Genomic DNA, 71,712 nt, shown 5'->3' on the forward strand with positions numbered 1-71,712 from the left:
TACAGAATTAGAGTTCCAATAAGAAAATTATACGAATCTACTTATGGGGCTCAACATATTCTTGAAGTAACTAAATTTAAACTTCTAGAACTCCACTTTTACATATATAAGTTCCCTAATTTTTTGTATTATAATCCTAAATCACATGATCTGGCAAAAGTTATAGGAAAATGAGGGCACCATCATGTGGGCTGAAGATTAATATGAATATATATACACACAGACACATACATATGGGTCATATATTTATTATATGTGACTAGAATATATAGTTTGGCAGTGAGGACATTGTTGTTAGTCTGATTCACTAGTTTTAAATTTAATGAAAAAATAAAAAATGAGAAATATGAACGATCCCCCCTCGTGCGCTTCAAACGCTGATCCCTTGTGTTTGTTTCGCCACCTCCCTTACATTTTCCCTCTCACTCTTTTACCCTCTTTCTATTTAATATATTTGTAATTTGTTCCATGTTTGATCCTATTTTGAGTGCTACCCGATCGTTCAAATTACTAGTTAATTCGAATAAAAAAAATGACTATGAAAAGAAATTTACAGATAGTAGTAGTAATTCTTTAGTTTAGTGTGTTAGCAAAAGTGTGGAAAGTCACCAATCGATAACAAGTGGACAAATCGGGATGTAGTATCTGAAGATTTAATTAACTTATTAATAACCCATTTGTCTATACGTAGCTTTTAAGTTTCAGAAATCTTATAGGGCGTGTTGGATAATTAGACAACTAGAATTGATACACAAAAATAATTGAAGATGAAAAAAGGGGTAGGAATATTTGGCAAGTCCAAGGAAAAATCACACGTTTGTGAGAATCAGAGTCAGAGCCATAGGATTCTTTGCACGTGAGCTTCATTACTCTCTGCTTCAATAATTACCAGAATTATTATTGTTTCAATTTTTGAAGGTCAAATAAAGAAAATCACCGAAATGCTCCAATTCAATGAAAGTTAACACTACTATTTTCCTTGCCTTGGATATGAGGAAATCGCTTTTGGAATGCTTTTCCTCCCAACCATGAAAACATTATAGTACAAATTAAAATAAATGAGTATTCTCTGTCAGAAAGATGGGAATATTTGCACTTTGCAAAGTGAAATTGTTTCATAAGAACATAACAATATACTGTTTTTCTTATAAATCGGAGAAGAACATTTATTAATGATAAAAAAGTTGTTAATCATTTTTATGAACAAATTTTTAGTGCAGTTGGCCTTCGAATAAAAAAATGCTAGACCTTTTGTATTGTCTCCTGAGTTAAACTTCGACGTCGGTTTTACGGCTCAGCGCATTTGTAAATCGAGAAAACTGTTATGCTGATCTTTTCTTCCTCTTCTTCAAATCTGATATTTGTAGTGAGGATAATATAATTAAATTTTATTATTAATGATTTACTATTATATTATCGATTTTGTAATTCGATTAAATTAAACTTAGAGATAAAATCGAGATATCGTAAATGCTAATTAAGGTCAATATATTTGCTACAAATTAAAATTTGATATTAACGAATAGATTAGATTTCAAGAGCATACATGCAACTGGAACGTGTGTATATTGCACTATAATATAACATCTGAATTATTTTTTGGAAATTTGTTTTTAAAAATTTGCTAGCTATTTCATTTAAACTTATTGTGAATATATACTACTCTCCCATTCTCCCATTCTTGATAGATAAATTTAATTGGGCATGTTTAACAAAAAAGTTATATACCAAAAGGAAAAGAATCAAGTACTAGTTGTCAGTTGATTAGTTCTCCAAAGATAGTCTTACTTTAGATGCATATTTTCTTCAATTTCAGTTTTCATCTAAGGAGGTTGTTAAACTGCTTATAGCAAATGTTATTGGTATTTTTTTCAAGATTTGTTAGACATTCGTAATTTAATATAAAGGGCTACGGCCTTCTTTAGCACAAAAAAAAAAGTTAAAGTTGTGAGAGTCCACTAAAATGATTAACTTTTTGCGTGTAAGAAGTTTCTTTTTTGCAACAATTAATATATCATATATAGTAAAACAATATATTAAATATTCCATTGTATTAGAGAATAGGGAAGAATAAGAGTTGAGAGAGTACTGAGAGAGTACTGAGAGAGTATCGATCGTATATTTTGTTTGTGTTATTACTCCATAGATTCAATTCAATATTTCAGTTTATCTTTATTCTTCTTTTAGGTTGTATTACGATCATACTTCCTCCATTTCATAGTAGTAAAGTCATTTTGCCATTTTGATACGTTTCACCGTAGTGGAGTCATTTTTCTTTTTAGTAAAAGATAATACATTGCTTATAACTTACTTTACTCTCCCTTACTTTATGCAGTAATTATTATCTCTTCATTTCTCTATCTTTTTAATTTCCTACTTTATTCTTCTTTTACTTAACTATTGAAACACCATTTTTCTTAAATCATGTGGCAAAAATAAACACATCCACTACCGCTGAACAAAGGGAATACTACGTACTCAGTTTTCACAACTATAACATGTATATATGGTTTAACTTGAAAACCAACCAAAGAAATAACTAAACAATAAGCCTGTAAAATCAAAGAATTATTTATATATAGGCCATGACTAAAGATTAGAGGCACCTCCAATAACAAGGAATCCTCAAAATTAGGATAAAATAGTTAAATTTATTAGCTCATAATGTGACCAATTAGTGCGCTTAATGAGTTGTGTTTTCTGTCTGCCAAATCCTGTTAAACATAATAATCTCCACTAATTTAGCTAAAAAATAAAAATAATTGTGGAGTGGTTTTGGATTTGTTGTCATGTTGAATATCACAGGAACCCAGTTTCCTCGTATATGTAGTGTCTTGCTTCACTATTGATTTAATCATGAATTCATTACCAAGTTTAAGCACCGCACTTTGATTTCCTACCCTTATGAATTTTCCATTGTATAATATATTCATTAAATTGATGTATATTTGGGCTTTTCTACATTCCATCTGTTCGTCATAATTAAGGTGTGTTTTTTTTGTCAAGGATGTTTAATAGTATATCAATTATTACTATGAAAATGATTCAACTTAGACGAAACCTTTAAAATAGAAAAATGATTTAATTATAATATAACAGAGGGTGTATATTATTATTTCAAATCTAAACACATTAATTCCATCTACTTCAGTAATTATATATAAGTTTTGCAAAATTATCAGTATATCGATATCTTTTTCCTTTCCTTTTTTTTTACAAAGAGCATTCGCTGAAATGACATTTTCATCATATATACCCTAAAATATCTGTCGAATTTCTATAATAAATTTAGTTGCAAACCTATTAATCCTATATTTTATTATATCAATTTATTGTAGCATTTTCTTCTCAATATGATTTCCAGTCAATTACAACTTCGAATGACCAATATTAAATATATATGAACTTAATTAGGAAAAAAAATGCGTCAAACTTGGGACGGCCAAAAACATAGATTAGTCAATATATGAGCCAAATATTACAAGGACAAGATGAGGCCTTGCTAGAACACATTGGTATATGTTTATCGAGGGATTAGAATCCATAAAGAATGATAAAAATGGAAGAACAAAAATAAAATAAAATTATAATGGCACCTATTTCTAGAATGAGTCATTTAGTTTAGGGTTATTAGAGCACTTAACACTAGGAGAGGAGAAATTAATTTATAGGGCCATTTTGTGACACGGGAACAGTGCCCACGTTCTCCTCATATATCTTACTCTTTTTCAGTTTTTTATTCTAGAATGAATTTAGCTGTAGGTAATTTATTTATAGCGTGATCAGTTATAACTATATATAGTTTATGATCCAATATTTGGAATTTTTTAAAAATCTAAAGTTTTGATTTTGGTCAACAACCGAGAATCCACAGTGCAATGCTTCTTGCTAGATTTTTAGGTGGGATATATATAGTACTCCCCCCGTATATTCATTTTTGGGGTGTTCCACTATAAGTGACCTATTTCCATTTTTAGCAAAAAGTCATCTCTCTTACTTTATTCTCCTCCTACTTTATTTTCTCTTCTCTCCTCTACTTTTTCCTCTCTCATACTTTACTCTCTCCACTTTAACTTATTTAAATACCATTCCTTAAATCTCGTGCCCAAAAGAAGTAGGTCACTTATCTTGGGATGCAGGGAGTATATAATAAATGAGTAAAGTTACATACTATTATAAAATGTATTAGTACAAATGTACAATTAAGAAGCTAATTTAATATTAATCTCGTTCATTGTAACTTTCTAAAAAAGTTGTAAATTTTCAAATAATTTCCATAAATAACCGCAGCAAGCATACCGTTAAGCCCTCTCTTCCTCGAGCTTTCATTATTCAAACAAACTATAGCTTGTTCTCTCGATCATCATGGTACTTTCTAACCCTTACTAACAATAATTGTATGTAATTTTGACAATTGATCGTATCATATTAGTATAATTGATTTGTTGTGAAATTAGGGAGGTGAGAAACCTGCATGGTTGGAGGCCCTGTATCTGCAGAAATTCTTCGAGCCTTGCTCAATTCACGACGCAGCAAAGAAGAATGAGAAGAATATATGCTGCTTGGATTGCTGCAACAGCATCTGCCCCCACTGCGTCCTCTCCCATCGCTCCCACCGCCTTCTGCAGATTCGCAGATACGTCTACCATGAGGTCGTCCGCTTGGAGGATCTTGAGAAGCTCCTGGACTGCTCCAACATCCAGGTTTTTATTTATTTATTTATTATCTTATTATCAGAATTTTGAGTTGCTAATTAATTTAATGCTGATGATTAATGGTTTTGTGTGGTGAATTGAAATTCAGGCGTATACGATCAATGCTGCGAAGGTGTTGTTTATAAAGAAGAGACCTCAAAATAGGCAGTTCAAAGGGGCTGCAAACTACTGTACATCTTGTGATAGGAGCCTCCAAGAGCCTTTCATCCATTGCTCTCTCGGTTGCAAGGTACATGCTTTTCCATCTCTCGTTTTTCATAATTTAATTAGTCAAAATCACTACTTAATTCTGTGATTTCTTACTTTAATTGGATGTTTTCATGTTAAGTCCCTACTGTGTGATTGTAATTTCAGTGTTTGAGTACTGAAATTTGAGTTCAGTTTTCATAATTAGCATAGGTCAATACATTTTGTTAAAAGTTGCAAGTATGATCTGAATTTTGAGTTCATCAGTTTCAACAATTAGCATAGTTCATTACATTATATATGATGGATGTAAACTAGAATGATTATCTGAATTTTGAATTCAGCTTCCACAATTAGCAAAGTTCAGCAGAGATTGATGGAAATTAATTGGAATTTAATTATCTGAATTTTAAAATGATATTGTACTAATAAGCACTAGGCAGTATGATTATATAATACAAAAAATCCCAATTGTCATAGTTTTAGAGGCATGAATTAAGGTGCTTTTGAGGCTAGGGTTTTGACCGCTGTAATTATGAGTTGAATCACACGATTACCGTACGTGTTCAGAATTATAAAATCATGAAAACAGGTGGCCATTAAATTTCTAATATTTTTATTATAAATTTATAACAATAATAGTTTGGCATGATAATTAGGTCGAATTTGTGCTGAAGCACTACTATGATTTATCCCAATTGTTGAGAGTGTGCAAGACTCTCCAACTTGGTCCGGACTTCTTCATCCCTCAAGACATCGGCGACGATGAGACGACAAACGAGACACCCCATTCGACCGTGGTGGACAGTAGCGACGAGCCCCTGAGCTCATCATCGGGCTCATCAGGGTCCCACAACATGAGCTTCTCGTGCACCGGGTTCGTGAGGAAGAAGAGGAGTGGGCTTTATGTGTGTAGAAGATTGGCTAATAAGATAAGGGGAGAGGACATGGCCACTAGCATGAGTAGAAGGAAAAGAGTTCCTCATAGGTCACCTTTGTGTTAGGACAATAAAACAATCAAATAATAAATAGTTAATGATTATTAAATTACTCATTTTTTGGGGGGAATTCCATCAAGATTATAAAGAATCATATGAGTTTCTTGAGACATTTTGGGTTAATTATTAATTAAAATACTTTGTCGGGTTGGTTTGTCTTAATGGCATCACGTGGTTTCCCATTTCCCAAGTTAGGGTTTTGTACATTTTTGCAAAATTCAATTCTCGAAATATCAATATTGTTGTATGGTGATTGTATTGAATCGCTTTGGGTGTTTCTATGCAAGGTTGTTGTCTCAAGACTCGAATCCCTCAAAAAACAATCAGACAAATTAATGAAAGTAATAATATAGGCTTTCGACATTATTATATTCTACCACTTGTTCTTATTTCGTGGACGTTTTTTACTGTTTATCATATTTTTAAAAAAATTATTCTAATGCAGTAATAATTTAGTTTTTCATTTTCGGTAAATATTTTATTTGTAACGTTCACAAAATGAAAAATTACAGTAGCTAGGCTCATAGTAGTAACATTGTTTGAAAATGTACAACTGAAGCATTATTCCTAGCTCCTGTCTTCTCTCAGTTGATAGCATTATAGTAGTATAAAATAATTCAAATAATAGGCATTCATTTACACAATTATTAAATGAATTTTGCAGCTGCATATTTTAGTTTCAGTATTTTTCATTTGAGCTAAAAGTATAAAATTACAGGAATCGGATGACATCCCTTTTTGTAATACACTCTTCGAACATTGTAATTTGGGACTAACGATTTGCAATCGTATGGGCTGAGAAAAAAATTAAAGGCCCATTCACAGGCCCTACTTGTAAGCCCATATTGATTCCTTATGCTTAATTCCTGTTCAGGGTTTAGGCCCTAAAGCCCAAGTCCAGTTATAAATTTCTAAAACACTGGATATTTAGTCATAAGCCCAAGTTCGTGTTCAATCGGTTATTGGTTCCATATAAGTAGTATATGAGTATTTAGCCTTTTATTACTACAGTATATGTTTGATAATTTGTGTAACCAAATATGATGAAATTATTCCCTCTATCCCTAAAAATTTATTACTACAATTTACTTAATACAGGTTTTAATAAATGTAATAGAAAATGGAAAGAAAAAGTTAGTGGAATGTGAGTCCTATTTTTATATACATCTCTCTGTAGTAAAGGTGTTTTCTTCGACATGGGATTTAAAATTATTAAAAGTGAGTTAAGTGAAAAGAGAATAAAGTAGGAAAAGAAAAAAGTAGAGGGATGGAGATGTAAAATAAAAAGAAATATATTGTTTTTGCCCAAAAATGAAATGACTCTGCTATAGTAGGACAACCGAAATAAAAATACGACTTAGCTATAGAGAGACAGATGGAGTATTAGTTTTATAATAAAATATAACTCAATTCACTCTCACTCTCACTCACATTTTATTATGAAATTAAAAGTATAACTCACATTCCACTAGCATTTTCTACCCATTTTAACCAACAAAGTCAAACAATCTTTTAAAACATAACCTAGTCAAATGGGTGAGACGTCTAATGAGGACCAGAGGTAGTACAGTTTAGAGACATTGACACTTCAAAAAAATAAAAACTGTATTTAACTAGTTTTCTTGTTAAATGATACTCCATGTAGAACCTAATTGTAATGAAGAAGGCCTCGCGTCAATGTTTTCCCGAAATCAAGATCAACACATGAATTGTGCGTACATCATCCAAATTCCAATTTCCACCACAATAAATTGCATAGATCTTTGAGCCTAAATGCATAATTAAGGAAAACAAAATAGGGTTCTGAAGTGTGCAATGAGGAATGAGGTGGAAGGAATTTCACACACGAAATTCATGGAGAGCACGTGCTTGACTAACCCTAGCTCATGCTCATCTAGTGGCTGCACGTCCCAAATTCTCTTGCCTTTTTTCCCTCTCCCTCTGCCCTACCATCAAAGATATTGCAGATTCCCAATACCATACACCTTTGCCAAAAAAGTCATTAAACTTGTTCATATTCACACCCTATGTTGGTTGACCAACTAAAGTCTCGTATCGTCCGAGAAATTAATTAAAATTCCCTCGAACAAGTGATGATTGTAATGATACGAACAACTTAGTTCGATGCTGTGGGGCATAGGGTATTCGCATTGCTCATTTCGAACGAAGCCTAGGGCTTGAATATAATCTAAAGTGAATTATACCGTGTAGATGTTGAGTCCGAGGGAAATTACTATAAATAGGGCCAAAGTTCTTCCCCAACTCTTCAAGACATTCGAGCCACATCTAACATAACTGGTGTAAAGTTCACTCTATGTCTATTGAGATGGCGACGGAGATCAGTCTCTTGAATCTTAAAAACCCTAATTTCGTATTTGGGGAATTTTGGGCTGCCGCAGTTTCTGATTTCTGCATATGTAGAGAAGGAGACGACGATGATGACGATGATGGAGATGACACCAAAAAAGTGGCGCCGGCAGCCTAATTTAAGGTGCCTAAGCTACTTGTTTAGGGTTATGTAAAATGTAATGTGAGTGTTTTTCTTAAAAAAAAAAAAAAAAAGATATGCTCCATATTTAAGAGTTTCTACTAGCATAGATGTAGTGTTATACATAGTCGCCAAGATCATATGTAAACGTTGATTTACCTCAATAAAAATGACTGGGCATATATGTTTATTACTATAATTTTCGGGGTCATTGTTATTAATTTGCAGGTTAATTTTAAAATGTGTTTTATATCATCCATTTCAGAGTTACTCCGATGAAGTACGCATGAAAACAATAAAGAAATGATATTATATGAAGTTATTGTATACTCAATTTGTGACCGCCATTGTTAAAAAGTATTGATACGTGACCTTGCCAAGTTAAGTTCATCGATCAATCAAATTATTCAGTCACTAATTTTTTTAAAATATAATGTACGTAGTCTGTTTTAATCACATAATCGCCTGATATTTAGGCACTTAATTTTCAATAGTATATATATATATATATATATATATATATATATATATATATATATATATGTATAATGTTCAGTGTCCCTGTCACGATTCACGAATTGCCTCCTATATTAATTCGACTAGGCAAGGCTGAGAAATATCTGAAAAAATTAGAGCACTTTAATTTATGGCATTTGGGCATTGGAACTCTTTTTCGATCTGAGACATCGTTTTGTTAAATAGGTGAAATCCTATTCCTATATCTTGACATTCTTGAAAGATGCCAACCGTTTTTTTACCGTGGGTTTAATTACTTTTTCTTTGTATGTTTTGTTTATCGATCATTTTTATATTTCATGGGTTCTTTTTTTTTTTTTTTTTTAATCTTTGATTCCACTCTGTATGTGCTCGCCACTGAGCACTGTGGATTTGTGCAATTGAAGAGCTATCTGAAACTGTTGAGATCCATATAAAATATCCACGAGTTCAAGCACTAGCATCGAAATTATAATTCTTTGAATATATTTCCTCAGGAACGTAATCAATTGCTAATTAATTACCAATCCCAAATTGAGACCAATTTTCAACCATTAGATTAGAAGATCTTGTGGTTAATATAATGTCAAGTGTAATATATTTTAAATTTAAATAATTATTAATTAAATTAAAAGGATATTAATGTCAAATTCTATATGCAGTAATTATAACTAACTACTTTCTCTCTCCTCAAAATCATCTCAAATCTTTAAATTTACGTAACTCTTTCAATTTAAATTATTTTTTCGCAAAAATATATCAAATTAAAGATAATTTAATAAGGATTCCAACGAGATCTCAATTGCATATGTTCCGACGATGTTCGGGTGATGAAATTTGATAAATTATATTTCAATTTCCGTACACGTTGATAAGCAGCTATTTTCAACAAATGCAACAAAAAATCTCAATATATTGTAGGCAAAATCTCAATATTATGCATGTCCAATCTCAATAAAAATGTGTTGATATTTTCTTGTCCTTGTGTTGATATTCTAATGTCATATTGTTGATATTTGTAATACACAATGTTGATATAAAAAAACACTCACGAAAATTATCATATGATAACATAATGACGATATTACCCTTTTGTTGATATTTTATCTACTATTTATTGAGATTTTGTGAGCTTTAATCTCATCCACTCATTTTAAAATTCAAGGGTGGAGATTTAGTCTTAATTTTGGATTAGGGTGCTAAAAGCATTAGAATAGGACCCTATTTCCTCGTAATATAATTATAATCTAGGATATGATTCTTGAAATTATAATTCTTGGAAATATAATTCCTCACAATATAAGTACTAAAGAATAGGATTCATCTATTTGGAAATATATCAGTATTCTAACACTATAATTTCATTTATTTAAAATAATTTTTTAATAAGAGAGTTCTCTATTGCTGGAATAGCATTAAAACTATAAAAGCAATACAAACTAATGTTATTTTAAAATAAAATTTGTATTTGAATCAGACACATGAAGACTATACATTGACTCTTAAGTCATCAAGTAGAGATATAAATTAGAAAACATCACAAGCTTGATCTAATTTCAGGACATTCTGAATCAACATGTTGATTGTAATAAATACAAAAAAAATAAACAATTATAAATGGATCCATATTTTTATTGATGAACTTACAACGGGGATTTACATGGATTTATAGGCTTTTACAATCAATACGTTGTAACTCATGTATCAATCCTAACTAGGTAGTCTATCAATCGAGAATCACTCCTCTTGATTTGTGATTTGGTATTCCTTCATATAGTATTCAGGATTCAAATTTGGCAAAGTATTTTCCTCAATTTTCTCCTTGATAAAATGATTGAAGATTCAACCCTACTATCAATTTCTTTCGCCATAATATTTCGGTAAGGCAACTTTTGATCCTCACATAATTCTCCTTCAACACTGGACAGTGCCACTATCTTTTGTTTCTTGCTCATCAAAGTCACCAAGTTTTCTCCTACGAATCGAAGGTGAACTATCATGCGATAGATATTCTATCATTCAGATTTTTGGCCCAATTAGCAATAGTGTACCCATGTATATCCAACTGGCCCAATTATTAATTATTATATATGCATAATCTACTACGAGATGCACGCAACATTTTGCATGTATGATAGCCTAATCGATCAATTGAAGACATAAACGATTTAGGTAAATAAAATTCAAAGATCACATATTGAAAAATCTGACAAAGCGAGTATTAATTCGTGATAGAAAATAACATATATGATATGTACATAACTAACGGAGAGTATATTGCTAACTCAATACCTAATTGCTAACTACAACTAAATAATAGCCATTAGATATTCAAATTAAGGGCCTAGATCATCAACTAAGAAATATCAATACGATCAACAAAAAACGTCAATAAAGCCATAGGATTAATTCCATAAAATATCAATAGGGGTATTAATGTCAATTAACTACATGTTTAGTTATAACTAACTTTTAAAAGAAATCTCAAAACTTTAAATTCATATAACATATATCAAATTAAAGATAATTTTACAAGGATTCCAACGATATCATATATGCATATGTTCCGACGTCAAAATTTGAAAAAAAATTCGAAAATTTTTCAATTTTTTCGTAAAGCAGAAATGTCAACATACTATATAAAATATGTCAATATAATACATGTAGAATGTCAATATAAGCAATGGGTTAACATTCTTAAAGTATCGTGTTGACATTCTCAAAGCATTGTGTTGATATTTCCGAAACACTATATTGACATTTTCATCTAAAACCCTAATTTGGCGTTTTTTTTTTATCTTTTTTTATTTTATTAATAAAAACGAAAATTACACGTGGCAAATTGTAGACCACACGTTTTCTAAAATCCTATGGCCTTAAATTAGTTGTAGTTAGCAATTAAATGATGAGTTAGCAATTGATCACTCCCCCATAACTATATAAGTTAAATTACAAAATGTAGACAAACCTCCCAACAACAAGATCAATAGAATATTTAATATTTAATAATCAAATGGGCTAGGTTGTTTCTTTTTGTGGAACTTGAGCTTGATCCAATTCCAGCTCTTGGAAGCCCCCTTCTTGACCTTCTTGGCCGCCACCTTCGAACTTCTCTTTGGCCACCTCCGCCGCGTATCTCAGCCGATCCGACAACTTTGGTGGCTGTCCCAGCCTCCGCGGCTGCTTTGGCGTAGGCGAGTACGACCCTTCGGCCCACGGGTTGTCGTACATAGTGATTGGTTTTTCAGATCACCTCAAGAAAAAAGACCGGCCTTCCTTGAGAAGATAGGCCTTTTTTGGGGAGGAGGCTTCTCGTTTTTTCCGTGATTTTCTATTGTTAGGTTTCAGATTTATGCCTTTTATATTGGAATGGTGTATGATTGGGAGGAGGCACTTGAATCATGCCAATGGTTTAGGGTTTACTATAAGTAGTAGTTTTCGGTTTTAATTTGCGTTTTAACACACAATATGATTTAATTCTTCATTTGTATATGAACTAAAACTTATGCGTATAAAACATGAATATTTTATAATTATTCTGATTTATTACACAATTATTAATATCTCCCAAATTAGCATTGATGTATATGTTTGTTAATGCAATATATGGCGATAAACAAAGGATGTATACTAAACAATGTTGATCGTGCAAAAATTTTGATTTGAGGTGTTGAGTCGTACAACAAATAATTACTACATATCATTTGATAAGTCAAAGGGTTTGAACCATCACATTTCAGTTTTTTTTTACATCAAGGCCGGAGATCGGGTTGTTTTTCTTGAAAAAAAATATATTAAAAATTCGTGTATTTACAGCCAAAGAACCTTTTAATGAATTATTCCTTTTAGTTGTTACTCAGATTTTGCTTTGTTACTTTGGATATTTTCAAGGATCGGGTTGATAGACGTGTTCATATAATTCGCGATATATAGTCCTCGGTGTTAATTTATCTAAACATAATACTCCGTATAACTTAATTATAAATTTATAATAGAGAAGAGGCCAAAACTAGCTTTGAATATTTGCCTATTTTATGATTTTGGTCCCTTTACTTTTTGAATTTTTGCATTCTGAACATTTCAACTCATATCACATTGGTCTTACACTAACAATTCCGTCAATTTTACACGGTTTTAACCCGATTTTGACTGATTTTTAAACGGTTTTAACCTGAATGGGTATGTTAAAACCATTAAAATCGGTCAAAATCGGGTTAAAACCGTTTAAAAATTGACGGAATTGTTAGTGTAGGACCAATTGTGATACGAGTTGAAATATTCAGGATGCAAAATTTCAAAAGATAAAGTGTAGGACTAAAATCTTAAAATGGACATATCAGGACCAGTTTTCATCCATTTCATTCCTTTGCTTGGTAGTATATTTTTTACTTAGCATCATTCCTTTGAAATCACTATTCCATTCCCCATGTAAATATCCATTCCTTCTGTTTAACAAAGAATTGGTCATTTCATTCCATTCTCATCTCTTCTTAGTTTAGATTTTAACAATATTATATTTAAATATTATCTTAATTTTATAATTTTTAAATGTTACTATAATAGGGTTATGATCAATTGCTAACTTTCTTAAGTTGCTAACTTGCTAATTTATCAACGCAGTGTATTAAACATATCAATACGATGACATTAAAATGTCAACACATAATTTTGTTAAACTTCAATATAATGTGTTGATATTATGTGTTGACATTTTAATGTAATCGTGTTGACATTTTTAATACACTGTATTGATGAGTTGGCAAAATTAGCAACTTAAATAGTTAGCAGTATAACGCACCCCTACTATAATAAAACTAATATTTCAAAAAATTTAATAATTGAAAAAAAAAATCTAAACACTGGAAACAGACAATTCCAAGGGATGTTCCAATTACAGATCCAATTCAAACTTGATAACATTATGTTCGTAATAATTAATTTAGTAATAACAATTAATTAAAACTGAGATTAAATTATAAAATAATTAATTGTTCAGATTTTATTTCTCAAGCATAAATATGAAATCAATTAAGTAATAACAATTCTAATACTCTGTATTCTTTGCACTTACCCAATACAAGAATAGAATGGAATTATCATTGCATTTCAATCTCCATTCCATAATATAAACATAGGCTAAGATATTCAATATGTAGTTTGAGGTTCCATTTCAGAAAGTTTTTCCTATAACACATTAATTTTCACACTTAAATTGTGGTAGATTGAGATGTAGAAGAAAGAAACTTAAGTGTAATAGTAGATTAATCTATTAAATTAACAACAAGCTGGAATAGCTCAGTTGGTTAGAGCGTGTGGCTGTTAACCACAAGGTCGGAGGTTCAACCCCTCCTTCTAGCGATTATTTTATTCCCTTTTTTTTCTTTTTCTTTTTTTAATTTATGGGCTCATTTTCGTGTTTTCAATTAATTCCCTAATTATTGGGCATAGGTATTGGGCTCTGGTAAGTATTAGTATTACAAATACTTATATATACATACGTTAAGATATCAAAAATCCAAATTTTGGAGATCGTTTCAGTGAGTTTTAATTATACAAACATACGTACACAAATCTGAAGTACATTAATTTCGTCCAACAATAACTTAATATCTTTAAGCATTGTTTTTTTATACATATATCCGCATTGGGAATATATAATCAAGCACATATATCTCGGTGCGGATCACCTCCCGCATCTCCTAATTCATCTTCAAATCCACAAATGTAAAACTGACATGTGGATAATTTTTTTTATATATAAAAAGCCTATTAAAACTCAAACTATTCAAATCTATCTTCTAATCCATGAATGAAAAATAGACACATGGATCTTCTTAAAAAATTAAGATTATACTAAATATCAAAACTACCTTCAAAACAATTTCTCTCCATGTCTTCACGAGAAGCTGGTTCTCTCTCCTAAAGTTTCTGCAAACTAACTCTCCTAAAATTTTTTAGAACTAACGAAACAACCTTTAAAATAATTCTCTCAATATCTTCTCTAACGAGAAGCTGGTTCTCTCTCCTACAATTTCTGAAAATTAATTTCTAAAAAGAGCTATGAAAAAAACTTTTTGCCTGCTTCAAATATTGAAAACAGCAAATAATTTTAAACCATATTTTTGTTCAAACTTCTACAAAGCTAACGGTAGAAAACTGAAATTAGCAGTAATTGCAAAATCCTAAGAGGTCGATCAGCAACATGGATACATCACAGGATATAGGAGAAAAGAAAAGCTGGGAGATGTGAGTTACCAACGCTGATAGAAAATAACAGAAGCATCCACACTAATAATGATTAATGAGTGGCATTGCATATCTCCACATTCTTCGTAGGCCTGTTTACTTATCATCTTTCCAGCATCAAATATTCATTTTTTATACATAAACACCAAGCTTTTAATGAAATGCAATGCGTAAAGCTGAAAAGAGCTATGAAATGAGCGACACTACACAATCAATTCACTGCCACATAGCTAATTCCTTACATATATATATATATACTCTAATACATATTCACTTCACATCAAAGTTGCTAAAGACAATAATTCCTCTGCTCTTATGTATAGAAGTACACTACACAATCAATTACTCCCATTAAAGAATCACTATTTCTAGATTATTTTCCCGCAAAGCAGCAACAACAAAATTTCAAATATACTCCAACCAAGCAGCTAAAATAATGAAACCACAAAATTACCATAAAAACTTCAAAATAGTTCACAGCAAACTAATTGAGTACATCAATTTTTTTCTAGTTCAAGCTCTAACACAATTGGTCTTTAATGCATAAAAATTTCAAAAATAGCAAAACAGTAATCCAGATAATTTGCTCTTCTTCATTGCAAGCAAGCTTGAATCTCTTTCTACGCCCAATTTATGATGTATTTTGAGGATCAAAAGCAGTGTACGATAAGTTCCAGTAGTCATCATTGATAAGCACAATCCCTTCAGATTCCCGCGTAGAAGAAGCTTTCCTGTAGTCATCATTGATGAGCACAATCCCTTCAGACTCCCGCGTAGAAGAAGCATGTTCCGCACAACTCTTTATTGCTTTTGATTTCCGCTTTTTACTGATAGCCTGTTCCAAAGCATTCTTCGGTCTCTTACATGTTTTGTATGTAACCCTTCCTTTAGGTTTCAAGCCTTTGATTTGATTTTCATCGCAGTCACCTTCGGTTGCAACATCTCCGACCTTCTTTGCCTCAACAACAACACTTTTTCCCTTCTCTACCATTCCATCAATGGCGTTTCCCATTTTCAAGAGACATTCCATGGCATAAGCAAAACAATCTTCACTCTCGGCTGCCTTGCCTGTCAATTGTATGAATGAGTGACATAACTCTTTATATCGTTGTTTCTTTCGGGTTTTTTCATCAACAACAACAGCTCCTTCCTTGCAAACTCTTGTCATCCCACTCTTAGCATGTTTGGTCCATCGCTTTAAGATATATTTATCGGGTATTCGCATGACATTCATTAATGTAAAGACTTTTAAACTATGTGAGCATAAAATACCCGAGAATTCAAACTTTCTACAGCTGCAAGAAATGGAACCTTCACTGGAATCGTATGTGACAATATGTTCATAAGCCCGATCAAGAGGTCTAACCTTATATATTCTTGAACTTCCAAGTTGACTCTCACTCTCAATCTTGCTTTCGAATGTCTTCCTCAACTCCTCATTAAATAAAGCAAATACCTTATGTGTATATATGGCAGCTCCATGCTTTAGGAGATGGAATGGAAAAGTCATGACAAGAGAACTTTGAGCATTTTTGAAATCTTCAGCAACTTCTTTCTCGCGTCGATCATCTATCAACCTTTGAAAATGATGGAACACCTCAACAATGTTGTTTTTATAATTTACATAATGTTTCACAACAGCATTCATGCACTCACTTCGTTGAGTTGTTATTATATCAGCGCAAAATGTATTTCATCCATATACCAATGCCCATTTTTCCCTTAGAGAAAACATTCTTGCCAACCACTGATTATCTTGCAAGTTGTATTTCTCTAACATTTCATTCCATGCCCCGAGGAATTCCGATTCTTCTTCAAAGTCGTACACACAACGACTAAAATCAGCTGCAAATGTGTTCTTAAAACTCGAAAAAACACTTGAAAGATGGATCGCTGCATTCTGAAAAATGTGCCAAACACACAAGCGATGGTAAGTAGATGGCCACTTGGAAGCTAAAGCAGCGCTCATCGCTTGATCTTGATCAGTTAAGATCGTCTTTGGTCGTTTTCCCATCATGGCATCTTCAAATGCACTAAACAACCACTCAAAAGTTTCAATTGTTTCGTCGTATAATAGTGCTGCACAAAACACAACTGTTTGTTTGTGATGATTTACGCCGACGAACAAAGCAATTGGTCTACCATCTCGATGTTTTCTATAGGTAGTATCAAAGCAAACAACATCACCAAAATGACCAAAATCTTGTATCATTCTACCATCGGTCCAAAATATATTGGTAATTAGATCTTCCGCGTCCAGCTGTATTGCATAGTAAAAGTGTGGATCCTCACTTATCATCCTTTGTAAATATTGTAACACACCTCCACAATCACCTTGTTTAATCCCCGAAGTCCTCTTAGTTCTCAAATAATTCTTCAAATCAATATGAGTGAAACCAAGATGTTGAATTCCACCAGATTCTTTTGCCATTATATCCAGAATTTTCTTTGGAGGCAACCCACAACTTTGAGCATCATCAACTTGAGTTTGTTGAACATTAGACAATTGCCGGAAACATCTAAACATGTAAGACTGTTCCGGATCACACAAATCATGATTGTGTTCTTCAACAAATTTCACAATACGAAACTCTCCACTGTATCTACAGTTGATTTTCAACATAGCCTTACATCCACACCTAATTTCAGGACGAGGTCTCTTCACTGTAACAACTCGACTGTCTGTTGCTCTAAAACCTTCTTTACAACAGCAAAAAGTTACGTCCAAAGCCTTGCCTGTAATTGGATCCTTATGAGCAGATATTTTTCGAGTTCCAAATCCTGTTGCTTTAGCATAATTCATATAAAAATCATATGCCTCAGCTTCGGTTTCAAACTCCATTCCCATCTTAGGAATAGAGTCTTGTGATATAGAATCATCCATACCTACAAATAAAAAATGAAAAGTAAACAGAAACAACATCAACTTCTTTAAAAAAAAAAAAACCATGCAACAAATCAAAATCCATTCAACCATGTTTCACTTTCAGAGCTCCAAACATTGCCACTTTCTGTTTTTTCTATTATATAACTTTAAGTACATATTAAAGAAAACTACTTAGTTAAGATTTTGATTTTATGTTTAAAAGATTGAACATACATATCTGTAACAATTTATCGAACACAAAACAATTGTCTATAATAAACAATTGTTCTAACATAACTCATTTAAAAAAATGCAACTGAGCCATAACGTGAAATCAGAATAAAAAAATGCAAAATTTTTACCTTTTTGGATGCTTCAAAGCAATTACTTGTGAATGCTTTTTATCAAATAGTATATTGTGAGCTTCAATGGAGAAGCTTCAATGGAGAACGAGATGAAAGGTTGATTCTGAAAATGAAGATGAAAGGTTGTTTTGATATTTTGGTGATATTTAGGGCGGTAATTTTAGGCGGTAATCTTGGAAATATTTTAATTTTTTAAGAAGATTCGAATAGTTTGAGTTTTAATAGGCTTTTTATATATAGAAAAAGATCATCCACATGTCAGTTTTACATTTGTGGATTTGAAGATGAATTAGGAGATGCGGGAGGTGATCCGCACCGCATATATCTTGCCAAAAAATGCAGTCTCATCCCGTTATTTAGAATTTTAAATTTTCAAATAAGCAATAAATGTGGCCTAAATCCAAGCAAACCAGAATAAATTAACATATATTCATATAACGTACTACTCCTATAACATAGAAAAATTTATATAGATGAACATGAAAACGATCATGGATTCTCTTCTCTCGGATCAATGCTGATCGACTACATATCATACATTGACTTGACTATTTGAAATAGCTAGGCTGCCACGGCGACACATGAGTCGGCGTCATCGTCATCGTCATCGTCGCCCTCTGGTGTTGTAAACTGGTTAAAACCACAAATCAGTCGAGGCGCCTCCAACCGATCTCCGAGCTTCTCGCCACAAACAATCGCCATATTCGGCAACACAAAAACTCAAAATATAGTATGAACTAATGTTATGGCTTGAGTGTTAATTTAAAACATGCTATATCATCTCCAATTTATAGGTCGGAGTCGGAATTGTGTGGTCCAGTTGAGGCAGTGAGAAAATGTGGAGTTGTGTAGCTATCGAAGAGCACGATTTGTAAGGCAGAGGAATTTGAGAAGAGATGCAGGTAGTTGGCGTCCACAAAAATACGTGCATAAGGCGTGCTCATGGCGGGAGGCGCCATGCACGTGTGTGCGCGTGTAGATTCTTCTCCACCTCATTGGATTTATTTCCCAATTTTCAATCTTTTTTTCTTCGCCTTTTTGTCACCATGCAAGGCTTGCTAGCTGTATAGAAATTAGAATGAACTAGACATTTAATGTCTAGCTTTTTTGGGTGGTAACATCACATACCTCTAGCAAAAAAAAAAATAATAATAGTACTATTAACCCTAGCATTTAACTTATTCACGAATTAAGTTTTTTGTTTCTAAAACACCGCCTACCCTTGAAGGGCATTTTTGGCATTTCAAGATTACGTTGACATGTACTTTCTGCCAACTTTTGCACGAATTCAGTTAAATTTAATCCAACATTTCTTAAAAACTTTTAAAACTAATTCGATTTTTGACCTTATTCTGTAGCAGGCTCAATCCAAAGGCGATTTGTCGACAGGACGAATATGCCACCTGGAATCTTCAAGCTTGAACATTTAAGAGAAGTCGCAGCCGCCGGGAACCGCCGGCAGCCCAATCCTTAAATTCGACTTTATAAGAGCATCTCCAATAGCGGCTAGCCGATTCGCGTCGCTAGCCGGTCGGCTAGCCGAACCATTGGAATCGGCCAGCGCGTTTTCAGCGAGAGAATAGGTGAGCGCACGCCGATTTGTGGGCGCTCGCCGATGCGCTGGCCGCCATTGTGGCGTGCCGATCGACGAGCGATCGGCCAGCGGTATTTTTTATTTAATTTTTTTTGAAATTTTTAAAAAACTATATATTCGCGATTTTAGTTTCATTTGCACCACTTGTTTTAACGAGTTTTCTCTCTCTCTAAATTTCTGTACAAGAGCAACATCGAGCGATGGACAACAACAACGAGTTCAGTCCGGCGACGAGCGGATCTCAGACTCCTACGGTACCCGTGGGTAGGGATGTCAATCTAGCCCGAAACCCACGGGTCGACCCGAGTTACCCTGTAAAATTATAGGGTTAGGGCCGGAAAATCGAAACCCATATTCAGAAGTGGGTTACACGGGCTAACCCGTTCGGGTCGGCGGGTTATACGGGCTGGCCCGGGTGGGTTGCGGGTTAGCCCACGGGTTGAGCATTTAATATAAAATATAATTAAAATTTTGGATTATATGAAGTATATTTGGTAATATCAATATTCAATATAGTACAACATTTGATATGAAGAATATATGGTAATTATGTCTTCTCTCTCAAATTAAGTTAGGGTTATATGAAATGCATGATTTCCATTTAATTGTAGTCAGATTCATGTGTGATATTAATTAAACGATATGTTTATCTATTTTGTTTCAATTTTCAATTACTATTACTTTCTTTCTCTTGATTACTTTGATAATACTTTACTGTTTGCGACAATCTACTTTTTAATAATTTAGAATATTGGATTGAATAGAAAGTAACATATAAGATTACTATTGACCCGAATAGCCCGTGGGTTAGCTCGAAACCCGAAGACTTGGGGTTAGGGCCGAAAATTTATAACCCGAAAAATTCACAGCCCGAACAACCCGCACCCAAATAGCCCGACAACCCGAAGGGATTGGCCCGAACCCGAGCGGGTTAGCCCAATTGATATCCCTACCCGTGGGATCTGGATGGGGCCAGATGGGCAGGCAGATGGGCCAAGGGTTTAACGTCCCTTGGCAACAGTTGATGGGGATGATGGCGGGAGTGCAGGGGAGGATACAGTGGGGGATGTCGGGCGGGGGGCAGGCCAGCGGTGGGCAGGCAACGCTGGGGTGGGGAGGTATGCCCCAGATGCAGCAGCAGATGCTGCAACAGATGATGGGGATGATGCCGGTATGGCAGGGAGGGATGCAGCCCGGTATGCATCACGGGATGCAGGGGTCACCGGGGGGGGGGGGGGGGGAGGACACGGTCTATCGTCCCTCTCTTGATTTTTTGACGGCTTCGTCTCACACGTCGACCCCAGTGGAGACGCAGTTCATTGGGGATGACCGTTTCTCATTGCATGAGCTGGGGATCGATATCGGGGAGGCGGACACTCCCGTTCCAGCGGGTCGGGCCGCACCAAAGAAGAAGAAGAAGACTAAGGGGAAGAGCAACGTGGTCGGCGAGTCGTCGCAGCCGGCTGTTGACGACACCCCTACGCGGAGGAAGTGGACGGAGGATGAGTACGCCGCCCTAACCAAGGTGTGGTTGTCGGTTTTGGATGATCCGCTGGTTGTTCGCAATCAGCGGATTGTCAACATGTGGGCTAAGATTAGAGCAGCCTACAGGAGGTACTGCCCGCACGGAAAGTACTACAGTGGGGAGGAGTGCCGGAAGGGGTGGGAACGCATCAGGGCCGCGGTCGGCCGATTTTTAGGGTTGTACACCAACGCCCTCCGCATGATGACTAGTGGGCAGATTGAGGAGGACGCCCGGAGGGTAGCGGAGAGTTAGTTCCCCGTGAAGGGGACTTATAAGGAGTTCACCTTCTGGGAGTGCTATCTGGAGCTGAAGGACTCCGAGAAGTTCCAGGCGGGGGTCGATGCTGGGTGGGCGAAGAAGCAGAAGCTGAACTACTCCGGCGATTACAGCGGCTGCAGCGGCGGATCCCACGACCTCCCCCCGGATGCTGAGGAGTTTCCGACCCCTCCATCCTTTGCTCGTCGCCCGGTTGGCCAAAAGCGGGCGCAACGGGCAGCGAGGGGATCCTTCCCCCTATCGCCCCAGGAGGTCATCTCGGTACCCCCCCCCCCCACGGGCGTACACCTTATTCTCGCGTCAAAAAACGCGGGAACAGATGTACAAGGTCTTCCAAGAGTGGAGGGCCGCAACTGACCCCACGGAGAAGAGGTTTCTTCGCACGATGCTCGACAACATGCAGGTGGATTTGGATGCCACGAGGGCACTGATGGGGGGCTCAGATGCGGGCTCAGATGGCACCGATGTGGAGGTCCCAGGTGGCAGCGGCAACGGCGGCGAGGATGACGACGACAGCGACGGCGATGAGGAGTAGAGAGAGGCGAGGCTCGTGTGTGGAAGCCTGGTTTTTTTTATTATGTACTTTTTTTATCTATGTATCTTTTTTTATTTAAATGAAATTAATGAATTTTTCCGTATATGTCTCGTAAATTTAATTCCGTAATTTATCATAAATTTAATTCTGTAAATGTAGTTGTTTTTGAATTATTTTTATTGAATTATTTTTTAATGTAGTTGTCTCGTATATTTGAGTAAAATGATGATGTGGATGGTGGAATTTTAGTGTTGTTGACGTGGCAAGGAGAGAGAGTGGCTAGCCTATGGCTGGCCTAAAGCCATTGGAGATGCTCTAAAGGTAAAACTCAATAATCAAGCAAAATTTATTCATACAGATGAGGTAATTTCCCCCAATTCTAAGTAACTGAAATCATTATATGCTGCTAGTAGGCCTGTCAAATTGGGTACCCGTGGATATCCGATCTCAAAATTCTCAAAATTCAATACCCGATACACGACCCGAATTTGATTTCAGGTACCCGAATCCCCGACTCGGGTATCCAGTAGGTTTGATATACTGAAAAGCATGTTTCGAGCAAGTTCCGCGCGAATAGAATCTTGCTTGTATACGTAAAACTCTACAATCCACTTTTAACCCGATTCAGTATTATTCGAGCAGTCTCGCACGAATAGAATCACTATTATTATTACATTGTGTTTGCTTGTGCATTTATAAGATGTTTTACAAACATTTAAATGCATAAGAAGTAAACAAAGTCTAAGTCTTTTGCTTAGTAGACCGGTTGTGGGCGTCGTCCACTTTAAGGTAACACGGTCAGATCTATGCAATGCTTTGCAAAAGAAAAAGAAGAATTTCACAACCTAGATAGGCTACCTATCGTGAAAGGTTGCAATGTCAGTCCGCATATTTCTAAGCCTTACTGAAATAAGATGACATTGGTGTGGTATAGCACTGAACGGATCTAACAGCAAGACGTGTCTTTATGCTATCTACTGAAAGACTAGGTCTTGATAAAATACTATTTCTTAATCTACATATGTTAGCATTGAGCATACGGTATTGATTATGCACTACTTTGACTTATCAAATGGTGCGGGTTTTTCACAACTCAATAATCCTGATATATTGGGTAGTGGTGATTAATATCTAGCGGTGCTAGGATTGCTATTATGTTGAAACGTGCACAAGGTGAGTCTCGTTTGATAATGTCCTCAAGAGGAACTCGAACAAGGTTTTATTATTCGGAAAACTGGCCAGTTGGAGTTTTATTACTCTATGAATAATAAATAAGTGTTTCTCGCTAAGTCCACTCTTGTAATTAATAAGATATTAATTAATTAAGTGCATAGAAGACATTAATTAATTAATGGACATTTATATCTTAAACGCGGGAAATAAATAATAAACAAAGTGGAAACCTGGATTACTTGTAATTTCGGATTTGGATGGGGAGAGTTCAATATTACTTCTGTAGTGGCTGCTCGTAATATTCCAATATAAGCTTGTATTAAATTGTGGGTTCAATTTAATTAGTAAAAAGCTAATTGGGGGAGCTCATATCCAAAACCTTCCATAGATCCCTGTCTGGGCCCAAAAGGAACTTAATATAAATAGGAGAATAAAGGAGACAGAAATCATTATTATTATTACTCATAATTTCCGTCCCCCTCTACCTAGAGGAGTTCAAATTTCTCTCCTAATTGGAGAAGGATTTCTTCTGTCTTCTTTATTCGAGTCCTAGTATTTTGATAATATCAGCCCACCCTGATATCGAGATACAGTTCGGGAACCAGAGAGAAGATCTGTGGTCTAGTATTGAAGATCATCACGTGGAGAAGGCGCGAGCAATCGACGATTCTTTGGAGAATCAATCGGTAACTCTAAACCGTAGAATTCATGTTTTAGGATTTATATTTTTCTAAGCATGAATTATTTGCGTTCTAGCATGCAATTATCTGTTTAACATGTGAATTGATTAATCGCATAATCGGTCAAATAGATCCTACGTCTGATTTATTTGTTTTGTACAAGTCTTCCGCTGTGCAAGGGGCAACAAACCCCAACACAGTCCCATTGTGATATTGATTTTTAATTTTGAAAATTAACTATAAACTTTTAGAATTTATTTAATACTATTATTTAATTTGAATTTAATACAAAGTTGAAGTAGTATTCAAGGAGAAAATAACTACAAACTTTTAGAAATACAAAATTCTTGTAGTAGTTCGAATTTAAGAGAAAATAACTACAAACTTTTAGGAATACAAATTCTTGTAATAGTTCGAATTTAAAAGAAAATAACTACAAATTTTTAAAAAATACAAAATTCATAAGTTATATTAACAACTTTCATCCATCCACAATAAGTCAATAACCATCAAAATTCATAAGTTCAAACATCCATCCCTTATAAACATCACAATTTTAAAATTCATAAGAATCAAGATCTAACAATAACATCATCAAAGATTCAAAATTCAAAATATAACAAGTTAATGAAATTAAAATATAATTTAAAAATTAAATTGCATATCTTATGCGCTAGCTATTAAGTATTAATTAAACTGTAGTTAAGAAATTAAATTACATTTAATTATAATAAAACATGGAGTAATTTATTAATTTTAGAAAACAAATCGGATAATTCGGGTATACCCGATCGGATATCGGGTAATCTGATACCCGATAATCTAAAATTCTCACTACCTGATCCCGATCCGATATCCGAAAAATCGAATTTCAGGTATCCAATTATCCGATTTTTTCAGGTTTGGATATCGGGTATCCAATACCCGACATCCATTTTGACATGCCTAGCTGCCAGGGTCAGGTTGAGGCATGTCAACAACAATTGTGGCGGTGAAGTGAACTAAAGTGATCTTGACTGGAATGGTTTATACTGGATTGCATTTGTAACTGGGATAAGTTGGGTTGAATTGGAAATGACAAGGAAGGTAGGGAACTTGCTACAAATTCAACCACAAATCAGATCTGGCTTCCTTCAATGTTGTGATTGGATATTTGTTTTTTTTTTGAGTTTGGAGTAAACTAATAAAGGATCATTTCTAATACCATATTTAAAAATGAAATTGAAATGCGGAAATATAAATACTAAGATTAAAGAACGAGAATAACTTAAGGAATACATTTTGATGACTTGATGGTCTTAATTAATGATATGCCACCCTTTTAATAGAGCATTACAAAGTATGTGTACATGGTGAGACTTGTTTCATGGGATAAAATCAATTCTATTCTTGAGCTCGGAGTATTTTTGCTTTTGTAACATAAATAATTACTAAAATCTAATTGGAAAACAATAAATCATTTTAGATATATGAATAAATATTAGTGTAAAAAATTTATAGAGTTGAATATCATTAGAAAAGGTGCATCATATATTGTACTACTGTACTTAAATTTTTGCTAGAAAAAGATATTGTTAAAAAATACTCAATATAAAGTTATATGGAAGGTTTTGTACCAAAGAAAAACTAATATTTTTAATCACTTAATTATGTGTATATATCTTGCTTGTTTCAGCTCATTTAAACAGAAAGACACATATTCACTTTTCTGGTGACTGGTAGCTTAAGTAAACCTCAGTAGCACCTTCCATTAGTTTTGAAATAAAGAATAAAGAATAAAGAATAAAGAATGAATTAAAAACATAAGTTAGTTAAGAAATATTTGAACGAACGATTTCAAACGGTCAACCGCCAGAGATGACGTGGTCCTCCCACAATCTTGGAGCACAGAGAAATGCGGTCCCTCATTTTCTTTTTAGTCCCTTGATAGCATTCTCCACTAAATTTTCGCAAAATTTTGTTTGTTGCATCTTCATCATTTTCATTTGCTTTTGAAAAATATAACTAGATATTTACCTATATTTGTGGGCATTTACTTCATAAATCAGCATAACATTTTATTTTACTTCTTGGGATATATACCTTTTCTTTTTCTTCACTTCGTATATCTGCAACCGCACAAACCAACAAATTTCTTGATTTTCCATGAAAATCACAAGAAACTTTTGAAGGGTTTGAATTAGAGTGCGTGCGTTTTGCAGATAATTATTCCATTTCCAAATTTGATATTATCTCTCAAGGAAAAACAAAAACTAAAACAATAAAAAAAACAACAAAATAAAAAGATTACATCTTGGCATCAAATTGCTGTCTTTTTGCCCGATAATTTGTGGGATTCTGGAGCATTAATCTCAGCTTTTTCTGGGGTAAGAATTGCATGTTTCTTTCTTTAATTTGGGTATTAGGTTTTTGCCCTCATTCAGATTGGTGTATCTCAATCAAATTATTGAATTGGGGATTACTAAAAAATTAGGGATTAGATTTTGGTTTTACAATGGAGAACCAAAATGAATCAGACAAGGGTGGTTATGGCGATAAATGGCGTGAGCTGTATTTGAGGCAAATGAGAAATTGGGATAATAGCCAGAGGCCTTGTGATATAGACACTGTTGCATTCATGTCCATGTCTCAGAAATTGAAAGAGGATGGCAATAGGCTTTTCCAAAAGAGGGATTATGCTGGTGCCATTTTGAAATTTGAGAAATCGATCAAGCTGCTCCCGAGATTCCACGCAGATGTGGCTTATCTCAGGAGCAACATGGCCGAATGCTATATGCAGCTGGGCGTGGGCGAGTATCCGAGGGCGATTAACGAGTGCAACTTGGCTCTCGAGGTCATCCCCGATTACTGCAAGGCTCTCTTGAAGAGAGCTAGGTGTTATGAGGTTTTGCATAGGCCTGATTTGGCACTTAGGGATGTTAGGCTAGTGTTGAGGTCAGAGCCTAACAATCTCATGGCATATGAGATTGAGGAGACGTTGAGGAGAGTGTTTGAGAGGCAGGGGTCGAGGCTCTGTGATATCCCCGTTGATTTGGCTCCCACTGCTTCGGCTTCTTCAAGTGGGAGCAGGGGAGTCGGGGAGATGCCTATGAGGAAGATGAGAAGCAATATAGATGGCATGTTTGTGGATTATAATGAGAGGGAGTTGAAGGGAAAATTTGAGGAACGAAGTGCTAGTTCGATATTTATAAGGGGGCCTACTAGTAGTCGAGCTGAGAAGAATACGGAAGAGAAGGTGGTTGTGGAGGTAAGGAAGCTTAGAAGTAGTGAAGAGGAGGAGGTGAGAAGAACAGTGAAGCTCGTGTATAAGGAAGACATCCGATGGACTCAGATTCCTGTCAAGTGCGATATTTTGAAGCTGAGGCAGATCATTGCTGAGCGGTTTCCTAGCTCAAAAGCCATCATGGTCAAATATAAGGATCAAGAAGGCGATATGGTGACAATCAGCACGACAGAGGAGCTGAGGCTTGTGGAATCGTCTGCAGGCGATGCTTCCATAAAGCTGCATGTTATTGAAGTCAGCCCGGATCAGGATCCGTTGTTTAAGAAGTTGAGGCAGCAAAAGATGGAGAAGAAGCAGGCAGGCACGAGTAAAAAGGAGATGCGCTGTGAATCGACTTGTCTCAGTGATTGGATCATTCAGTTTGCTCAGTTCTTCAAGAACCATGTTGGTTTTGACATTGATGCTTACATTGATCTCCATGAGGTGGGAGTGAAGATCTACTCGGAGGCAATGGAGGAGACGGTGACTAGTGACGAGGCTCAAGACCTCTTTGCTGTTGCAGCGGATAAGTTCCAAGAACTGGCTGCTTTAGCCATGTTCAATTGGGGAAATGTTCACATGTCAAGAGCGAGGAAGAAAGTATACTTCTCGGATGATTCGTCCCAACAATCTGTGCTCGAGCAAATCAAGACTGCTTTTGATTACACGCAGAAGGAATTCAGTAAAGCAGGGGAGAGATATGAAGAGGCCCTCAAAATTAAACCAAATTTCTATGAGGCTGTTCTAGCTCAAGGTCAGGGGCAGTATGAGCAAGCAAAGCTTTCTTGGTATTATGCGGTCGCGACTGAGGCAGATTTAGAGTCATGGCCTTCGGGAGAAGTACTCATGCTATACAACAATGCAGAGGAAAACATGGAGAAGGGAATGAAGATGTGGGAAGACTTGCAAGAGCAGCTTATGTCCGAGTTCCACAAGGAGAATAACATCGAAACGCTGTTGCAGAGAATGAAGCTTGATAACTTGTTCAAACAGGTATCCGCAGATGAACTCGAGGAACAGGCTAACAACATTAGATCCCAGATATTCGTATTGTGGGGCACCATGTTGTATGAAAGATCGGTCATGGAATACAAACTTGGACTCCCCGTATGGCTAGAATGTTTGGAGGTCTCTATTGAGAAATTCGAACAAGCTGGAGCTTCTTCGGCTGATATTGCTGTCATGACCAAGAACCATTGCTCTAATGAAACCGGATTGGAATGTAATGCACAACTATTATCATCGTTTTTTCACAAAAAAACATTCTTTAGTCGATTCAAAATGACTCTCTCCGTGGTTGCAGGTTGTGGATTCAACATCAACGAGATAGTACAGGCATGGAACGAGATGTATGAAGCAAAAAAATGGCAGAGAAACATCTCCTCTTTTCGGTTGGAACCACTTCTACGAAGACGTGTTTCAAAACTTTGTACTGCCCTCGAAAGTGCATCATAGTAAAGGAATGTGGTGTATAATATTACTCAATAGAGCAACTTCATTGGAGTTGGAGAGTAAAAGCTTTCATCAATCTTGGCTAACAAAGGAAAAGATGTAGCGACAGAGTGAAGCCTACTAGTTTGAAGGGATGCTGCACTACTTCTGCTGCATTTCCATCATAACCCCATTGTTTGTAGTTATAATCCATTAATTATATTTTACCGATATTTTATTAAGATGTTGGTTTTATATATGTTTCTCTTTTTTTCCCATTGACAGTGCTTCTCTCTCGGACTGTAATCTAATGGTTCTGTTTCATTGCACATAGCTCCTTTTGACAAACAATTGTTTTGTTCTAATTGAAATCATACCACATTTGCTTTTAGGTTATACTATGCAGTTAACTCTTTTTCTTCTTAAAGATGGTAATCGAGAGAGGTATAACAAGATTGAGAAGGCATATTGGAAGTAGAGAGGAAGTAAAGAGAAATAGTGTTGTGTAATTCTTGATGTCTTTGATATGCTCATCTCCCTAGTATTTATAGGGAGATTTGAGTCTCGTTAAATACACCAATAAAAGAGTATTGAAAACACACTACAACTAGGAACTCTACACAAAATAAATATGGGCGGCCATTTATTCTCTTTCTTTCTTCTTTCTTGATGTCTTTGATATGCTCATCTCCCTAGTATATATTGGGAGATTTGAGTCTCGTTAAATACACCAATAAAAGAGTATTGGAAACACACTACAACTAGGAACTCTACACAAAATAAATATGGGCAGCCATTTATTCTTCTTTCTTTTTCCAAGACTTCCCCTCAAGTAGAGCAACGGTATCGCCGATACTCAACTTGTCCAAAAATTCTTTGAAGACTTTAGGACACAACGCCCTGGTCAGTATGTCTGCGAGTTGTTCCTCGAATCGAACAAATGAAAATTCGATGATGCCGCCTTCGAGTTTTTCTTTGATGAAGTGACCATCAACTTCGACATGTTTTGTTATGTCATGCTAAACAGGATTCTCTGAAATACTGATTGCTGCTTTGTTGTCACAAAAAAGTTGACTTCTCCATTTCGGTGGAAAGCCAATTTCTGTTAACAATCTTCTAAGCCAAAGTATCTCCATAAGACCACTTCTAATCCCTCGAAATTCGGCTTCCGCACTTGATAGGGCTACGACTTTCTGTTTCTTGCTCCTCCAAGTGACTAAGTTACCCCAACAAAGGTAAAAAAAACCTCCAGTGGATTTTCTATCGTCTGGATTGCTTTCCCAATCGGCATCTGTGTATCCATCGATTTCTAGATCTTCTTTCTTTTCTAAGAATACCCTATAACCAGCTGTTCCTTTTAAATACCTCACAATTCTCATGACAGCATTCATATGATCTTCCTGAGGCTGATGCATGAATTGACTCACAATGCCAACTGCATATGAGATATAGGGTCGGGTATGAGCGAGATGGATAAGTTTTCCTACTAACCGTTGATACCTTTCACAATCTGTAGGTTTAGCTCCATCCACAATTTTCAACCCATGGTTAGGTATCATTGGGGTTTCCGCGGGCTTTGCAGTCCAGTAGGCCCGTTTCGACTAGCATGTCAAATACACACTTTTTCTGTCTTAGGAATATCCCGTGTTTAGATCTCAACACTTCAATGCTCCAAGTCCTTCATTTAGAACTCCTTAAACAGATTTTCCTTCAGATTTTGGATCTCTTCGGTATCATCTCCTTTTATGATCATGCCGTCAACATATATGATTAGACATGTCATTTTGTTGTTCCTCTTCTTTAGGAATAGTGTGTGATCTGAATGGCTTTGTTCGAAGCCATGTTTGAACATTGCCTGGCAAAATCTTCCAAACCATACTCTAGGGGACTGTTTTAACCCATAAAGAGTTTTTCTTAGTCTGCACACCTGCCATTTTCCAAATTCTTCATAAAACCCTGGGGGAACTTCCATGTAGACTTTCTTATTTTTCTCAAGTTCTCCATGAAGGAATGCATTTGTAACATCGAACTGGTATAACGGTCAATCTTTACATGCAGCTACAGATAGAATAGTTCTTACTTTATTAAGCTTGGCCACAGGGGAGAAAGTCTCTTTATAGTCTACTCTATATACCTGAGTGTATCCCTTAGCAACCAATCTTGCCTTGTATCTCTCAATTGAACCATCTGCACGTCTTTTTATTGTGAAGATCCAACGACATCCAACTGCTTTCTTTCCCGGAGGTAAAGTACACTTCTCCCATGTTTCATTTTTTATCAAGGCATCAATCTCCTTCTTCATGGGTACCCTCTTCGAAGCACTGCGGAATCTCTTCTTCTTCATAAATTGCAGCTTAGAATGCCCTAGCCATTTCAGTGAGGTGGACCTGAGTAAGATTTTCCATAGAGTATTTAGATTTCCGCCCCTTCCAGTCTGGTGAGTATCTGCAGGGAGAAATTACCCTTGTACTTATGTGAGGCAATCTGTTGTGCCCTGTTTCTTGTTCTATAGGTGGCTCATCTGTATCTGTATTACTTCTGGTTTCCCTGTCACTGTTAGTGGTTTCAGGTAAGGTACCAATATCGGGATCAAAAGTATTTACCTCAGGATTCAAGGACTGGTCAGATAGCTTGGCAGTGCCCTGAAGTGGCATATGTTGTTCTTGGGAATCTAACTGCCCGGTGTTACTACTAACTTCCTCTGTTGGACCGATTTCTGTGACAGGATTTAGCTCTGGTAGGCTAAGTTGGCTTTTTTCCCTTTGGAATATCCTCCCCCTGAATGACTTCTCCCCACAAAGGTAGCCAATTTAGTGCATCACTATTCGGGTTTCCTGTCTCACTCTCCCCATGGCCGCTAGATTGGCTATAGAAGTATTCATTTTCAATAAAGTCACGGTTCATAGTAACATACATGTGATCTGTCGACGGATCATAACATCTTTACCCTTTTTGATTTTTCCCATAACCCAAAAAAACACATTTGACTGCACATGGTAAGAATTTATCACGGTCATGTTTGGGTATGTGAGCAAAAACTGTGCACCCAAAAATTTTGGGTTCGAGGGTGACAGATGATGAGATCGAGTTTTGGGAAGAAAAGACTTCTAAGGGGGTTTTGAAGTTTAGGATTCCCGTGGAAAGACGATTGAGAAGGTAAACAGTTGTTGCAATGGCTTTCGGCCAAAATGATTTAGAGATGTTAGACTCTATAAGGAGCGCACGGGTGATCTCAAGGATGTATCAGTTTTTCCGCTCAGCTACCCCATTCTGTTCCGGCGTATAAGCACATGACGTTTGGTGGACAAGGCCCTTTTCAGTAAAGAAAGATGTCATCCTAGAGTTCACGTACTCCCCCCGTTATCAGATCTAAGGATTTGAATTTTTGAGTTATACTAGGTTTGGACAAGACGATAGAACTCGGTAAATTTCTCAAAAACCTCCGATTTTGTTTTCAAAAAATAAATCCAAGTCATACGTGAAAAATCATCAATAAATAACAAAAAATATCTAAAACCTTGTCATCCAGTAACTGAGGCAGGACCCCACACATGTAATACCCGCATCTTAATTTGTCTTTGAACTTATGGAATTTTCGATGAAATTAAGGCGCATGTCAACTTTTAGATTTTTTATGGTGATTGACTTAGTTGGATATGCCTAACTAAATTTTATGTTTCAAACTATAAATGAAAAGGGAGCAACAAATGAATTAAAAGGGAATCCATTATTATTGCATTGATAAACAAAATGCGGTACATAAGGAATAAAAATTCCATGTCACGAATGAGAATTTATGTACGCATCTTTGAGCTTACTATTTAGCTTACATAATTGAAACATGAAATTAGAAGAAAGAATGTAAAATACAAAGGAAAAGTTCTTTCGAGCTTTCTCTCCCCAAGCCCAAGTTACACCTCCCTTCAAAGCCCATTAAGTCAGCCCATTGGGCTGAGGGTAGCCCAAGCTCAAATGGCCTGCACAGCCCACATTTCCCTTCCTCACCTGCAAACTACAAACAAGGTATTTAATTCATATTTACAAGAGAATTAAAGGATCTTCCTGTAAGAGCATCTCCGGTGGCGGACTTCCCACAAAAACCTTCTGCCACGTCACTAGGACTTCCACTAGGACTTCCCGTCCCACTGCACAATGTAGGACTTCCACTAGGACTTCCAGTAGGACTTCCCACAATAAAATAAATTCACAATGACTCAATTTACGGAATTAAAATGTTGACACGGAATATGGGAAAATTCGAATACTTCATTAAAAAAATTACATAATACTTAAAAAAACATAATTAAGTTAAATATTACATAATCATAAAAAGTCGAGAAATAAAACCCTCGGCTCTCACTCCTCCTCGTCCTTGTCCTCGTCCCCATCGCCCGTGCCGCTGCCGCCTCCGACGTCCCCGCCCCTAATCTCGACGCCATAATCATCAATGGGTGGCATTCCTAAATCACGCCAACATGCGTCGATCACATCCTTTTGTACGCAGGATCGTGCGTGCTATACCACCTATGCATGTTCTGACGCAGGGTCTTCGTTAGCTGCGCGCGGGCGAGACGGTCGTACTCATCTGGGGCTTTAGGGGCCTCCGATTCGACCTCGAAGGACCCGCTGCGGCTGCCGCTTCCCCTCGCCATCCGATGCGCAGCCTTTTGCCCCATCGGGCGACGACGACGGCGAGAGACACTTCCTCGGCTTCGGGGAGCTCGTGCGAACCGGCACTGCTGCTATACTCACCGGAAGAGTTGATCTTCGTCCGCTTCCAGCCCGAGTTGACACCCGCAAAAAACTTTTGCGAACCCCTGACCACGAGAAAGGCCTCTCATTCGTCAAAATCTTTAAACTTCAATTATTTGTCGGGGTACTGGGACAAGGCCCGGTTCTTCACATCCTCCTCAGACATGCCGTTGGTTGCCATGCGCAGGTTGTTTTGGTAAAGGCTGGCAAAACGACTGAGCTTAGGCCTCAACCGATCCCACTGTTTCGGCATTGCTCGGGACTGCGAGGCTTCACCCCAGCTAGTTTGCGTGTGAGGTAGGCGTCACTAATGCGATGCCACAATCGGTCAATATACTGGTTCGCCCCAACATAGGGATCCTCGACTACACCAACCCAGGACTTCACAAGCGCGGCGTTTTCCCCCACGGTCTAGATCGAACTCTTCCTCCGCTCCTCCTCACCCTCCTCCTACTCTGCCCCCGTTTGCGAGGAAGAGCTTGGGGCTTTCCCGTTGCCCTTGCCCCTACCCCGCCCCTGGCCTTGCCCTTGCCTTTGCCCCTGCCCCTTGCAGCAGGCTCCGCCTCATCGGGAGTCTCACGGATCAGCGATAGCCCCAACTCCTCAAAAGAGAAAGTCTCGATGCCGGCGTACTGAGTCTCCGGAACAGTACTAGGGGAATAATCGGACAACAAATCTATATATGGGCGATAGACAGATTCGCTAGGTATCTGAGGGCTCCTGTGCTGCATCGTCCCACCCATCCCCGCCATATTTGGCGTCATACTCCCCATCCCCGAGGCCCCGGGCATCATCCCACCCACCCCCCTTCCATATTTGGCGTCATACCGCCCATCCCCGCTGCCCCAGGCATCATCCCACCCATCTGACTCATCCAATTGTACATATTGTAGAACATTTGGGGAGTAATCCCCGTCATCCCCGCCATCCCTGCCATTTGGGGATTCATCCCCGCTATATGGGGATTCATCCCCGCATTAAAGTTTCCCTCCGTTCCGGCAGGAAACGTGGGTGTGTTTAATCCGCTCGTGGTGGGGGAGTTCCTATTGTATTCCATTTATAGTAAAAATGAAACTTGTAGATTAGAGAGAGAAATTTGTCAACACAAGTGGTGTGAATGAAATGAAGCTCAACGAGCCGTATTTATAGAGTTTTAAAAAAAAAAAAAATTAAGTCGGACGTCCAACTGTGACGTCTTACCCACGCCACAATGGCGGACATCCGCCCGCCCGTCGCGTGGATATTCGATGTCCTCACGGGACGTCCGTATCCGAGGCGATGTGTTCCAATGGCGGACGTCCCGGTCGCCCGTCGCGGAAGTCCGATCGGACGTCCGCCGTTGGAGATGCTCTAAGAGAAATGGAACAGACTTGTTTTGCCTATAATGCAACTAGAGCCTCCCTGAAAAGGGCAAGTCAACCCCTACACTCTCTTCCCATCCCAACAGGCGCCTCTCTCTCTCTCTTGTACCTGCAATAATCAAACAAAGTGTATTAATGCAAGAGTACTTTATGCTCAGGCAAAACGCCAAGCTTTCTTAAATTAAAAGTGGTGAAGAATCAACAAAGAGGATTTTGCTGCAATAAGAAAACAAAGGAGGAGCTCAGCCCATTTATTTTTCACGAGTACACCTTATGTATAGCCTCACACAACCTGTCAATCAACCCATAAATGAGACAAGACTAGATACACAATATGAACAATAGAGGTTCAAGTAGACTATGAAAGAGAAGCCAACACATAGCTCAAAATAGCAGATACACCCCTACATACAATCTGCCTTGCAGATTTTAGAGTTACAAGACCTCTATATATGTATGCCTCCACCCAATACCACTCCTTTACCTCAACATCAAGTCAAAAACCGAGAGAGAGTGAGATTTTTTGTGAAAGGGGCAGTGAGTGGACTAAGCTAGCAAGAACACATCAGTTTTTTCTTCCAGTCTCATCACCACAGCAGGTAATTCCACAACACCCTCACTTTATGCTTATGTTGATTATAGAGCCTCAAGCATGTTTAGAGCACCACCATTTCAGATCTTAACAACATGATAGGAATAAATGGAAGAAAACAGTAAAACACTAGCACACTCTCTGGCTTTCCTTGACTTCATGCTTAGAACAAGAAAGTTTAGAGCTTTACAACATAATGAAACAAGAGAAACAACATGCTGATGTCTTTTACCCAAACTCAATAGCCATACCAACTTAAAATTTCTAATTTCCTTAATTATGTACATTTATGAACACCAAACCAAAGGAGCCACACATGCTCATACAATTTTAGCCAAGATTTCCAACATCACAAATCCCGACATGCTCAAAACTGTGAATCTAGACTAAGACGTAAACTAAGAATTTAAATCGGGACTTAGCTACGAGAAGAGAGGGCGGCCGGATGAGCCACAGCTCGACAGAGAGCCGGCGAGGTCTCAGCCGTGCTGCATCACTGTGTAGCAACCGAGAGAGAGAATAGAGGGTGTCACGGAGGTAACGTCTACTCCTCGGTCCTGACGGTGCAGGTCCACCGAGCTCCAGTAAGGCGCGACGACGGCGGCGACACCGACCGTGTGGAGTCACCGTGAGTAGTGACGAAGGTGTGAGCAGCAGCGGACGGCGAAGGCGGAGGTTCTACTGGCATGAGTTACTGGCGACCCGGTAACGACAAGGAGCCAGAACTGGCGGCGCTCCGCGACCAGGTGGAGCGGAGATGTTGCCGAGAGGAAGGAGGGAGAAGGATTTAGCAATTTCCACTTCCAATTTGGAGAAAATTTGGAAATGGGAGAGGGAGACCGATGGAGTTGGAGTATAGAATTGGGCCACTTTTTGAGATTAGTTTTGGGCCTAATTCTTTTATTGTGTTACTGGGCCTCTTTGATTAAACGAATGGGCTAAAGATTTATTTTAAAAATGGACTGCTTTATTAATTGAAAGGAGGAATGAGCTGAAATTGTTAAAATGGTTGGGCCTGCAGTTTGGTTCGATTAAATCTTGGACTCATCAAAGTTTAACAACCAAGTAATTAATTTCATGAGAGGGTTTGCTAATTAAATCCCGAGATGATAAATTAATTTTGAACGAGATACATGGAAAATAATACTTCCAAGGTTAATGGAATTATTTCTTGAACCTCTACAATAAATTAAATCTCCCGATTTAATTAATGATTCAAGGATCCTGGAATTGTTTCTAGAAAAATAAGCAAAAAGAATAAATGAGCACGCACTTAGGTTGCATTCACGTTTAAGTTTTTGACTTCTTAAAGTCTAATTAAAGTATTTACTTTATTTCTAAAAGGGACGTCCTCGCACGTCGTTTAGGACCAAGTCAAGGAATTTTCCGAAAAAGACTTAAGCTATCGAGATGGGCATTTCTTTCAAAATGTGAACTTGCCTTTTAGCATGATTATGTGAAAATTATGCTATTTATGTTTTTTCATGCCATTTTATGTTTTATGGATTACCTATCTGCTTGGCTATGCCAATTATGTTTAACCGAATTCGGGTCCCAGTAGGGAAGTAAAGCATACTCGAACTAGTGTACACATATGGGGATCGTGAGCTAGCTTTTAAGTTGGCCGGTCCAGTGACCGTCGTGGAATGTGGCCACATTCCCGGTTCACATACGTTTCAGATATGGTATATATATGTTATGTGATTGCGCAATCAATTTTATGAAATGAAAAGAATTTTAGTGACTCGGGCCTTTTAAGTTAAAAATCTCTTGTTCACTCCACTGGCTGACAAAACTTTTACGAAAATTATGTTTCGGCAATGTGCTCACTGAGTATATCAAATACTCAGCCCTGCATGTTTCTTTTCTAATGTGCACGTTGAACGTGTACGAGGTGGCGAAGGTGTTGGGAAATGATTATTAATAAGTAGTTAAATAGCCCAAAGTAGTATGTCTTCATACATACTATTTTGTCTTGGACTCTTCCGCTGCAGTAGAACTATGTTCGAGAAACTTATAAATTTAGTCTTGATACTCTGATTCTCTTTTGACTATGTACCCATTCGCCTTCGAAATTATTACCTCGAGTTGAATTATTGCTCTTATGTTTATTTCATGATTGATGAGATTTTTAGTCATGAAATAACTACGCTCACTAGTACTAGGGAGATGTGGTCGTGAGTGAATCAAAGCAAAAGGTGATTTTTCTCTAGTATTGTTTGATTTAAAGGAATGTCTGTGACTTTTTGCCAACACACAAGTTTCACAATTCAAAACATGCGTAGAAGAAACTAACTCAAGAAAGAGTAGGCGAAGATATCCTATAGATGGGTGTCATAACCGGCGATGCAAGAGCCAAATCTGTCTGTCAGTCAATCCGTGAGTCAGCATCGCAGTACTCTGTTGGGCTATCTCATCCACGTAGTACAGTCCATGTCGCTCAGTGCCACGCCCAACTATCGTCCCCGTCTTGATATCCTGTAACGTACAAAAATGGGGTTGCATTAGCAATTTGCAGTTGAGATCTCTTGTTACATGACTGACAGACAAAAGTTTGTGGGACAATGACGAAACATAAAGGCAGTTCGAGAGGTGAAGGGTTGGTGAGATAATGATCGTGCCCGCCCCTTTCACTTGTGCTAACTCCCCACTGGCAGTTTGAGCATAAGTTTTTGTAGACTGGGAGATATCAAGAAAATCAGATGCATCGAAGAACATGGTATCGGTTGCCCCACAGTCAAAAATCCAGTGGTAGTCTTTAGGTCCTATGTGGGAGGATGATGAGTACGCAAGAGGCTAGAAAGAATTTATACACGGAATGGATGGCTTAAATTCAAAAATATGGGATGTAACTTATGAATTTTCGAAAGATGGAGGCATTTTTTCGGAATTTTTGAACATTAGAGGGCTTTTTTGATATTTTAGGATAGCTAGGGTGTTGTGGGGTATATTTTGAGAGTGTTTTGGAGTTTGGGGACCATTTTGCAAAGTGAGAGGTGAGTGGGGTATTTTTTCAGAGGGGGCTTGGAATTGGGGGGCTATTTGGCAATTTTTTATGAGGGTTAAAACACCCCCATCTTTCCCACTCAACAACCATAGCTGCCTCCACCGAAGTTTCTTCCAATTTTTTATTTCTGACAGAAAAATGGAGGCTAGCTCTAACGGAGTGGGAGATTGATTTCTTCTTGGGGCCGCCGGCCTTCCTCCTCGCGGCGCCCTGGTCAGCGGTGTTTGTTCGGTCCTCGCCGCTCACCAAAATCTCACGCCTTCTCCGCCTCTTTCTTCTTCCTCGCTGCACAACCTTCGCCGTCGATGCTGCTTCAGCCTACCACGGGTGTTGCTGCCGTCTAGTGCTACTGCTTCCGCCACTGAAGTCGATGTTGTCGTCTGTAACGGGTGGTGCCGCTGATGTCGATGTTGTTGGTGTAGTCTCATGCTTTGTCTCATGAGTTTCTTCAGCTTCATGGTCAGCTGCGTCTCCAGATTCAGCATTGCCGCTACTTTCGTTGTTGGGAGCTGAATTGCTGTCATCAACAGAATTGGATTCATTATTTTTTTTCACCATTTGGGTGTGAATGATTTGCATAGAGTGGCTGTGGCGGAGGAGGATTGGTCTCTACACCGAAGTTCTTCGGTTGGTTGGAATGTTGGTTTTGATTTGTGTTGGCTTTGTACAAATCAAGTAGGTTTGAGATTGTCTCAATCAATAGCTCGAGAGTGTATTTTTGGCTGACCTCCATTTGAGGTTTTTTGTTGATTTCCTGCTCTGATACCATCTTAAAGATGATAATCGAGAGAGGTATAACAAGATTGAGAAGACATATTGAAAGTAGAGAGAAAGTAAAGAGAAATAGTGTTGGGTATTTCTTGATGTCTTTGATATGCTCATCTCCATAATATTTATAGGGAGATTTGAGTCTTGTTAAATACACCAATAAAAGGTATTGGAAACACACTACAACTAGAAACTCTACACAAAATAAATATGGGCGGCCATTTATTCTTCTTTCTTTTTCTAACATGTCTCTCAATATTGGGTTGGATTCTTTACATAGGCTCTTATTATAATCATCCATAGCATGGACAATTAGATTCTTTCTTGCTCAACTCATCACGCATTTGCATCAACGCAACACTATTTTCATAGATATAAAATCAAAAAAATTCAAGCCATATAATATGAATACAATGCTACTCCCTCCGTCCATGATTACATATTCGACCGGTTCAGGTTTTAAGAAATTTTTTAACTTTATAAAAAAAAAGTTGATGGTAAAGGTTGATGGAGTGTGAGTCCTACTTTTATACTCCATGTGTCCCACATTACTTGAGACCCTTTATTCTCACAATCGTTTTAGAAAATGATACTCCCTTCGTCCCTAAAAAATATAAACATTTGGTTCGACATGAGATTTAATGATTGAGATATATAGAAAAAGTTTTTAAAGTATTCTTAGTGGAGTCTAAGTCTCACCTCATTAGAGAGAAAGGAACTTCAAAAATTAGAATGTTCATACTTTTCATGGACGACTTAAAATGAAAAGAGTTCATACTTTCTAAGGACAAAGGGAGTAATAAATACTACCTCCGTCCACCAAAATTTGTTCCATTTTTCCATTTCCGTACGTCTCCTAAAATTTGTCCCATTTCACTTTTACCATTTTTGGTAGTAGACCTTATCTTCCACTAATTCATCCCTACTCACATGTTATTATAAAACTAATATATAAAAGTAGGACCCACAATCCACTAACTTTTTCAACTCACTTTCCATTACATTTCTTAAAACCCGCGTCAGGTCAAAGTGGGACATATTTTGATGGACGGAGTAGTAGTTAAAATGATAAAAGAGTAAGTAAGAGTGTGAATAATGTAAAAGAGAGTCTTCTCAATATTATTCTCTGTTACATTACTCTATTTCCGTTTTAACTATTTATTAGTACTATATCATTGCAAAAGAAAGTGCATTAAGCAACGTGAGACGAAGGGAGTATATTTTTAGGGAAAATTGTTTATAAAGTCATGAACTTTCAAAATAATTTGGTTTATCCCGTGAACTTTAAATGTTGCATGAAAAGTCATGAACTTTATCGGACTGTGTAAATTTCTCATCCGACCCGACTCGATAGATTTCCAATAAAAACTTATCCTATGTGGCGTGCGGGAAGCGTGACTTGACAAATGACAAATTTAGGGTTCAATTCGAATTGTGGAATTAATGTTACTTTTATGTTGAATTCGATTTGTATGTTTATGTCAATTTTTACATTGAATTCGATTTGTATGTTTTCATTTGTGCTACTTGTATGTTTGTGAAAAGTCTAGGATCAGAGATTGCAACGATGGAAGAGAAACAATCAGAATTATTGAAATTTTACCAAGTCACGCCTCCGAAGCGCCACGCGGGATAAGTTTGTGTCGAAAATCTATCAGGTCGGGTCAGGTCGGATGTGAAATTTACACAGTCCAATAAAATTCATGACTTTTCATTCAACATTTAAAGTTCATGGAAAAAGTCAAACTATTTTGAAAGTATATGACTTTACAGACAATTTTGTCCATGTTTTTATAATAAAATGTAAATAGAATAGTTAGTGAAATGTGAGATTCACTTATGGCATGTTTGGTAGGAGTGATATCTCATCTAGGTGATATGAATTATGATACGACGAAGGACCCGTTGAATATATTGATCCAAGAACCCCACGTATAAGGATTGGCAGCAGACTCCCTTGATTGATAATCTGGTTTGATCCACTCCAAGAGCTTGGAAAACCTCGACCCGTTGGCTCCAACTTGGACGAAAATGCATCATATATCGTCAATTTGGGCCTCCAAAATGTGATATTTAGTAACTCCAAACTTCATGCATTGGGCTGCCCATTGACTTGAATAATATTCACCATTTGGCCCAATGTAGAATGGTCTTGGAATTGGGCTTTTATTTCAGCAACTAAAAGCATCATTGTCTCCTTTATCTTCTTAGCTCTAGCTCTTGTAATTGGCCCACTTTGAATGATCAATGGATCCATCTTCTTGTCCTTGTAGATCAGCTTGGGTGTGTCTCCATCCCTAGATGAGTTATCACCCCTACCAAAGTCAATTTTGTTTATAAAATTCCATTTTTAGATGAGTTATTACCCTACCAAACATGGCCTAAACAAAAACGTAAAAGTTAAATAGAATATTTATCGATAGATGGACAAAAACGTAAGGGATATTGGCATCTAATATCACCAAACTTTCAAAACGTTGGGTTTTTCCCACGAACTTTAAAATTGGCAAATAATATCACGAACTTTACCCCGTGTTTGTTTTTTCCCACGAATGAAAAAATTCTCACAAATAATATTATGATACCGATTTTTTTTTCGTAATTTCTCGACAACAATTTTGAAAGTTTCAAGTTTTTCAATCTTTAAAGATAGTTTTTCTTGAAGCACACCCTCCAAAATTGTTCTTCATTCTATTAAAATAACATGAAACTTTTTCATTCGTGGAAAAAAAATAAACCCGAGGTAAAGTTCGTGATAGTGAGAAACTCCCAACTTTTTGAAAGTTTGGTGATATTAGATGTCAATATTAAGGCTGGGGAAAAATACCGAAATACCGAAATACCGATCTTATCGTATCGAAAAAATACCGAAAATACTGAATTTATACCGTGACTTTTGGTACGGTATGATACATTACCGAAAGATTCCGATAAGGTAACGATATGAATTTTCAAATACCTCGGTATACCGCTGCATACCGAAATTCGGTATATACCGTAAATTAAGGTATATACCGTAAACTAAGGTATATACCGCAAAAATATAAACACAATTATATATAAAATATATTTTATACACTTTTAAATTATAAAATCTATTGTGAAATATTTATATAATTATGAATAAATTATATTTAATTTATTTTTAAAATTATAAAATATAAATAATATTCTAAAAATTCTAATTTTCTATTTTAATTGATGTTGAAAGTCAGGTATACCGCAAAAGTAAGGTATACCGAACTTCGGTACGGTATGCCGAAAATAAGGTACGGTATCGGTATGGAAATTCGTCATACCGAAAATAAGGTATACCGAAGTTCAGTATATCGAAAACTTTGGTAAGGTAAAAGTATGGCTTTTTCGCATACCGTATTTACAGTAAGGTATACGATATGGTGGTTACGATAAGGTATACCGTACCTACCCACCCCTAGCCAATATCCCAAAACGTAAAAGTTAAAAGTTTAATGGAGGACGGAGGGGCATAAGATAGAAACAAATGATGAGATACAAAACAATGATGGGCCTAGCCTACTAGCTTGCGGGTGGTGGGCCGTCGCAGGCCCGTTTAATATATTTTGCCTAATTGGGTGTGATTGCGGCAGAAAACAGGCGGAGAGGAGGGAGTCAAGAGCATGGCAGATGAAGACTATGAAATGGATGGAGGGTTCGTAGATTTTTCGAATTTTCTCAATTCTTTCCCCACCGTCAATGAACCAAATACATTTTCCCTAACAAAATTAGGGTTTTATTTGGTTAACAAAAAAAAATTTAACAACCGAAAAAAATTGATTTTCAGGTACGAGGATGAGCCACCAGAGCCGGAGCTTGATGTGAGTTTTGTTTTGGTTAACTTCTTTTCTGCGTTAACTTATACTACTAATATAGCTGATGATTTTGGTTTCATCACGTAATTTACATGATAGGAAGGGGCAGAGGTTGAGGAAGATAATACCCTCGCTGATGATATACCGGACGCCGAAGAAGGCGATGGAGATGAGAAGCAGGAGCAGGAGGCGGTGGAACGCCCTCGGAAAACGTCCAAATATATGACTAAGTATGAGCGAGCCAGGATTTTGGGCACGAGGGCGCTGCAGATCAGGTTTGTGTTTGCACTTAATTTTGCGATAATTTTGGTTATTTATGATATTTGGATATGTGCTTTGGCAGTATGAATGCTCCGGTGATGGTGGAGTTGGAGGGCGAAACCGATCCACTGGAGGTTAGAAGATTGATTATATATATGAGCACTTCTTTTCTTCTTTTGGTTCAACCATTCGTATCCAAGAAGAGGGTAAATTCTTGAGCTGTGGATGAGTTGAAAGGAAAAATTATCATTATGATTACAACTGAATCTTGATACACAGGAAACTGAATTATGATATAGGTTAGATTCTTGTATGAAAGTAACTATTGTTCACTTGTGGCAGTTGAAATTTTCTCAAATAATTTGAATTATGGTTAGGGAAGATGTAGGAGTAGTAATTTTGATTGTGCCACGGTGAGAATTCTGTTGACATCTGGCTTGTGTGGAGACAATTGAAATCCAAGTAATAGGTTAGGGGCTTACCAGTTTTAGCAAGGGAAGGATGTCATCTTCTCTTGTTCTACTTGCAGTTTCGTAATACTAGAGTGTTATGTTGTAATATAGTCCTTTCTTAAGGCAACTTCCTGCTGTTTATTCTTTTTACTGTCATTTGTTATTCTAGTTCTTGAGTTTGTTTGGAAATCAATTATGTAAGCGATCTGTTATGCAAGATGATCCTATCATATAAAAGCTAGGATAAAGTTATACTTGGTAGGTAATAGGCATTGTATCATATGATAATGTGAACAGTACTAAGTGTTTTAAGTTGATGGAATTAAAGTTGCTCAAATAGATGCGGATTTCCGGATCCATGCTAATTCTATTGAGTACAAGACTTTGATTATGCAACCACGTGTTTCATATGTATCTAAATTTCTATTTTAATGATTTGGTTCTGTTTTTTGTACGGGCTGGACTAGGCTAGTTTTAACTATTCCTCATCCTTGTTGCACCAGATTGTCTCCCTTTGATGATATAGTCATAAGAAAATTCAAATGCTTAAATTGTACTATGACACTAAGGTCATGCTTGATATGGGGGAATGGAATGGCATTCCTACCTCCATTCCTTTGCTTGGTAAATTTTTTCCTTAGGAATATTCCATTCCACATGGGAGTACCCATTCCATCCATTTAGCTAAGAAATGGTCATTCCATTCCATTTCATTTTCCTTTCTTCTTATTTTAAAATTTAACTAAATTATATAAATATTATTTAATATTATATTTAAATTTAATATCATCTCAATTTTAGCATAAATTAAAATTTTAAAATTTTTAATAATTGAAAAAAAAAAACACACACACACACACAAAAACACACAGCAACTCACACAAACACACACACACAAAAACACACAGCAACTCACACAAACACACACACACACACACACAAAACACAGCAAAACACACACACACACAAAACACACACAAACACACACACACAGCAACTCACACACAACAACTCACACACCACACAACAACTCACACACCACACACAACTCACACACAACTCACACACCACACACAACGCACACAGCAAAACACACACACACAACAACTCACACAGCACACACACACACAGCACACACAACACACACACGCAGCAACACACACAGCACACACAACAACACACACGCAGCAACACACACAGCAACAAATACGCACACACCACCACATATAAACACACACATCAACACATACATACACCACATATGCACACACTCATTTACGTGTATCGTACAAATTTATATGATCCAAAATATTGACAAAAATATTTTTGAATAAATATTTTTTTTATAGAATCAACATATTAATTATTCATATTTCATTCCATTCCATTCATATATTATTTTGTAGTTACCAAGCATAGGAATGAAATCAATCAAGGAATAACAATTCCATTCCATTTGTAAACCTTACATTCACCAAGCACAAATGGAATTGTCATTCCATTCCCATCTCCATTCCATTCTCATCTCCATTCCATTCCCTCCTCATTCCATTCCATCACACCAAGCATGACCTAACACAGTCTAATCGGAGAGCATCTGATAAAATTGTTCAATAATTTTTTTCTAGATATGCTCTTGAATTTGTGCTATAATAATATAATAATATAGCAGTAAACATGAGGCACCATGGGATTGTATCAAATTTAATACACATGCTTGTCACAATAGTTAATACTAGAATTATATTAGTTGCTATGATAGGATGCATACCAAATTTATCAAACACAGAATTGCTAAAAGCAAAAGTTTTGCTTTGTCATAATTGAAATAATATGGCTCACTGCGATTTGTATTATTCGCTGTATGTGCATATTTCTTTCTTTTTTAGAAAATGAACATTGTCTGTTTGATTTTGATGTCTATTATCCATTCTACATTCAGAATTGTTTAAAGCAAAAGCTTTGCTTGTTGCCATAATTCGTTGTATGCGCTTATATCTCCTTCTAAAGCAAATAATCGTTGTTTATTTTGTTTTGATGTCTGTTATCCATTCTACATTCAGATTGCAATGAAAGAGTTGCGTGAGCGAAAAATACCTTTCACAATCCGTCGTTACCTCCCTGATGGAAGGCAAGATTCTGTTTATGCTAGCAGAAATTTATCCCATGCCTTTCTTATGTAGTAGTACTATTAGTTATTGACTGTGCCATCTTAGTGGGAACTGCAGCTACGAAGATTGGGGTGTGGATGAATTGATCGTCGAAGACTCCTGGAAAAGGCAAGTTGGAGGCGACTGAAACAACTTATTCCTGTGCAAAGATTTAGAATCGAAGCATCTTTCCATCTTCTGCTTGATAGTGTAATCATTTAGGTTTGAAATGGTTTCTAAATGACATCATCTTTCGTAAGAAAAATTCTGTGCTTTTATCAGCAAAATGAGATTTATTATTGTAAATTTTGAATGTTTGTATTGTGGAATGTCAAAATTTTCTTAGGGTTCTATAAAAAGAGGTGATCTTTGTTAGGGTAATTTATAGATTAAGCAGAGGTTGCAAAATCCACATGACAAGGTAATACCGTGGGAAAAAGTTTGAGGCACAGCTATGCTGTGTGTTGCATTTTATTCTATTAATAGAGTATAAATAGTCGTAACTGATCTAATAAACCAGATACTAACGAATGAAATTTAGCCATCTAAAACTAAATAATGTAGCATGATTTTTAACTAACTAATCCTAACTATATTGTTTTTTAAGCATTCCAATTTAATTGCTTGGAGTGATTGTTTGTGGAGATTTACTTAGAATTGAATGAAAATTGTTGGGACATATTTGCCGCCTGCCGCCGCTGCAAGGGAGAAATTCGCCAGCTCGAGCCACACCCACACCACCACTGTCAAAAGCGGACTTTAGAGAGAAAATCTAAGATATTGTACCCATTTTACAACTATATTTTGAACTTATTACGATCTTTTCTTTACATAACAATGAAATAGACCCTTATTATTTAAGCTAGGGAGTCTCTAAATGAACTTTAAACAATCTTTAAGTATGTAAACCTGATGAGATGAGTTTTTTTATTTGCATTATCTTCAGGAGTATTTATTAACACTTAGGCCCAGTTCCGTTGATTATTTTTGGCTATGTTTGGTAGGCAATATTATATCCATGTTTCAATACAAGATTGAAACAGTGATGCATAATCAGGAGATACTCCATCATGGCTAAACCCCAGCGACAAAAACTATCATTATTTACAAACAATCAATTTTCCATATCTACCTTTTACTTTTTCTGTAAATATCAAGGTTGCCCTCCTCAATTATACAATGATATGCGATATTCAAAATATTCTGAATATTTTAGAAGCTAATGTTGAGTTTAATTAAAAATTATATTTTCATTTACATTGAAACATAAAATTAATAACGTGCCCCTTCATATCTTTTGATGACCTGCCAAAATGCTACAAAGATAAATAAATCTTAGTTATTAAAATAAAATGCTAAGATGAAGCGAGATTAAAAGAAGCAACTAATTAAGATGTAAAGATATAGGTGCCATTGATGTTTCGGAGTAAATTTGTAAACTATACTAGACCTAATATTTGGGAGAAGTATTGTTAAAGATATCTTAGTAAATGCACATTATCTTGATATTATATAATATTTTAAACCAAACACATCTTCAATTATATTAAATTAAATTCCAACCAAACACCTTTTTAAATTCAAAATTCAATCTTGACTTATTCAAGATATAACCTTAGTATTATTTTATCTTATCAGCTGAAGACATAGTAGATATACATTACTTTTCGTTTGGCAATAATTATTTTCCAGCATATCACCAACCTCATATTTTTAATCATGATTTTGAGTACTTTAAAACCATGTAGACAAGTCTTACTAGGATTCCTTCACCACCACCTGCATTTTAATATTTCTATCGCCACCAACTACTACTGCTACATTTTCAACGCACGCATTTGACCGAAATAATAGTCCAACTTTTTCAACGTACAAATATTATTACTCCATATTTTTTATATAAATACTACCTCGGTTCTCAAAAATTTGTCTCAATTTGAGGCGGCACGAGTTTTAAGAAAGTGAGTTGAAAAAGTTAGTGAATTGTGAGTCCTACTTTTATATATTAGTTTTATAATAAAATGTGAGTAGGAAAGAGTTAGTGGAATATGAGGTCTACTACAAAAAATGATAAAAGTGTAATAGGACAAATTTTAGAGGACAGACGGAAATGGAAAAATGAGACAAATTTTCAGGGACGGAGGTAGTATATCTTTTACTCCTTATTACTCCATCCGTCTTCCATTAATTGACATAAATTTCTTTTTTCATCTGTTCCCGATTAATTGACACTCCTACTTTTTATTACTTTTGATAATAGATCTCATATTCCAATAACTCATTTCATTCATATTTTATTATAAAATTAATATATAAAAATCGAATTTACATTTCACTAACTTTTCCATTCACTTATCATTATATTTCTTAAAATCTTTACCAAGTAAAAAATTATCAGTTAGCAGAGGACGGAGTAGTACCTCGATATCTTTAAGATGGATCGGAACATAAGGCATGCATACAATGATCCAGATATAATTCTTAATAAATTCCTATGGATCGGAACATAAGGCATGCATACAATGATCCAGATATAATTCTTAATAAATTCCTATAAATATATTATTATTTTAATCATCTAAGAAATTCCATATACTACCTATAAATATTTACCTCTAGTAGTAGTTTAGTTTTACAGTCTTGTCTGCTTCCAAATAATCTCTCTGAACATTCAATACCATATTATATTGACTTCCTCACTTCCACATGCTATAAAATCATCGATCGTAGTAGTGGGAAGTATTGCTTGTTCACTCTTAGTCAATAGTGTACATACATGATACATATACTAAAATCAAAGTACGTATAGTGCATCCATTTTATGAACATTCATTTTTTTTTAAAATTACTTCATTTTGGGAAACATAATATTCTCCATATTATTTAAAATTTATTCACGTGTGGGCCGGAATGACACATCGGACTTTATATTCACATTTATATAGAAAAGCTAGGATCATCACCAAGCCGATGTGGGACAATGATTTGAAGAATTTAACACGCCCCCTCACGTGTGGGCCGGAATGACACATCGGACTTCCACTCGTGAGGTAGAGAAGAGATAAAGAGATAAACCATCATCGACTTGGGCCCTGCTCTGATACCATATTAGAAATGGGCCACTCACCCCTTAAAAGACCTCATAAGGGGAAGGGTTATCCACACTTATATAAAGAAGCTAGGATCATCACCAAGCCGATGTGGGACAATGATTTGAAGAATTTAACAGCATCCATATTATTTCGCCTAATTAGACAATCACTGATATATTCTTTTGAAGAGCGAGAAAATTAAAATTGTCGACACTCTAGAAAGTGAGAAAATGATGGAAGAAGAGTGAAAACTGTATATTTTCCATCAAAGAGAATGTGGTCTTATTTTTAGATCAAAACTAGTTCTATAATCGTTTTTTTTAAAGAGAAATGAATAGAAATTTTATTTAATTATTTATTAATTTTTATAAAAGTAGCTAAACTTCTGTCGGAATTACAATTTCTGCCCACATTATTATCAAGCAAGCATTTTATCGAAAATAATAATTGCAGATTTTCATGACCAAAATAAAAGGAAAAATAACTATTCTTAGTGCATAAATAAATATCATCATTTGAGTTTTGCTTAGTACAATCCAAAGCCCTCCATACCAAAATTAATCTTCTTTTTAGAAGTACATAGTATATTAGTTTTTCTAGAAAAAAATACTATTGCATCTATAAATTTTTAAATCGACAAAATAGTAGTAGTACCGTAACTTGTAGAAGTTTCCCTTATTTACTTTTTCACAGGCAATTATTTCTTGATCATGACATATTAAGTTGAAAATGGATCGTGTTATAATAATAACTGATTTTTAATAAAAAAAAAATGCATAACTTTTCAAATTTTTATATTAATAATATAAATACAAAGACATAACTTTATCAATGTCTTGTTTTGATATACTTGTATCTATTAATACTTAAATTTACATTTATCTGTTTTGATATACTTGTATTGATACTTAAATTTACATTATATTGATAAAGTTATGTCTTCGCTGTAATAATTTTAATTTTTGCATTTATATTAGAAATTAGTATAGTACTTATTATGTTATCGCAGCCCTATATAACAATAAACTCCACCCTCTTACACTGCAGTCATTCCAACAATCACTCTTTCCACACTTTAGCACAAAGCTAAATAATTTCCTAACACAAAAATGGCCACCGCCACTTCTGTCCAAGAACTATCCGGCACCGTGAGCAGCCCGCCCGAGAAATACCTTCTTAAAGACGGGATAGGCGGCCCCAACTTCCCATTGCTCGCAGTTCCGGCCATCGATCTCAGTCTTCTCACTGCATCATCTCCTCAAGGGGAAAGGGAACTGGAAAAACTCAAGCTTGCTTTCAGCTCTTGTGGTTATATTCAGGTTTTTATTTTACTTTTTTCGCATTAAATACATGTATGGATATTAATCTAAAATTGAATACTACAATCAGGTGGTGAATCATGGCATGGATGATTCTTTCTTGGATGAAGTGCACAGTGTTACCAAAGAATTCTTCTCACTTCCTATGGAAGAGAAAATGAAGTGTGCAAGGCCTAAGGATGATATTGATGGTTATGGAAACGACACCGTTTACTCTGATAACCAGACTCTTGATTGGAATGATAGATTGTACCTTAATGTCAAACCTGATGCCATCAGAAAACTCAAAGTTTGGCCACAAAATCCCAAAAATTTTAGGTGAATTTACTTCTTTTTTTATTTGGCTCACAAACATTTATTTTGATCTCAAATTTTAACTAATTATTGTAATTTGTAGAAAAGTGTTGCTGGAATTTAGTGGTGAGCTTGAAAAGATGAATGAGGTGCTATTGAGGGCAATGGCTAAGTCCCTAAAATTGGAGGATGAAGAGTGCTTTGTGAATCAGATGGGGGAGAATCAGACCGTGCTTTCGCGGTTCAATCTGTATCCGCCGTGTCTGAGGCCGGACGCGGTGCTGGCTGCGAAAGCGCACGGCGACGCCTCGGCCATGACGTACCTCTTGCAAGATAACAAGGTTGAAGGGCTGCAAACCCTCATGAAAGATGGCCAGTGGTACAAAGTTCCCATCATTCATAATGCTATCCTCGTCAACACTGGTGACCAACTCGAGGTAACACGCCTCAACTTTTTTTTTTTATAGGCAAATGAATATCACGAATCTGAGATCTTTTGGGTTCAAACATTACCACTCTACTGTTATTAAACCTAACTAACAACACGCCTCAATTATTTCCACATTGGGCTGAGATAACTTATTTATGTTTTAAATTTGCAGATAATGAGTAATGGGATATTCGAGAGCCCAATACACAGAGTTGTGACAAATCCAGACAAAGAGAGGATCACCATAGCTATATTCTTTGGTCCTGACCCAACCAGCGAAATTGGGCCTCATCAAGGATTAATTGATGAAAAGAGGCCCAAATTATTCAACAGTGTTGTGGACTATACTAGTAACTATTTCCAGTCTTTCCAGACAGGGAAAAGGCCCATTGACCTTCTCAGACTTTAATTATGTAGGACTACTACTTAATCAAGTGTTTAATCACTCCTTCTATGATAATAAAACACTAAATAAAATAATCCATGTATGTGGCCTATATGTGTGAGTGAGTGTGAATGTGTGTGTGAGAGAGAGAGACTATGTATTTGGTTATTTTTGTTTTGGATACTTCCTTCATAATAGAGTTTACTTGAATAATAATATATGGAGTCATTTTTAATGCAGTGAGCTCCAAATGATTATGTAAAATAACATTAGAAGGTGAAATAGTGATAATTTATTAGCCATCAAGCATTGAAGTAGATGAAATTCATAATTCAGTTTTATTAGGGAAAAATTACTTAAATTTTTATAAATTAAGTATACTTATGTTTAGAATTTGAAGCTTTCACTTACATATTTTTCTATATTCAAGTGCCAGAATACGATCAATTAGAACAATGATTGTAAATTACATAATGGTGGATTATTACTAAACAATTCGAAAATCAAATAAAAATTAAGACATTGAATTGATAAATAGGTGGTGAAGGAGTATGATTTATTTGAGGGAGACGATATTCGATTTGTAGACGACAACGTGGCATTACTATATCCATATGATTGGCTTCATTCCAGCGGTATCAGTTTGAGGGTGCGAATTGCAAATTTTGTAATTAAACATACCATAGTTAAGTCGACGGCGGCGGGCGGCGGGCGGCGTTGATATAGTCGTTAAGAGCTTGGAGCTGCTCCTCGGAGGGGGGTGATTGGTTGTTCTTTATAGATCTGTGAACATCGTAGGTTGTCGTCGCCAAAACTAAAACCCTGTCGATTCCATCATCATATTTTTTCGAATTTACCTAAATTGGAAAATAGACAAAAAACATCATCTGTAAATTTTCCATACCCGCAAGCGAAAAGTACAACCTGCCTTGGATATACGTTCTTCCCAAAAATCTTCATCTCTTTCTGCACTAAAGAATGGCGTAAACGTAATGCTCTTTAAAGAGTCAATCACTCGTTCACTGTGTTTACTAATTAAATTAATTATTTTAATAATATATATTAAAATCTAGTCCAAAATAATAAATTATGTTTAATGCATTAAAAATTTATATACCCTCTTTTTTTTGCGTTTATCAACCTAAAAATTTATCTAACAAAACGTGGCATAAAATTAAATTCTCAAGAATCTAGTATAAGTATTTTTTTAATCTATCTATCTATACATATATAAAAGGCGAGTTTTGGCCTTTTTTTTGAAATATTTATATGTTTTGTCCTTATTCTGAAATATTTATAAGTTATGGACCAATTTGAATATTTAAGTAACTCATGAATATTTATTTAGATATTTTAATGAGCATTTGACTAATTCTTAAAGCACTACAATGACTCATTGGTGGTTACAAATATTTAAATAGAATAATGAGCATTTAACAAATTTTGTAACCTATATTGTCTTGATTTTAAAATTATGATGTTTTAATTCTATGATCTCTCATTTACTAATTTTGTACCTATAAAAGGCATAGAATTGTTGATGAAATACAATATACACACTAACAAAACATTCTTCATTCTCTCTCAAGCTCTCAACATTTTATTGCACATTTTAGGAACATTGTTTTGCTCGATTTTGGAGCCCCGTCAAGTTTATAGGTGCCTAGCAGGTTTGAGATGTTATATACGTTAGGAGGAAGTCGTTTTCATCTCTGGGGAAAATATGTCAATCCGAGAGCACTAACCGTGATGTAATATGTCTTGCGGAAAGATGGTTTTTCTTGACTAATTTTCATTGTAATTCTCATTTCATTTATTGTTGTTTTTTTTCCTTTGATTACAAAAGTTAGAGTACCGCGTGTATATGGTTCCAGAATTTTATCCCAATATTTCTTACAGTTCTTAGAGAGAGAAGAATTGTAACATCCTTAACTCAAACATACATAGTATTTATCTTCATCTTTACACAATTTATTATTTTTAGTAGAGAAATATGAAGGATTGTTTTAAACATATTTTTCAAAAATGTCAACACTTTATGTAGTCTCTTTATCATTGTCCAAATAATTGTGTTCGTCTCAATTCAATTTTAAATATGTTTAAGTTAATGTCTTTAGGTGTAAAATGAATTGAGGAGTATATATTTATTGAATTTTTATTACATAGTAGTATATTTTTCTATTTTAAATCGTATATAATTATATTATTTCTTATTTTAATTAATCGATTAACAATTTAAAATTGTATGACAAAAAAATATTCCGTCGTGCATCGCACGTGGGTTAAGACTAGTACTAATAAGTACTCTACAAAATGCAACTAAAACCTATGTAATTGAAATTAAAGAAAACAAAAATATAACTACAACACCTCCGTCTCTTAAAAATAGAAATTATTTTCATTTTAGGTCGTCTCTTAAAAATAGAAATTTTTCTCTTCATCTTTCTTGTTTTACTCATTTTTCCATGTCTCTTACTTTACCAATTTTTCTATTTTATTTTATTAGTTGTGTTTTAAAACTCATGTCACTTTAAATGTTTCTATTTTTAGAAAACGGAAGTGCTATATGTATATGAAAGTGAAAGAGATAAATCGAGAGAAGAAGCCAAAAAAATAGATTGTTATAGGAATCCGCAACGATGGGTTATGGAGTCATTCTGGCGGGACAAATTGGGAGGGTGATGCATTGTATGGTCTAGGGTGGGCGAGAGTCATGCGTGGGAGGGGAAGGGGTGGACTGTCACACCATGCGACCCTTCTCTAAGCCAATCACCGTCTCTCATGATGCCCATTCGCCGGGCATGGGAGTTGGCCTCATTTTGCCTGAATTTAAAATTTTTATATATAAATATATTTTTAATCATAAATAGGTAGTTTTAATTAATTAAGATGATTCATGCTCTTTCCTCCCCCATTATATGTCTTCATCTTTTTCACTACTAAATACTACCTACTGCCTTCATTTTTACAATATTTAGCTCAATTTACTCATATTTTATAAAAAAAAATAAAAGTAAGGATTCACATATTCTATTCATTTTTATTATCCACTTTTCTAATCTTGCTATGTACAGTACAGTTTTCTTTGCTTTCATCAACACTGAATTATTTTCTGCGTGACGGATGGTTTAAGATGAGCATGAAAATCAATGCATATAAATCCAACATGAGTGTAACATCTTTGGCATTGGACCCACCAACCACATAAATTATCATAGAATATCAAAACCAACAAGTTTCTAACAAGATGCAATGTATTCAACTCTGTGAATAAAATACTCAGTAATCAATTCATTTAAAAGTGGTATTCGAGGAAAGAAAAAACTATTGATTACAACCCACCTCTCTGTGTAGATGGCTCAAGTCTCTCCCTCATCGTCCTTGTGCAAAACAGTTCAACAATTGATTGAAAATGGCGATGAGCTCCCCGATCGGTATATTTGGAGTGGACCCATTGATCTCACTCTTCCTCTGGCTTCCGATATTCCACTTATTGACGTCGCCCACTTGTCCTCCTCCTCCTCCTCCTCCTCCTCCTCCTCCACGGAGCTTCTCCGCCTCCGCTCCGCTCTCACTTCCTGGGGCTGTTTCCAGGTTCTGCCATCTGATTGTTAAAGGTTTCAAGTATAAAAATTGATGTATGGTGTTGCAGGCAGTAAACCATGGCATTGACGCTTCATTCCTTGATGAAGTTCGTCGACTATCCACACAATTCTTTCACCTTCCCATCACCGAGAAGCAAAAATGCGCAAGGCACGGCGACGACTATCAAGGATATGGCTCCGATTTAGTTCTCTTCAACAACCAATCTCTTGATTGGAATGACAGGTTGTATCTCCAAGTAGCTCCCGACCACCACCATAAACTCCATTACTGGCCTCTAAATCCACATTCATTCAGGTCAACTAAAATGATACAATTTTGATCAAAACATACTCAGATAGAGATTTATTTTGATCACATATGTGAAGGGCAATGGATTTTTGTGCAGAAAAGTGTTGCGTGATTACACTGCTAAGCTTAGACAGCTTGAAGAGCAGCTTCTCAAGGCAATGGAGAAATCGTTGAGCTTGACAGAGGGCAGCTTTTTGAGCAAATTTGGGGAAGAACAGAGCATGTTTGCAAGATTCAACTACTATCCCCCGTGTTCAAAACCGGATCAAGTTCTTGGTCTCAAGCCACACGCAGATGGATCCGGGATGACAATTGTCCTGCAGGACCGGGACGTACTAGGCCTTCAGATTCTGAAAGACGACCAGTGGTTTTGGGTTCCCACATTGCCTGATGCATTGCTTGTGAACGCGGGTGATCAACTTGAGGTATGTTATGTATGCTTAAGGAAACAATTTGCCATGAGAGATTTGTTGTAAAATTTGGTTGATTTATGGTGTTATGTATTCTGCTTCCGTTGCTTGTGTTTGTGCAGATAATGAGTAACGGGATATACAGAAGCCCGGTGCACAGGGCAGTGACGAACTCGGAGAGAGAGAGGAATAGTTTGGCTGTGTTCTGCTCTCCTGATCCGGAGAAAGAGATCGAGCCGGTGGAAGAACTTGTAGATGAGGAGAGGCCGAGAATGTTTAAGACAGTGAGAAACTATGTAGAGACTTATTTCCACTACTATCAGCAGGGGAAAAGGCCTATTGATGCAGTTAGAATCTAGTGTGTTGTGTAATCTGCCTATATTGTAGTGCAACTCGTATTCTACTGTTAAATTTATTAGCTAACAATGAAATTTTAAATGCTAGCAATATATTCTCATTAGGTGTAAAAGACATCAAATTACAAAATTACAACACTAGTAAGTAGTAAGTAAGAGGGTTGTATTCAGTGTGTGTGAGTTGGTCAAACGGTAAAAAGGTTAATGTTTGAGGTCGAAGGTCTAAAATTCGAGTCATTCGTGGCACGCTCTTTAAATTTTAAATTTATTTACCCATAAAAAAAGGTTGTATTCGAAATTTCGAATATAGCCACATATGCTAAAGCTTGGTTTGTTTAGTGATGGACCAAGTTCTTATGGAGTATTTATTAATCGAATATCTCAGAGCTAACGTGGTTATTTAAGCGCGATGAACTTTCAAAATTTATATATTAGTAATTATTTTCTTTTTAAAATAAATTACTTTATCCATAATTACATTTTTGTAAACTACAGATTCAATTAAAGCATTGTGCAAAAATAAATAGTCTATAAAGAGACGGCTGTATCTTCCGGCGACAGGGTAGAATCACTGCAGGATTTGGGTGTAGAAGAGGAGGCTGTATTGGATTAGTTAGTGTTATATCTGCTTCTTGCTAATTATGGTTATCTTCATCTTCATTGTCACTAATTAGTCTGTGGCGTGACAGATTTGTTTATAGTATTAAAAATCGGGGGGTGACTTTAGACTTTAGTCATTTGTCAGTTTGTAAACAAACAAAAGATTGTAACGTTGTTGCATGTGCTGATGGGTATATAACAAGGAAACCCCACAGCTTTGCCCTTTGCAAAAAAGACACAAACCGCAAAACAACAATTCTGGTGAAAAACCATTGAAGCAGGGCAGTTAATCTTTGTTGTTTCACTTTCAAAAGGATATTAATATGATGGTGATTTTGAATTACTTTAGTAACCGGAAAGTAGGCACAGAAATCCTAGTAATTGTCGTTTGGATAATGGGGAAGGGAAAGATATAATTAGTTACATTCCGACTTGGATTAATTTCTTAGAACTACGTGATAATAGGTAGTTTGAGCTAGCAAGCATTAATCTCCTGATAATGGGTGTTCCATCTATAATTGAGATGTGAGAAGTTATTTTACAATTCTAGTTTTGCACATTAATCTCCAAGATTGAAGAAACAACCAATTAATGAACTAGAGATTCCACTCAGTCAGAGCTTTTCATTCGAAGCTATACTTGGCATTCGATCATGTCAGTTGTCACAATATCAAATGCTCCATAGTTGTGTTACCCAAAGTTACAAAATTCAATCAGCTCATATGATACTATAAATAGAAACACAATTTCAATCATCACTAATAATACAACACAAAACAGCCTAATTAATTGTTGTTGTTGGCAACGGCCTCCGATTGAGATGGCAACAACGGAGGAGTCCCATGCTTGGGCAATTTGGCGAGCATCGGCCTCCGGTGGCCGCCCTCCTCCGACTTCCCAAACAACTGCTTCCTCAAGACCTCGTGCAAGTGGCCGAACAGCTCTTTCTTGAGCGCCTCAAACGCCAAATCCAACCTCTCCAGCTGCTCCATCGCATTCTTATTATACATAAAGAGGCCGTAGTACAGATCGAAGCTGTCGCTGGCGGTGTTCTCCACCAAATTCAGCAGCGTCTCGTAGCCCTTGGTGTTGATCGGAGTGCTCTCGAGCTGCAGCTTCTCCAGAATCCTCCCCATGGTGTGCGTGATGAACTGCGACCCGGCGGCGTACTTATCGTGCTCGGCGCAGCTCATCTCCACCATCGCGCAGCCTTCCTTTTTGAAGATATCTAAGAAGGCCTCGACGCGGTTGATTCGGGAGTCCTCGTTGCCGATCCTGACCTTGTCGAAGACGAAGGGGAGGTTCTGCCACGTCAGCTTGCCGCTCTCGGGGCCGAACATGGGGTGCGTGCAGAGGATGTCGAAGTGGTGGGGCAGGATTTGGAGGAAGATGTTTTTGGGGAATTCCTTGACGGAGAGGACGTCGACGAAGAGCGTGTTGCGGCGGAGGCGCTGGAGGGGGAGGGACCGGAGGACGGACTCGGTGGAGATCACGGAGGTGCAGAGGAGGATCACGTCGGGGTGCTGCTCGCAGAGGTCGTGCGGATCGGGGAAGAAGGCGGCGCCGAGGGACTGCGCGACGGCGTGGTAGTTGGAGCGGGAGTGGGCGAAGACGGTGTGGCCTTGCCGGATGAAGGCCTTGGCCAGGAATTGGCCGAAGTTTCCGAACCCTACCACGGCGATTTTGAGCTTGCTGGACTGGCTGAACCGGTTGAACAGGTACGCCTCGTAGTCGTACGGCTGCGCGGCGTCGATCGCGCGGATGCAGTGGAGGCGGCGCGGCTGCGGCGGCGGCGGCGATGAGGAGAGAGACAATTGATCGGAATGGTGGTGGTGGTGAGAGAGGAGGATTGAAGTACGGGGAGAAATGGCTGCGGCGGGGGGTTGAAATTGAATGGAAGAGAAGGAAACCATGGGTGCGGAATTATTAGGGAATGAGAAGAGTAGTTGTATGTTGTATAGGCGGATAGAGGTAGTAGATTGAAAAGAGAGGAGAGGGTGTTTGGTGGGGCGGCGAAGAACAAGTCGTGCCAATTTTCAGCCTTGGTAGTTGAGCTTTTGTCTATTGTTTTTAGATCTTTCTATTTCATCACGTTTTAATAAACAGGGCACTATGCAAATAAACCCTCCGTCCCATAGTTGATGTCATATTTAAAAGATTACACGGGATTTTAGGAGATATTATCTTATGTGTTAAGTGGTGAGAGAATATATAATTTTATAATGGATGTGAGAGAAACTTTTTCTAAAAGAGGAAATGTGACATCTTTTGTGGGACAAACTAAAAAAGAAAGTGTGACATCTACTATGGAACGGGAGAGTAGTTTCCTCCTTCCTAATTAAATTGGGGTGCTTCTTTTAGACACGAAGAAGATTAAAAAATTGTGTTGAATGAGTTATGATAATAAAATAAAATAGGAAAGATATAATAAAGTAAAGTAGAGCAATTAGATGTTTTGTTTTATTGTCAAAAAAGAAAACGACTTAACTTTGTTAGAGCATCCAGAATGGTGTGGAGATCAGACACCCGATCGCACAAAATCAGGCTCGGGCATCCTCGTCCATCCATTGTTAGTGCCCGATGCATCGGGCGCCCACTGCAAGGACGTGCCCGAGCCCGATCTCGACGATTTTATAATTTTTTTTATTCTTTATTAAACCATTATAAATACCCTAAACACTCATTCACTTTTCACACACTTACACACAATACTCTCTATTGTACTCTATTTCTCTTCTCTTCCTCTTTTCTCACTTTCTCACTTTCAAGAATGGATCCGAGTCAATTCCCAAACCCGCATAGTGTCGATGACGATATGCCGATGTTTGGCGCTGCCGCCGCCCGTTGGCCCATCCACGAAGACTACCGAGTCGAGACTCTTGGATCTGTAGGGTTCATTTTCGTTTCTGACTCTGAGTTCGATCCATTCTCAACACCAACGCGTATCGGGTTGAGGACATGGAGCCCAGTTATGGGCAACCTCCTGCCTCCCCTGTGCCGCCGAGGAGGAAGAAGAAGATGGCGCGGAAGGAAAAGGCGTCATCCGTCACAGTCCAACTCCCATCCAACTAGCCCAACGAAGAGTAAGCCACGGGGCGTACTGACTACTAGATGGAGTAGTATATGAACTCCAACAACCAGACTTCGGGCAGGATGTGGGATCGCATTGAGGCCAGATACAACTCGGTGAAACCGAGTTGGGCGTACAAGCGGGCCAAGGACCAGCTGCGCAAGTTTTGGGATCGGCTCAAGGTCCATGTCAACAACTTCTGCTATATCTACACGAAGAACAAAGACGGAAGGGGCAGCGGTGAGAGCATGGAGGATATCATCCAGAAGTCAATGGCCGAGTACCAGTCGCAGTACGGGCAGTTCAAGTTATACAACATTTGGCTGATCTTGAAGGACAAGGTAAAGTTCAACGGAGGGATACCGGTTGTATCCTCAGCTACGAAGCGGACGAAGAACACCGCCACAGGCGGTTACACGAGCAGCGGCCCATCTTCCGTGGATATGGATCTGAACGCTGAGCCGGAAGGGAATTCCGGCACGCCTACGTCTACTTTTAAACGTTCCATTGGCACCAAGACTGCCAAAGCCCATGCCAAAGGGAAGGCGAAGGCGGCCGCGTCTGGATCGGCTTCCCCGCAGGCTGCGCCTCTTCCGTCTACTCAGCTCATGGCCTCAGCGATTGAGGAGTTCAGTGGTTTTTGCGAGGTGTGCGAGTAAAGGTTTATACTTGACGCACAAAACAACCTTCATCAGAAAACCCGGAAAAAACGACGGAGGACTGAGATGATGATCAAGAATATGAACCAGAAGTTAAATTTAGGTGACTAGTTAGGTTTTTGTGAATTTAGTAATTTAGTTTAGTAATGTAGTTTTTTTTAGCTAAGTATGATGTAGTTTTTTTTAATTAAGTGATGTAGTTTTTTTTCAAAATTTGTGGTGTTTAATATAATATATTTTGGTATTTTAGTAATTAAAAACAAAAATAATAAATAATAATATTAAAAATTATATGCAAATTGAGTTCAATTGATAGGGCGAACACTAGGGCAAAATCATTACAGAAAAAAGGGATAAACTAAAGGTTATTGATGGCAACCACTAGAGCGCCCAATAAGACATCCATTGTAGATGTTCTTATAACGTCCTAAAAAGAAATATGACTTAAGTTAGATAGGACGCAGATAATATCTTATTTTAGTCTACCGACATTTTTTCAATCAAATACTAGTAAATTGATAGAATACTTTTAACTTCGACAGTAGTTCATTTTACAAAAATAAAAGTTTTCTATTTTAAGAATAAATCTCTCGGTGAAATTCATTTTTCAGTACTACTTTAATTTTTATTTTTATTTTACTAATTATTATATATTAAAACTTGTGTTATGTTAAAAGCAGTATACATATTGCAAAATCTAGAATGCATTCAAAGCCCTTATTCTCAGCACTAGAAAAAACTAAAAACACAAAGCAATTCAACTAAATGTGCGTCCATCAAAACAACTAAAAACACTGGTAATTAAGCATATGTATTAGGGCTGATAATTTTTGACACGACACGATAACACGACACGAACCGGCACGAAATTAATGGGTTTGGGTCAGAGCTTATCGTGTTCGTGTCCTCATCGGGTCGACCCATTAAGGACACGAAAATTTCGTGTCGTGTTCGTGTCGGGTTCGTGTTATCCGTTAACAATGCGTGTTTGTTTCGTGTCATTAATGGGTTCGTGTCGTGTTCGTGTCGTGTTGACCAGAAACGGTTCGTGTCGTTAATGGATTCGTGTCGTGTTCGTGTCTGAGGGTAGCGGGTCGTGTTCGTGTTCGCGTTCGTGTTTGAGGTTTTCTTAACGGGTCATGTTCGTGTTTGTTGTTATCGTGTTCGTGTCGTTATCGTATCGACACGATAACGACCCGACACGCACGATTTGCCACCTCTAATATGTATAAATTAAGTATAAATGTATATAAAGGTGTTAGCTATTCTAAAGAGTATGCCGTTTTAGTAAAAATGTGAATATTAAGCAATTAGCTCTAACAAAAAAGTAGGTCGATGAGATATAAAATTAGTAAAATGAACTTTGTTTTTTCACTAGTGGAAAAGTTCCTAATTCGACTAGTCACTAAATATCTTGCAAACTGCAATAATAACCATATTACTACAATGTACAACCAATCACAATTTTCCTCCTTAATTAATTCATCCAGCACGTTATGCTTATTTGAATAAACATAAAACACCAGCTATGTAAAGGACAAGGACAGAGAACCCATCATTTTTATTAATAAAATAACATATAGTAAGGATCCATTTGATAAGTTAGTAATACATAGATAAGACTTGTATATGGTCATTTTCAAGTGTTTGATATCATATTTAAGTTATCATCTCAGCCCTTGTATTATCTCTATGGCCCATCCGAACCTGCAGATTTACCCCAAAAATATTGTGATATGTATCTCACAAATTTAGTTGGATAGCATATCTCCCTTGATTTGTTTACCTAGAAAAGAAAAAATTTCTCCTCGTACCCTTGCGTCAATCTTCCTCCAATTAAATATGTATCAACTCTTCCTCCAAGTAAATTTGCATTAAAATGAACAAAGCAAATCCAAAGTTCATCGCCAAAATTTTCATTCGGTGCTCATTCATCACCAAATCTTTCTCTCTTTTTTTAAAATAATAAAATTCTTTGTGAGCTATTCAATTTGTGGCCTTCTTGTGATGATATTATTTTTATTTGTTTCCTTCAATTCAATATAACCAATGAATTTGTTTGATTTGGAACAAGTTTCTTCTCATAGGTTTTTGAAGAGTTCTATTTGTTGCTTATAAATTCTACATGTGTGATTACGTACACTTCTTCTCTAGGATTTGTTTAAGGTTTCTCACAATTGAGGTGAACTCATTATCTTCCTTCCACAATTGTGCATTGCTCTATTTCTTTGTGCAAGTATTAAAGAATTACTTATTCAGTAATTTGGTTTTATCTTCTTAGTCTTTGTATTCATACACCCAACAATCTATTGTGCATAATTCAGGAATATGATGATTGGCATTTTAAAACTTAACATAGTAAATTTTTGTAATTTTGTATAGGTCTGCCTTATATCTTTGAGAAGTTAAATCATTTATAAGTGAATTACAGTCCAATATATAGGCGAGTTATTAACGTTTTACATGACAGTGTTATGTAGCAAGCCGCCATGGGAAATAAGGAGGGAAAAAAAGAGCCAAATGTGATATTCTTTTTATTCCCACCTAGATTGTATTGGAAATAAGATTTAATTAGGTCAATGCAACGAGGACAATTTAGGAAATAATTGAATTTAATTAGGACAAATTTGTCATTGCATATTTATTTCTGATTTCATAACTTTCCTATCAAACAAAGTGGACTTATTAGAAAAAAAATTAACTAGGGTATCAAACATGTGTTATTAAAATCATATATTTCCCTAACTTGGTCCTAAATCTTGGTCACTAACTAACCTAGTAACATCCCACATCACTTCCAAACAGGCCCTAAAAGATTAGTAGTACTGTAAGCTAACAACATTCACATAAATTCGAGTTTGTCCGCTTCCAATAACGACAAAACAATCCGTCGTTATTAATTGTTACTACATCCGTCCCCCAAATATTATCTCGCTTTGACTCGGCACTGATTTTAAGAAATGTAATGAAAAATGAGTTGAAAAAGTTAGTGGAATGTGAGCCTTACTTTTATATGGAGTACTAGTTTTATAATAAAATGTGAGTAGAAATGAGTTAGTGAAATATGAGGTCCACTACTAAAATTGGTAAAAAGTAAAATAAGACAAATTTTGTGAGACAGATGGAAATGAGAAAATGGAACAAACTTTCAGGAACGGAGCGCAGTATAAAAATTGATCAAATGAAGCGTCATATTAGCTTTTCCGTTTTTACCATCACACTATAACTCATTATTCCCAACTTCATCGACTCACCTTCAAACCTTTACCTTGTGTCACCTTTTCTTCACAATAAATAATTATATATGCTCCTAGACAGTAAAAAAAAAAAAAAAAAAAAAACAGAGTAAATCTAAAACTTTCTGTTTCTTTTGTTATTTATTTAATACGAAATGGTCCTTTTCTATTACTTATAGCATCATAATTCAAAATCAAGAAATTTTAAAATAAATGGATGGGATTAAATCATATGAATCTCAATAAATAGTAGATAAAATATCAACAAAAGGGTAAGATCGTCATTTTGTTATCATATCATAATTTTTATGTTTTTTTTATATTAACATAGTGTATTACAAATATCAACACAATGACATGAGTATTTCAACACAAGTACATGAAAATATCAATCCAGTTTTATTGAGATTTCACATGCATTATATTGAGATTTAACATGCATTATATTGAGCTTTTATATGCTAATAAATTGAGATTTCGTCAAATAATCAACATATACGAAAACCGAAATAAAAATCATCAAATTTCATCATCCTATCATAATTTTCGTGTTTTTTATATTAACATAATGTATTACAAATATCAACACAATGACATGAGTATTTCAACACAAGTATACGAAAATATCAACCCAGTTTTATTGAGATTTCACATGCATTATATTGAAATTTTACATTCATTATATTGATATTTTATATGCATTATATTGAGATTTCGTCAAATCATCAACATATACGAAAACTGAAATAAAAATCATCAAATTTCATCATCCGAACATCGTCGGAACATATACAATTGAGATCTCGTTAGAATCCTTATAAAATTACCTTTGATTTGATATATTTTTTGCGAAAAAATAATTTAAATTGAGAGGTCACGTAAATTTAAAGTTTTAGGATAATTTTAATAAGAGGGGAATGACATTAATACACTTTAATTTTATTTAATAATTATTTAAATTTAAAATATAGTATATTTGACATTATATCAACCACTATATCTCCTAATCTAATGGTAAAAAATTGGTCTTAGTTTTGGATTGCTAATTAGTTAGCAATGGATCACCTCCCCTACAATGAAATACTCCGTCCGCCTTCAAATAGTTGACATCAATTGCCTCTTTTTTACGTCTCCAATTAATTGGCACTATTACTTTATACTTCTACTTTTGTTAATGGACCTCAAATTCCACTAATTTATTTTATTTATATTTTATAATAAATTAATACTCCCTATGTCCCATAAAAGTTGTGTCACTTTATTTTTTGCACTCGTTTTAAAAAAATCATAATAAATAGTTAAAATGGATAAATAGTAAAGTAAAATCGAGAATAACGTAAATAAGAGTCTTCTCTACATTATTTTCAAATTTACTTTACTATTTATTCACTTTAACTATTTATTACGATTTTTCAAAATGAGGGTACAGAATAAAGTGACTCAACTTTTATGGGAGAAAGAAAATATATAAAAATATGATTCACATTTTATTAACTTTTTTTTATTAATTTTTTATTATATTTTTTAACTTGTGTTGAACATGTCATTTAATAGAAAACATGGAAGAGAGTAATGATTGATTGATATATAGTGACACATGTGGAAAGGGTCGGTGAATTAATATTTTCAGCCAATCTATATTTAACATCCGATATTGACCGCATCCATTAGGTGTCAAATTCTGGATTCTTTTTATCCGGTAATTTTAACTACCCAAATACAGGGGAAGAATGATAGTTACTAAACTCATTCTAAAATAAAATATATTCGATACTTATATTGCATAAACTCATTCTAAAATAAAATATATTCGATACTTATATTGGAATGGAAGTGATCAATTGTTAACTCATCATTTAATTGCTAACTATAACTAATTTAAAGTTATAGGATTTTAGAAAACGTGTGGTCTACAATTTACCATATGTAATTTTCATTTTTATTAATAAAATAAAAAAGATAAAAAAAAAAACTTCAAATTAGGGTTTTGGATGAAAATGTCAATATAGTGTTTCGAAAATATCAACACAATGCTTTGAGAATGTCAACACAATGCTTTAAGAATGTTAACTCATTGCTTATATTGACATTCTACAGTATTGACATATTCTATATAGTATGTTGACATTTCTGTTGTACGAAAAAATTAAAAATTTTTGAAATTTTTTTCAAATTTTAACGTCGGAACATATGCATGTAGGATATCGTTGGAATCCTTATGAAATTATCTTTAATTTGATATATGTTAAGTATATGAATTTAAAGTTTTGGGATTTTTTTAAAAAGTTAGTTATAACTAAACATGTAGTTAATTGACATTAATACCCCTATTGATATTTTTTGGAATTAATCCTATGGCCTTATTGACATTTTTCAATGATCGTAATGACATTTAGGGATTGATGATCTAAGTCCTTAATTTGAATATCTAATGGCTATTATTTAGTTGTAGTTAGCAATTAAGTTATGAGTTAGCAATATAACACTCTCCTACATTGTAATTGGTGGATTTATCACTTTATTGTACGAGTATGTGTTCTCAAAGGGTGTTTTTTAAGTAGAGACTTCAGAAAAAGAATTAAATGTATTAAATTTTTATAATTTAAAATTAAATTTGTTGATCGTTCAGAATATAAAATTAAGCCATGTGTATTTTTCAGAATGGGAATTTTTTTATCTTTTTCTTATTATAATTCTATTTACTTCAAATTCAAATCTAATTTCTGAAAAATCAGTCGTTTCTATAACGACTCCCAAATTGCCCGCCTCTTTTCTCCAAACCTGCCATTATCCTCCTCCTCTCTCCTCCACGGCATTTCTGTAAGGAACCCAAAATACATGTATACGTATTTTTGTTGTTCGACTTTTGATTGTTATCTTTTCCATATATAACGATATAAATTGATACCTTAATTACCTTGTACGTGAACACCACTTCTCCGAGCATAGCTTGAAATGTCGGGTTTCATTTATGCCATAAACACCACTTTTAAGCTTAGAATACGATTATTACAAGTTGAAACTGTCGAAGAAGAGTAGCAACATTTTGTTCAAGAGAATTTACATAGTTAATTAGTAAGTGTTAACGAAGTTATGCTATTCAAGTGAAAGGTAGACAACGATTGATTGTATACCCAAATATTTATTTGCGTAAGAGTATTTTTTAATGTGGTCTTCCAATCTTTCACCTCCTTGCATAGAGTTCCACGAACCTCGATCTTAGACTGTCAACTAATTTGATTATTGAATGGTCCTTAAGGTCCGCCACTTCAATGTAAATTTAACTTATTCAAAATAATCGGATAAAGCACACCTCGGGGGGCCGTTACTCATCCACGCAACAACCAACCCGATCCGAGGCTGGTGAGGAGGAGGTCCGGAGTTGGTTCACGGCGTCATTTAATTAGACGAGGGACCAAGGCTAGAGGTAGGGCTAGACCAAGCCAAGAGGATTCCTCTAATCCCCCAAGCTCCATCCTCAATATTTTAATGGGAATGCTGGTGCAAGAATGCAAGTTACAGTGACTGACATTACGCATATGACTTCGATGCATAAATTGGCACATGACCAAAGTGTTAAAGCTAGTCAAGTCTCAATTGGGTCTCAACCACAATAATTTTTATTATCTACATTTTAGAGGATTTTTAATTATAGTAAAATTTTAAAATATTTGAGGATTTCTTAATGTAATTTTTTCTAAGGATTTATAATGTAGCAGTATACTATTTTTTAATTAAGTGTTTTTAATGAAATAATTCTTTAATTAATCATATTTTTAAATTGAAGAAATGAAGTACCGAGACTCATGAATATTTAAGAGAAGATAGCTTGTCTTTTGAAGAATTGATTGGGTAAAAAGTTATGTGATACTTATAAATAGTTAAAGAGATTAGAGTCGTGAGACGATTAAAGAGATATCATTATCTTTAAACTAATAGCACCGTCCAAATGGGATGTCACTTTAACCCGAACTCATCGTTACTTTAAACTAATAGCACCGTCCAAACGGGATGTCACTTTAACCCGAACCCATAGGCTGCACACATTCCTCGAGTATAATGTACAATTTTCTCAACTAAAAAAAATAAAATAAAATAAAATAAAAATACACAAATTACCGTTTCGTCTTCGCCATTGAGTCTCTGTGTCGCTAGATTTTCTTGATTGGCACCTCCGCACCTCGCTGCTCTATCTCCGCGGCACCTTAAACCATCAATCACCCTAAACCTTCACCTATTCTGCCTCCCAATCTTTGCTCACATTACTATATTGGTGCAATTATTTTTGGAAATTACATGTATGGAGACTGGAGTATAAGATAATGGGGAAACGAAAAAGAAGGGCTGATAAAATTAAAGCACCATCGCATCTAGGTAATTCCCTTTTATGTCCGATTTTTACTGCAAATTCATCTCCTATTCCATACACGATCATCGTTTCTCGATGGTTTGGGTAATTTATTGTTTTTCTTCGTCTCATCGTATGATCACCTTCTGCTCTTAATTTCTTAATGCGCTTACTTTTGAACCCAATACACTTCATTTTGTGATCAAGAAATCAATCAATCCGCAATTCTGATTGTTTCTTTTCTCCCACGAACGGTTTTAACTTGTTGATTTTGGTTGTTTAGTAATTGCGCTAGGTTTTAATCGAGGCAATTGATGCATGGGATGATGTGCTACGCTTCCTATTATGCTTTTCCGAAATTTGGCTGTATTTAGTTGAGTCACGTGGGTGATTAGGTTGGCTGATTGGCTTTTATTTACAAGTGATGGGGTGTTTTTTTTTAAATATTTTCTTGTAACATTAAGTTTTTTGTTTATAGTTCTTGAGTCAATTTAGGACTGCGTAGCATAAGTTTTAAAGATGATAGAATAGGTTTGTGAAAAGTAGAGAAGAGTTTCCTTCTCTAGTGTTGTTTCTACTTTGATAGACTCTCAATTTTTCGCCATCGATTTCATCCGTTAAAATATACCAATGCACTTCTGGTACTGGTGCAAATAGGACTTATATGCATCATGAATGAGCTGATAAAAAGTAGGAGTGGATGATTATTTATTTTGGATTTATGCTTTGGGTTGACAACTAGGCTTCATAACTAGTTATAACCTTTTTGCTACCGTCTATCCCTTAGCTGATATACACGTTTTTGTTATGAAAACCAGGCATGTGTCTGCACCCCATCGCGTGAGTGATAATTAGCATGTGAATAATGGAATTTGGGTATGCTTTACTTTAGATCTTCTCATGAGCTTATGTTTATCCCATCAGTTGATTATTGGTATTCCATCTAGATGAGCATTTTTTAAGTTCTGTGGAACTCTGTAGTTGATTTTTATCCTGATTTTGTTAGCGAAACCTATATTCAAGTTCTATTCTCAGATGTTCTTGGTGGTGATCATCCAGATATTTGTCTAGTGCATATTCATAAGCTTTAGTGTGTCTGAAATCTAGAATCACAGCCATCTTCATTTATGTGTTTCCCCACTAATTCTGGAAACTGCAATTTTCCATGATTCCCATGCAGTAGAGTGATTATCGAGAAGCTTGTGTCATTTTATCTTGTTCACCTGTTCAGTTACTTACATTTTATGTTGGCTCTGTCAACTAGAATTTGTAGTTTCCAATTGCATTTAAGTTTTTTATATTGAAGAGTCACTAACCGTCAGCTATCAATTTCAGACATCATACCATATGCACCTCCCGGGGGTCTGCAGTCCAAACAGGTTAATCAATCATCATCCCTTTTGGTTCACCCCTCTCCCTGTACATTAAATGTCAAATGTAATTGTGTTCCAGAGACCTTTTGACCAAGTTGAAAGCAATGCATCACAGGCGCTTCTCATGGATGCTCCGGATAGTTCTCTTAAGAGATCACCAGGTCACGAATCACCTCATCATCAGAATCATGGCTCCAGCCGTAGAATATTGTTGAGGCATTCTCGTCATCCCTTTGGTCGCCACTACTCTAGACGAAGCTCTAGTAACTATTCAGATGCATCTCCTTCTAATTGGAAGGCTTTGCCTGTTTATGATTCTAAGCTGTCCTTCAAATCAGAAAGTAAAGATCTCTCAGCCTTCCAGTATAGAGGTATAATATATTCCTCATCTACAAATCTTCTTTCCAGAGTTGATCTGTATTTTCATGCATGGAAATGTTAGATAAAGTAGTCTTCAAAGATATTTATGCAGTTTTTGGTCCCACTCTTAAACATGTCTCATCATTTTTACTTGTTGAAATTTAGGGAGCAGGATATTTCAAAAACCTGAGCGGATAAGGTCAAGTTCATTGGTGGAGAATTCAATATGGGGAGATGTAAGGAAGATGGAATGCAGGATATGCCAGAAGTCTCTGAGGAAGCATCCCTTCATGTTCGAGATTCTTCATCTACTGATCTCTCTGTTGTGGCAGTTCTAGTTTGCGGCCATGTATATCATGCCGAGTGCCTGGAACAGAAAACACGCCATGAAGATATCCGGGACCCGCCATGTCCGCTGTGTGTAAGTCAGACATGATATGTTGTCTAAATAGAATAGAAGTTGTGCTAAAGGTATTATGACATGATGTATAGGAAATCAGCCTCTGGGATTTGAATTTGGTTTGACTTAATGTATAGATTAGGTGCCTCTATCAGGCCTCTTTACCGCTAATGTAACACTGGTTTTGCAACCTTTCGGTATAGTCTCTAACAAAGTCGTGATCTTCATTTTCGGGTTTATGTTGCCGATGAATCTAATGGAAGTAGATGTGTGATTATCAGTTGTAATTTGGTGTTGCTTTTTTCAGTTCTGATCAGTATTTTGTAGATTTATAAAAGCTGCAGTTTATTGTCAATGTTTGGTTTCTTTCCTGGCAAACATTGTCGATTGATGTCAACATACACTCACATATATAAAAGCGTGTGTATTATTTTCATTTAATTTCAGACCGTAAATTGTCAACATGAATAGTCATGGCCACTTCTTATGTGATTTTGTTATCTGTCTTAAATGAAACTAAACTGTGTCATAAATGCATATGTAGTATCTCTAAAGCTGCAGCAGAAACAAAGCAAGAATCTCCTTACTTGTGCTTGGATTGTGGAGGAATGTTCCATTTGTTGTTTATTCATTGTATCTCCATTCTCAATCTTACCAATTACTATTTCTGAACCTTGAGCTGTTGAAGAGCTTGATCTTGAGGTGGTGTTCCCTTCATCGAACCCCAGACTCAACTGCAGGGATGGAAACAAGGGCTTTCTTGGTTTTCATCGTCGCACTCCATGACGATGCTGAAAACCAAATCTGTAGTTGAACCTTTTCAACTATACAATAAAAATCGTGCAGTTTCAAAAGTTATCTAGTCCCTCCGTTTTATAGTAGTAGAGTCATTTCATTTTGCGCACTTGTTTTGAAAATATAATTATAAATAATTAAAATTAGAGAAAGTAAAGTAAGAGAGAGAATATTATAGATAAGACTCTTCTCTACATTATTCTCTATTACTTTACTCTCTCTCCACTTTAACTATTTATTATTGTTTTCCAACAAAACGAGTGCAGAAAATGAAATGATTTTGCTACTGTGGAACGGAGGGGGAGTATTTTTTAAAGACGGAGAGAGTATTATTTTTTTTACTAAATTAGAAATGAATCATTTTAGGTGGACCATCCCAAAAATGAAAGTGATTCATTTATAATACTCCCTCCGTTCCATGTTAATAGAATCATTTTTTTATTTTGGGAAGTTTCAAGTCAATTCAGTCATTTCTATTTTTGACAAAAAGTAATTTTTCATTTTACTTTATTCTCTCTTCGTCTCTTTTGCTTTTTTTCACCAACCGTTTAGCACACCAATCTTAAACTCTGTGCAGAAAAGAAATGTACTCCCTCCGTCTCACTTCATTTTTACCATTTTTGGTAGTGGACTCCATATTCCACTAACGTATTCCTACTCACATTTTATTATAAAACTAATAT

The 71,712-nt window shown here is 36.1% G+C and overlaps 6 protein-coding genes, 1 long non-coding RNA gene, 1 other non-coding gene and 2 pseudogenes across 12 annotated transcripts; 7 read left to right on the forward strand and 3 right to left on the reverse strand.

Annotated features, from left to right (window-relative positions):
- The first annotated feature begins 4,267 nt into the window (after positions 1-4,267).
- Positions 4,268-6,111, forward strand: LOC125197533 (protein RGF1 INDUCIBLE TRANSCRIPTION FACTOR 1). The gene is made up of 4 exons (XM_048096294.2): positions 4,268-4,368; positions 4,458-4,703; positions 4,804-4,944; positions 5,561-6,111. The coding sequence occupies exons 1-4, from the start codon at positions 4,366-4,368 to the stop codon at positions 5,903-5,905; spliced, it is 735 nt and encodes a 244-aa protein (XP_047952251.1). The 5' UTR covers positions 4,268-4,365; the 3' UTR covers positions 5,906-6,111.
- Positions 6,112-14,166: 8,055 nt separating this feature from the next.
- TRNAN-GUU (transfer RNA asparagine (anticodon GUU)) lies at positions 14,167-14,240 on the forward strand. The gene has a single exon. It is a non-coding gene; the product is annotated as a tRNA-Asn (tRNA).
- A 1,519-nt stretch (positions 14,241-15,759) lies between these two features.
- Positions 15,760-18,012, reverse strand: LOC125195082 (protein FAR1-RELATED SEQUENCE 5-like; annotated as a pseudogene).
- Positions 18,013-26,225: 8,213 nt separating this feature from the next.
- On the forward strand, positions 26,226-29,094 carry LOC125197947 (protein PHOX1-like). The gene is made up of 2 exons (XM_048096442.2): positions 26,226-28,626; positions 28,708-29,094. The coding sequence occupies exons 1-2, from the start codon at positions 26,637-26,639 to the stop codon at positions 28,857-28,859; spliced, it is 2,142 nt and encodes a 713-aa protein (XP_047952399.1). The 5' UTR covers positions 26,226-26,636; the 3' UTR covers positions 28,860-29,094.
- A 13,795-nt stretch (positions 29,095-42,889) lies between these two features.
- On the forward strand, positions 42,890-46,389 carry LOC125192677 (DNA-directed RNA polymerases II, IV and V subunit 6A-like). 4 transcript variants are annotated; one of them, XM_048090301.2, is made up of 6 exons: positions 42,890-42,985; positions 43,118-43,151; positions 43,245-43,420; positions 43,489-43,612; positions 45,922-45,989; positions 46,075-46,389. In XM_048090301.2, exons 1-6 carry the CDS (start codon positions 42,954-42,956, stop codon positions 46,154-46,156), a joined length of 516 nt encoding a protein of 171 aa, XP_047946258.1. In that variant the 5' UTR covers positions 42,890-42,953; the 3' UTR covers positions 46,157-46,389. The 4 variants fall into 4 exon arrangements, with proteins under 4 accessions (XP_047946258.1, XP_047946259.1, XP_047946260.1 ...); XM_048090302.2 differs by having other exon boundaries at positions 46,087-46,389; XM_048090303.2 differs by having other exon boundaries at positions 43,489-43,540.
- A 3,743-nt stretch (positions 46,390-50,132) lies between these two features.
- On the forward strand, positions 50,133-51,744 carry LOC125193207 (protein SRG1-like). Its single transcript, XM_048090969.2, has 4 exons — positions 50,133-50,419; positions 50,490-50,737; positions 50,817-51,150; positions 51,316-51,744. Exons 1-4 carry the CDS (start codon positions 50,210-50,212, stop codon positions 51,550-51,552), a joined length of 1,029 nt encoding a protein of 342 aa, XP_047946926.1. The 5' UTR covers positions 50,133-50,209; the 3' UTR covers positions 51,553-51,744.
- Positions 51,745-51,942: 198 nt separating this feature from the next.
- Positions 51,943-52,545, reverse strand: LOC125193209 (uncharacterized). Its single transcript, XR_007171543.2, has 2 exons — positions 52,433-52,545; positions 51,943-52,350 (listed from the first exon to the last, which is right to left on the reverse strand). It is a non-coding gene; the product is annotated as an uncharacterized LOC125193209 (long non-coding RNA).
- Positions 52,546-54,792: 2,247 nt separating this feature from the next.
- On the forward strand, positions 54,793-56,301 carry LOC125192716 (protein SRG1-like). The gene is made up of 4 exons (XM_048090341.2): positions 54,793-55,122; positions 55,181-55,428; positions 55,520-55,847; positions 55,955-56,301. Exons 1-4 carry the CDS (start codon positions 54,883-54,885, stop codon positions 56,189-56,191), a joined length of 1,053 nt encoding a protein of 350 aa, XP_047946298.1. The 5' UTR covers positions 54,793-54,882; the 3' UTR covers positions 56,192-56,301.
- A 1,187-nt stretch (positions 56,302-57,488) lies between these two features.
- LOC125192354 (arogenate dehydrogenase 2, chloroplastic-like) lies at positions 57,489-58,816 on the reverse strand. The gene has a single exon (XM_048089895.2). The coding sequence runs from the start codon at positions 58,699-58,701 to the stop codon at positions 57,574-57,576; it is 1,128 nt and encodes a 375-aa protein (XP_047945852.1). The 5' UTR covers positions 58,702-58,816; the 3' UTR covers positions 57,489-57,573.
- Positions 58,817-67,874: 9,058 nt separating this feature from the next.
- Positions 67,875-70,465, forward strand: LOC125193502 (uncharacterized; annotated as a pseudogene). The gene is made up of 4 exons (XR_016128644.1): positions 67,875-68,127; positions 69,437-69,480; positions 69,554-69,845; positions 70,000-70,465. The product of XR_016128644.1 is annotated as an uncharacterized LOC125193502 (transcript).
- Positions 70,466-71,712: the final 1,247 nt, after the last annotated feature.

The sequence above is a fragment of the Salvia hispanica genome, chromosome 4, assembly GCF_029641045.1.
Source record: "Salvia hispanica isolate PSC_SH4W2 chromosome 4, Shi_PSC_v1, whole genome shotgun sequence".
In the NCBI taxonomy this organism is placed as follows: domain Eukaryota; kingdom Viridiplantae; phylum Streptophyta; class Magnoliopsida; order Lamiales; family Lamiaceae; genus Salvia; species Salvia hispanica.

Coding starts and splice junctions, on each gene's coding strand:
- LOC125192677 (XM_048090301.2), top strand. CDS start 42,954: ATGGCAGATGAAGACTATGAAATGGATGGAGG. Junction 43,421..43,488: donor ACGAGGGCGCTGCAGATCAG/GTTTGTGTTTGC, acceptor GTGCTTTGGCAG/TATGAATGCTCCGGTGATGG. Junction 45,990..46,074: donor CGTTACCTCCCTGATGGAAG/GCAAGATTCTGT, acceptor GTGCCATCTTAG/TGGGAACTGCAGCTACGAAG.
- LOC125192716 (XM_048090341.2), top strand. CDS start 54,883: ATGGCTCAAGTCTCTCCCTCATCGTCCTTGTGCAAAACAGTTCAACAA. Junction 55,429..55,519: donor CTAAATCCACATTCATTCAG/GTCAACTAAAAT, acceptor ATTTTTGTGCAG/AAAAGTGTTGCGTGATTACA. Junction 55,848..55,954: donor ACGCGGGTGATCAACTTGAG/GTATGTTATGTA, acceptor GTGTTTGTGCAG/ATAATGAGTAACGGGATATA.
- LOC125193207 (XM_048090969.2), top strand. CDS start 50,210: ATGGCCACCGCCACTTCTGTCCAAGAACTATCCGGCACCGTGAGCAGC. Junction 50,420..50,489: donor GCTCTTGTGGTTATATTCAG/GTTTTTATTTTA, acceptor TACTACAATCAG/GTGGTGAATCATGGCATGGA. Junction 50,738..50,816: donor CAAAATCCCAAAAATTTTAG/GTGAATTTACTT, acceptor TGTAATTTGTAG/AAAAGTGTTGCTGGAATTTA.
- LOC125192354 (XM_048089895.2), bottom strand. CDS start 58,701: ATGGTTTCCTTCTCTTCCATTCAATTTCAACCCCCCGCCGCAGCCATT.
- LOC125197947 (XM_048096442.2), top strand. CDS start 26,637: ATGGAGAACCAAAATGAATCAGACAAGGGTGGTTATGGCGATAAATGG. Junction 28,627..28,707: donor TAATGAAACCGGATTGGAAT/GTAATGCACAAC, acceptor CCGTGGTTGCAG/GTTGTGGATTCAACATCAAC.
- LOC125197533 (XM_048096294.2), top strand. Junction 4,704..4,803: donor TGGACTGCTCCAACATCCAG/GTTTTTATTTAT, acceptor ATTGAAATTCAG/GCGTATACGATCAATGCTGC. Junction 4,945..5,560: donor ATTGCTCTCTCGGTTGCAAG/GTACATGCTTTT, acceptor CATGATAATTAG/GTCGAATTTGTGCTGAAGCA.